This window comes from Armigeres subalbatus, chromosome 2, assembly GCF_024139115.2.
Source record: "Armigeres subalbatus isolate Guangzhou_Male chromosome 2, GZ_Asu_2, whole genome shotgun sequence".
NCBI lineage: Eukaryota > Metazoa > Arthropoda > Insecta > Diptera > Culicidae > Armigeres > Armigeres subalbatus.
Genome location: NC_085140.1, coordinates 100,659,378 through 100,730,550, shown reverse-complemented (window position 1 = coordinate 100,730,550; position 71,173 = coordinate 100,659,378). Strand labels below are relative to the sequence as shown.

The following is a 71,173-nucleotide window of genomic DNA, read 5'->3' as shown; positions in this document are numbered from 1 at the left end:
TCGTTGCATACGCTTTTCCAAACATTGATAACGCTTGAAAGCCATATGGCGACTATCAGGGAGTTTGAAGTCGTCAAATTTCCACAATAAACTCGTCTCGTACCGATTATCCTTCAGATTGGTGTTGGTTCGGAGTATTTCTAACGCCCGTTCGTCCTCCTTCGATATCATTGGTTGTTTTGCGGCCTGTATTCCGATATTTTCAAAAGAGAAGTATTCTTTAACGGCTCCATGTAAAGTCTCACATTTACAGATGTGAAAACTGTGTTTCACTTCTACACATTTTCTTTCGTGTGTTGAACATGGTCCATACACCACCCATCCTAACGGTGTCAAAGCAGCGACAGGTTGGTATTTAGCTCCTTCTCTACAATCCATTATCCGGGCTAAGTGAACATTATCCATGCCGATAAGTATCCGAGGCCTAACATCGTTATACGAATCTATTGAAGCTCCAGCAAAGTGTCTGTAATGCTCGTTCAGATCATCACTTGAGATTGACTGCGTTGGAAGTTGCAGGCTCCGCACGGTGTGCACTTCCGTAATAAAACTCCTCTCTTTTGCTCGGCATTGCGCGCCAGATATTTCTACTTCGCATAGCATAGAATCCTTTTCGTATCTGTTATGACCGCCTGTCCAGCTAATACATAACGGGTGTGATTTTCCTGCCACGTTCAATTCTTTCCATAGGTCGTGTTCTATCAAAGAGCACGAAGAGCCTTCGTCAATGAACGCGAATGTTTCGACGGTTCGTTCGCGTCCGTATAAAATTACCCGCACGTATTTCAGTAATACTGAACCCAAGCAACAGTAGTGAATATTGCAATGTTCAGTATTATACGTTGAATTCGATCTTCGTTGTATGGGTGCAGAAGTCTGCCTGGCGGAATGATGGAATGGACGATGTTTAGTTGCATCATGAAGCAATGGATGGTGAAAATATGTGCATCCATTTTCGTTGCAATGCTGATTTACTTGACATGTAGTGAAGTGTTTATACAAACATTTCCTGCATATTTTATGAAGCTTGATCAATCTCCAGCGTTCTTGAACGTTCATGCCAAGAAACTCTTCGCAGTCAGCTAAAGCAGCACATGTCCCAGCGCACACTATACAGGATTTACTAACACACTCAACCGGCGCTTCCAAATGGGTATGAATGAAGGCTTCTTCCCTGCCTCGGCGTTTATCCAGTTTCACATGTCTGCCATTTTCAGGAGGGACGGAGACTTTGCTCAGCGCATCCACAAGATTTCCAATCCAGTCACTGAACTCTTTTAGCGTGACAGTCGGTTTTTCCTGACGGTGTAATGCCCAGTTCATTTTGATACCACACGGCAGTAGATTAGTTAACTCGTGTAGTAACGCAACATTGTAAAGGCATTCTTTCATCCTGCATGCCTCAATAGATGAGCACAAATTTTGTACGGCCACGCCAAAATCGATGATGCTTTCCATCTTATCAGCCTTTGGAGCTGGCATCGAACGATACAGGCTTGCCAAAAACTCCTCGCCGAGTAGAAAATGAGCAAGAGCAAGCGTTTTTTTGAGGAGCAGAAGTAAGCATCAAAACTCACAACATTGTGCATCATTAAACCCGAGCATGTGCGTCGCAAAACAAGAGCGAGTCTATCTGTTCCTCTTTTCTTGTGGTGCGTCACTCACTTACACTCACACTCAAAACAGCCTCCAAGATTTTTTCACATACAAAGCGTCGCTCCGGAGGCTCAATGAATGCTCTTTCGCCTGACGCCTCACTCACATGTGTTTTTATTTTGCTTTTCCTCATTCTGCGTTTTTGTACCTCTGCTTTTTTACGCTTCCACTCAATTGTGAGGATGCGAAGGCAGTATTTTGCTGATGATGATTTTATTTGACTCTAGCGAGGGTGAGGAGTTTTGTCAAGCCTGCGAACGAATCCGCTTTATCATGGTTTCTAGTCTGTCCAGCAATTCGTCATTACTGAATGCACACATCCTAGTAGTTCGCTCGTAGGCAACAATAAAACGTGGCCAATCCTCAGGATCGCCACCGAACCGTTTGTTTTACCGTTTGCCGAGCTGCTAGGTGCATATTTGACAATGTCATTGATGATTGTAATTAGAGATGTCGCAAATTAATCGATTACTTCGATTAATCGATTCATCGTTGTGATAATCGATTAATTTTGAATCGATTATTACCCAACGATTAATCGATTCAATAATCGACAGGAATCGAGAGTGAAATATGTTTGATACACTTTTGGTAGTGGTTAATATCTTCCTACAAATCGACGTATTATCGCTGAAATATTGATTAATTCGCGTGATGAGCCAATTCCAAAGTTCTCAAAGTTCTATGCCAAGTTATCCTAGCCCGGATTCAGGAGAAGATCGATGCGACTTTCCGGCGGCAGCAGGGCGGATTCCGTGCCGGAAGATCCTTTGTGGACCACATTATCACGCTCCGTATCATTCTGGAGCAAGTCAACTAATTCCCTTTATTTGGTATTCATTGACTACGAAAAAGATTTCGACTGTCTCAATCACGAGAATATGTGGGGCGCCATGAGATGCAAAGGAGTTCCTAAGAAAATCATCGGCCTTATCGAGGCACAGTACGAGGCCTTTTCGTGTAGAGTGCTGCACAATGGAGTCTTGTCTGACCCTATCCGGGTCGTAGCTGGTGTGAGGCAAGGTATTCCATCACCGTTACTGTTCCTCATCGTAATCGACGAGATTCTGGTAGGTGCGATTGACCGTGAACCAAACCGCGGGCTGTTATGGCAGCCTATAACCATGAAGCACCTAAACGACTTTGAATTGGCTGATGACGTTGCACTCCTCGCTCAACGGCGCTCTGGCATGCAGAGTAAGCTCGACGACCTTGTCGAGCGCTCCTCTTCGGCAGGTTTAATCATCAACGTCAACAAAACCAAATCGTTGGATGTAAACACGGTGACTCCTTCCAGTTTCACAGTAGCCGGGCAACCAGTGGAGAATATTGAAAGCTTCCAATATCTTGGTAGCCAAATGGCGTCAGACGGCAGTACCAAGATCGACATAGGCGCACGGATCAAGAAAGCAAGGGCTGCCTTTGCGAGTTTAAGAAGTATCTGGAAAAACAGGCAGATACGTGAACGCACCAAAATACGAATTTTCAACTCTAACGTGAAATCTGTGCTGTTATACGCTAGCGAAACATGGTGTGTATCAGTGGAGAACACTCGACGGCTGCTGGTGTTCATCAACAGATGCCTGCGGTATATAATTCGGGCCTCGTGGCCTCACAACTGGATCTCAAACAACAAACTCCATCATCGTTGTCACCAGAGGCCGATAGCAACAGAAATTCGGGATCGGAAGTGGGGCTGGGTCGGCCACACTCTACGTAGGGGCGGAAACGAAATCTGTAAACAAGCATTAGACTGGAACCCAGCGGGACATCGCAGCAGAGGCAGACCCAGAGGCTCATGGCGGCGAAGCCTCAATAAAGAAATAAAAGAAGTCGACCGAAATCTAACATGGCAACAGGTTAAATCAATAGCTGGACAACGCTCAGGATGGAGATCTTTCAAGTCGGCCCTTTGCACCACCGGAGCTGTACAGGATCCATAAGTAAAAGTAAGTTAGACAAAATCTTGTTGAGCTGCGTAATTTTTCGAATCTAATTACCAGACTGCGGTTGCACACAAAGGAAGCCCATGCTGTGGATGGCTGAATTCAATTCCCGGTATCGGTCTAGGCAACTTTTGGATTGGAAATTGTGTCAACTTCCCTGGGCATAGAAGCAACAATAGAAGCATCATCTTGTTAGCCTCACGATATATGAATGCAAACATGGCAGTGTTTAACTGTTTAAGTGCTGAATGAACACTAAGCTGCGAGGCGGCAATGTCCCAGAAGAAAAAGAAGAAGGTTGCACACCCACGCAGTAGCAGGAAGCAGAAGCCTATCTCTACATGGTCTCATAGGATTCTACTCGTATGTAAAGTGAATTATAGTATAGTATCGAACAGAGCAATCATGCACAATCATGTCAAGTTCTAACACATAGCGGCGCTTTTCTTTCATTCGTTTATTGCTAGGATAGGATGTGACAATTGAATTGCGTTGCGACTGCCTTGTTGTCTCCTTAGTCGGTTGCTTCGACGAAGTGGTGGCCAGTGCTTCCGATTTTTTTTATGCAAAATCCGCCAAATAATATATGTAAAAAAATCATGTTTTCTTGTCCACTTCTTCCATTATTCGTAATAAAAGATGCTATGTACTATCTGAAAAAAGTTTTTGCATAGAGTTAGACGAGTTTTACAGTGAAATGAGTAAAAAGTTGGTTAATAATGCTTCAAATCGAGTGTTTTAAATTAGCATAACCCATGAGAACCAATCATATATCATTTGTTGTCTAGCATAAATTTATTTTGCCAAAAAAAAAATCAAAAAACAAACTTTTGAATTATGTCATAAATTTCAATTTAATTACCCAGCAACACGGCCAAGGTAACAACAAGCTGCCCTTTTGAAAATGTGATACCGCCGATCGAAGTAATCGATTGTCATTTTCACCCAATCAGCAACCGGTACGATTTTGACAGAAAATCGGTACGATTTTTAATGACTAATTGGCACATCCTATCCTAGGTTTATTGCGGTCAACCTTATTCTAAGCATAAGTATGCCATGACATACTTTCAGCTTCAATCGTGGCGAACTGTCAAAATTCATAGAGAAAATTAGTTGTGTTGTACAACGCAAAAAAAAATCATAAGTTCATTTTATTGATCACCGTTACGGCAATGTTTGTCCGGACGCACAAGCCGCTGATGTACGCCAATCAGTACCAACTGTTGGCGAACAGCACTATTGGCAACAAAGCTGGAACATTGCAACATTGGTCCCAATGGTCACTCTATTCCACCGATACAATCCGTGATTCTCAGAGCAAAGCAACATCAACACCCAGTGCCGAAAATCCAGGACGAGTACGAGCAAGCGAATCCGACAGTCAGATTTCATCGAAGAAGTTGTTCGTGGTTGCCCCCTCAAAATCGCTGTCCAGCGTGGACAAACTTGTGATTCCACAGGAAACGCCTACCAGCGTAAACGCGCTTCCACCGAAGCCCAAAGTCGAATCGTGCCAGAAACCCGCTTCCACAGTAACTAAAGATGCTATACCCGGCGATGCCAAATGTGCACCGAAGTCCACGCCAGTCGAAGTCAAAAATACGCCAAAAATCTTCACCATTGAAGGAAAAAGGGCTGGCACTTCGGAAGGAAACAGTACGCTACAATTTTTGGACCGTGTGAAAGCATCCATCACGGCTTGGATAGGGCTGGTGAGGAATTTAAATTGGAGAAGTACCCTTATCAATGCCAGAGACCAGGTTGCTGGGGTATCCGGATCGATAGCTACTCCAGGAAACATCGAGCGAGCCCGCCGAGGAGTGGTCCTCGCCTGGGATATGAGTGTTCGGGCGGGACAAAATCTGATCTTTTGGATTCGCGTTTTTCTGGATTCGAGGGAGTACTACTACATGCGGTACTACACCTTGCTGCTGTTGGAGAACACCATCTACTACGCTAGGGTGGGATTGACGAAAATCATTCAGATGGTGCGAAATTTTAAACAGTGATTTTTGTTATCCTGATGAACTGTAGTTTTTCATTATGTATGGTTACGGCTTGTATGATGGATTTAATAAACATTTTTAACATAATAATTATAAATAATATTCTCATCACTATTGATTTATGAAAAAACTTGATTCCAAGCAAAATTCCAAACCCCTCTGTTTGAATCAATCACTTTTAAAGAAGCGAGCACTGATCTAAATCAAACCATGCACATCCGCCCACGATTAAAAATTGACCCAGTTTTTTCTCGTCGACATTGGTGCAGATATTTCTAAAATTCCACATACTGAAATCAAGACAACCTCTTCGCTACGAATGTAAGGCCAATCCCGACGTATGGAACGAAACGCCTTTGTCGAGTGAGTTTTTACAATTGCTGATGTGAAATCACCTACAATTGACAAAGACTTCCTCAAGCATTACTCGCTAGCGGATCTGCAACATGGCTAACCAACTAGAAATTATCTGCTGGGACTCCCTTTGAGCTCCGCTACCAGCTGAGGCCTCTCAACACTAACTTAAGGGTCGGCTCGGAACACTGATCGGAAATGCAAACACGGTCTATGCTTTTTACCAACTTTTATTGTGTACTTACAATGGTAGTGTGAGTGTGTAGTGTAAGGGTGGCGGCCGGCCGGCTTGGGGATCATTGCTGATGAGGAAGGGGACCATGCGCTGGTGTACGTTACCATGCGGCGATCGGCTGATGAAGACGACGATAGAACGTTGGTGGCAGCGGTGGGGTCACCGATTATGGGGGGGACCATGCGCTGGTGGAGATCGGCCGGCTGAAAAACAACAAAGCCCCTGGAGTTGACCAACTACCAGGAGAGCTGTTTAAACACGGTGGTGAAGCACTGGCTAAAGCGCTTCACTGGGTGATTACCAAGGTTTGGGAGGATGAGGTTCTGTCGCAGGAGTGGATGGAAGGTGTGGTGTGTCCCATCTACAAAAAAGGCGATAAGCTGGAATGTAGCAACTACCGCGCAATCACATTGCTGAACGCCGCCTACAAGGTACTCTCCCAAATTTTATGCCGCCGACTAACACCAAGAATGTCGGACAGTAATCCGGTGAAAATGGTTCTCGACAACGATCCGACGGGAACAAGAAGGCGAGGTGCACAGCGGGCAAGGTGGATCGATCAGGTGGAGGACGACTTGCGAACCCTCCGCAGACTGCGTGGTTGGCGAAGTGCAGCCATGGACCGAGCTGAATGGAGAAGTCTTTTATGTGCAGCACAGGCCACTCCGGCCTTAGTCTGATGATAAATAAATAAATAAATGCGCTGGTGTACGTTACCACGCGGATGATCGGCTGATGCAACGACGATAAAACCTCGCCTCTCTTGAGTTCCCCAGCTATTCTTGGACGGAGGAATCGAGGGCTGCGGAAGAAAGCTGGTCCTCTTTGGTTCTCTCTCGGAGCACAAATTCAGTTTGCTGAGCCGATGTGGATGGGAAGGGGATGCGTCGCTATTACGGACTTCTCCGACGGATCGTCAACACCTATGCAAACGATTCGTAGGTGTTCAGCTCTTCTGGTCGAATCTTCCGAAACCCTCGGATGCTCGGGGCTGACCACGGGGGCTTAGGTAATAAATACCTATGGGTCCTAATTAGGGGAATTGTAAAAGAGGATAATGTTCGAGCTAACCGGTCCACTCACATATTCTTATACCTGATTCTTGCTTGGTCTCTATGCAAGCAGACTTTCACCACTAGCCTATTTGGAGCACTATAACACGGCTTCACTCAAATTATTGTTTTAGGTTAATAAACTTCCAAAGATGCAACTATCTAGCTTGCTGGTTGGCTTGGGAAAGAAATCGCCTTTTGTCTAGGACCGGTAGCTTACCTCAATTTCCCTCCCTTTTCCAAACGTTCCTTGTACATACTCCGTCGTCTAAATTTCCTTTTAGATCCCAGATCCCAAATAATGTTTCATCGGAGTGCTGTTTTATAACTTGTTTGATGTCCTAAGCTAATTGTTTATAGTTTAATCCTTGTATAGTTTTAAGACTTTAATTAGGGGCAGCAGGGACTATGTCCAAGGGCATGACGACCCCTCCCCATGGCCACTGCGAGTTAGGGGGCCTGTCTAGGATGTGGTGGGGTTTGACAGTGGGCTCTGTTGAACCTTTGCAAAAAGCTGCATGTGTCTATAGACACTCCCTATCAAACCCAGTCAACACATGGAAGTATATGGTGTCGTGTAGGCTGTTGAAGTGGAGGCGATATAGGTGCCTCTCCATACAACATGTATGTATATCGTGTATCTATATCATCTCCAATTTAGCATCTTGTATTGCACCATGTACGACTTTATATTGACTGAAAAGCGATTAATACCAGTGAGATCCTGATTACGGTATACTGGTCACGGCGAGCGACAAACACACGCGCGAAAGTAATGCAAAATAAACGACATGTAAAATAAACGTAAATTAACAAAATAAGGTACTCCGGGGCAAGTGAAAATACGGGGTAAGTGGGTACTATGGCTGCTGATCAATCGATAAACGTTTTTAGTGGTAACAATCTTCTAGAAAGATGAAGCAGGACTATCAACGAATACAGCCCACACAAAAATATTTGGAATCAAAACCATTTGAGGCACCATGCTAATGATGCTTGATCATGACTTTAGACTACCGGGAAAATCTATTACTTATATTTTAATTCAATGGATTTCCACCATAATAGTCGTTTTTAAATTTATCATTGATGTGGAAGGTGAATAATTTGAGCAATCAAATAATTGTGTGACATCGAAAATGATTTATAAGTTTTAATTTAAGCCAAAATTTGCAACCGTCTAAGACGAATTAAGTACTGTCCATTTAATTCCACCAGTTAATACCAGATTAACTTAATTCGTCTTAGACGGTTGAATACATTCCACTAAAAGAGCTAATATATTTTCCCAAAATTTGCAATTTTCACTTACCCTTTAGTTTTAACATACATGGGGCAAGTGGGACATATTTGAACAACAATTTCGATAGAGCCCTTTTAATTGTTTTTAAATCGTTGTCTAGTGAAAAATATCTTCGACACTCATATATCATATGGATCTGAATCAGATGTAGTTTGCTTATTGTTGGTTTCGCTGTTAAATAGTATTGTACAGTTGATTAACAATAATACAAAATTCATTCTAAAAATTATCTCCCGCAATAGTTGTAACAATGCGATATTTTTCCATTTACAGTGCAAATAATCTATTTGTTCAACGATAGGTCAACAAAATTTGTCTTGTGTTTTGTTATTTTCAAATTGCGCATCAAATTTACAGATTTTCAGATAAATAAAGTGCTCAACACATAAATTGGCAATTTCGTTCTATTACAAATTTATAGCAGTGCGCATAGCCTGAATAAAAACGTTTCTTTTGAAGTACTGATTTATGTAATAATCTGTGCTTTAAACACAGAACATTCACTCGAATGGTGAATAATGAATTGCTTATCCTTTCCATCTAAAACATTTGGTACAAAAGTAACCCATTGAAGAGCAAAACAAGAGCCAATTAAACAGTAAATCGGCTGTTGTCTGGTGTTCATATTTGCTAAAATTATAATCCCTTCCTTGTAGCAAAAACGAAAATCCGACAAGCAACAAACCTCCATCCATGATCTGAAAATACTACGACTCAGAAGTAACATGAACATTGTAGATTCCTATAATTAGTTTAGTTCGACAGTATAAAACAGAATAGGTCCCACTTGCCCCGTTTGAAGGGGTAAGTGGGTCCTACAGGTGAATTTATTTCTTTCACTACCAATATTTTTTGTAATTGAATAAATGGCTTACAACACGTCTACACTTCAACAACGGAAGCATATAATGATGTATGCGTGGTTAATGTTCTGAAATATCGTGTTTTATAAGTATGCGTTAACAATTTTGCTGAACTAGCGTTTTTTTAGGTCCCACTTGCCCCGGGGTACCTTATGTCTGGCTGAACATTCTTATTTAACGTCAAATAGAGATAACATAATTAGCTTTGCGATTACTATCAATTTGGTTGAACAGCCGTGATTATTACTTTATTTTCAATTTAAATCCCGTTTCTTGTTTACTTTTGTTCACTGTGTTGAAGAAATGATGCCGCGGGCGCCTCATCCGAAATTCAAATGAACAATCGCTCATTTTGAGGGATTAATGAATTATTGGCAGTGGCTGATTTTCTACCCGCCGCAGCCACATCCAGGCGCTATAGTATATGCACAAAATAGCCAGCAAGAGTTAACCGCCAGAAATTTGTATGGCGAAAGTTACTAACGCTGGTTTTCTCCAAATTAGGAACTTTTCATGAAAAACTATTTGGTACCGGTTATGAGGGATGGCGTCCGCTACTACGCCTACCAAATATTTTTTCGATTGAAGTGCTTAATTTTGAGAAATCGAACCTTAGATGCCTTTCGCCATACTGATTTCAGAAAGTTAACTCCTAGTGTGCCGCTGTAAGCACGCTCAAAGCAGTCGATTCATTGGTTATTCTCGCGAAGGATAAGCAATGAATCGACTGCTTTGAGCGTGCTTACAGCGGCACACTAGGAGTTAACTTTCTGAAATCAGTATGGCGAAAGGCATCTAAGGTTCGATTTCTCAAAATTAAGCACTTTAATCGAAAAAATATTTGGTAGGCGTAGTAGCGGGTACCATCCCTCATAACCGGTACCAAATAGTTTTTCATGAAAAGTTTCTAATTTTGAGAAAACCAGCGTTAGATGTCTTTCGCCATACAAATTTCTGGCGGTTAACTCTTGCTGGCTATTTTGTGCATATACTATAGCGCCTGGATGTGGCTGCGGCGGGTAGAAAATCAGCCACTGCCAATAATTCATTGAACAAATCAAGAAAATGCTAATACTCTAGTATAGAAGTTGCATAGTCACATCACTTTCCATGGTGAATCCCGATCTATGTTACTGATTACTCCAGCCAACTGTCACAACTTCCTTACCGTGGTAATTGTGGAGATACAGACAGAGGTATTCTCGGTCTCTAGTAGCAACAATAACCACACACTAACATTCCCTCCCTTCCCCAACTGACTGTAAGGACTTGGCCGGCGCCGTTATTGATCAACATTTGAGAGCTGCTGAAACGTGCACTTCGAAAATAGATGGTAAATCCCAACCACTATTCACTTGGATCGTAGTGCAATTTGCACCAGTTCTGATCAATCACGAAGTAGCAACCATTGATATGTACAGTCAGTCTAAGCTAAGCTGTATAGTCTTAAGACTTTAATATAAGATATTCATTATTCTCCTCTAGGCTTAATTAGTATTTAATGATAATAGTTTAATTAGCAAACAATTAAAAATAACATATTTCAAAAGATAACTCATTCTCTTTATGACAAACAGTAGTATGCTGTTCGTCTCTGGCTCTTTTTTGTTGCTTCTCTCGCTCTGCTTCAACTTCTTCCCTAGGGTGGAGATACCTAAACGGTAACAAAATCAACACCATCAAAGCAAATGCCGAATCGAAAAATTTGTTCCAAATTCTACGTTGACAAATTACTAAAATGTTCAGGAAAAAGAAATTATCTTCTATATAATAAAAATAAGTTAAAATTTCCTTCCTGACGATTAAACTCGCGAACGGATTGACCGATTTGCATGATTTTTTCCCTTATCGATTCGTATTGGGATCCGCAAGGTTTGTATATACAAAACGTAAAATTCTTACGGGGAAATGTGAAAAATCATTAGAACACAATTTTGGGTCAGCTGTTGAGGAAAACAAAACAAACGCACGGAAATTGATCTAGAGTGTGGTTCTACAAATAGTTCATCATTTGCAACACCCGGGCAAAGCTGGGTTTCTTTCGCTAGTAATATAATAAATTTGCAATATGTCATAATACGTTTTAGAATTTCGTAGAACAGCGACTTATGAATGAAACACTATTTTTAAGCACTTAAAAGACGTTAATTTTTTTTTTCAAACTTTTAAGCAGCCAGAAACACCAAATCGACTGTCGTTATTTGCAACAAGTAATATTGAACAATAAAAGATAACACCACCGTAGTAACATGTTGGTTTCAAACTGGTTTTAAAACACTCTTGTAGAGTTAATAATGGCCTTCAAGAACGTTATAAAACTCAAAATGTTACTTGTGCAGCTTAAACTCCTTAAATCGGTCGACAGATGTTTATTTGGTAAAATAGACAGATGTTTATTTGGTAAAAAGCCGAAAAGATATTTGTTGCGAAAAGATTTTTTTCACTCCGCAGTAATACCGCAAACAAAAATGATTTTCATGAAATAACTTTCACCGCCGGGCTATGTTTATGTAATTTGCCTTTTCAAGCCACAAGCCACTGATTCATATTTTAGAAACATATTTAAAAAATGAAAATATAAAATTTTCCGATTTTGTCACATTTCCTATTTTATCACCCCAAAATTCACCAGGGGGGGGGGATAAAATCGGGATATTACTGTATAATGATTACTTTTTATTGCTTAAAAATTCAATTCGAAATGAAAAACAAATATTGCAAATACAGTAATATCCCGATTTTATCACCCCCATGGTGAATTTTGGGGTGATAAAACAGGGTATGTGACAAAATCGGAAAAAAAATATTTTCAACTAGTCGGCAGACGTTGTCCTGCATAGTAGGCGAAAATGTGCGTTGCGAACTGCTCATGTAAAATTCTCATATGAATCTTTATCTTAGTTTTTCACGGTTTACTCAACTTTAATATGATTTTCGACTGAGGAAATATCATATAAACCCGTCGGAAACTGTAACGAATCTAACTGCTGAAGAAATGCAGAAAATCCATCCAGCCGTTTTCGAGTTATGCGTATACGAACACGGACCATTTCATTTTTATTATATAGATTTTTTAATTCATTTTACAAATTTGAATCATTTTATTCCTTGGAAAGGCAAAATACGTGAACGATACCCGTTATTTTTTATCGAAAATGCTTACCGAATTCTTCACAGGTACCCAGAAGTTATTTAATGAAAATCAATGTTGTTTGCGGTAATAAAAAGAACGACTAAAATTTTCAAAAATTTTTGGGTTGACAAAATCGGGTCGAAAACATGATAAAATCGGGACGTGGTAAAATCGGGGGTAGACAAAATCGGGGAGTGACAAAATCGGGTTGACACTATTATCTGCTGACCAGGGGTGACATCGCGCATCTCGAATCGAATCACTCGATTCGTAAGTTTTTGGATTCGTTTCGAAAAAATTGCGGCATTATGTATTTCGTTCGACTTCATTCAGTCGCAGTACAAGATTTCGAATGGTGCTGTACTAGTTCAATCGAGTATGTTCTGTCAAACTAAATGTAAACAGAGAGAATAAGAGATAGCTGTCTCCGTGTTTAGTATGCCGCCCGCTGGAGAAACAACCTTCAGCGCATGGCGAATGTGAGTAAACAGAGAGAATGAGAGTAATTTCATCTGCGTGTAGCATGTTGCCTGTTGAAAAGGCATCCTTCAGGGCATGAATTGGCACACTGACAAAAATCCAATCATATCCATTATGTGTAGCACAAATAAATTTTGACTATAGCATTTCCCACATAATGGCTATGTGAATTCGCAACTTAGAGATTGCATATTGTCTCGAAACTATAAAAGTAGGTATACTAACATTAATGCAATATGCAATCTCTAATTATGACTTCAACTAAAATTAATGTGACCATACGTCCCGCGTTTCGCGGGACAGTCCCGCATTTTCACTATTTGTCCCGCGCTGAAAAGCGTCCCGCGAAACGTCCTGCATTCAGTTTATTTCAAGATAATGTCCCGCGAAATACAGAAAAATAGAATACATTTTTAGTCATTGCTTAGTATTTTAAAGAAATTATTGGATTTTTAAAATTTATAATTTTGACTAATACTAAGTGTTATAAGACAATCATATGGATCATAGAAATCAAAAATAAAATGTTCGGTGACTCAGACTACATTATTTCTATTATTTGTTTTACCATGGGAATCTTGTGAGCAGATTTTGCCTCTATGTATTTCCTGCTGCGTAATTGCTTGTATTTCGACACGGAACATCCAAAATATCACTCCATTTAGATGTCATGCGGAGCAAAATCTTGTGGAAAATCTACTCCAGTTAGAAGATGACTTTTAGGTGCCAGCCAAAGTAGACGCGTCTACACGACGCCGCGCGAAAATTGCACGCAAAGGAATAACAATCAATAATAAGGAGCTGTCAAATCGTATGGACGCTTCGCATTTCGCGTCTACTCTGGCCGCACCCTTACTGTGTTGATATTTGATATCGATAACAGTGTTGGGAAAAACTCAAATTCTTAGATCTCATCCAAAGTTCAAATCAAGCGCGAGTCAAACACCACCCGACTCATGGCAGAGATAATCGTTCATTATTCGACTTGTGGTTTGAATCATTGCTTGATTTCTACGTATGTATCATTCTCCGTTGAATTAATCGAATTCACTTTCTTTGCCTAAAACATTGGAAAATAAATCCATAAGTAACATAAAATACGCTTCTATTAGGTTTTGGTTCTTTTTGGCGATTAAGCGGAACGATGCGATGCTACATGCAAAACTCAACCACGATGCTCTCCCTGTAGAATCGCAAGCGATCTGAAATGGGACGAATTTTTTTTTTCTGAGCAGATATCTATTCAGTCTTACCTGTTTGGAAATAAATTAGAACAATAACCGTGGACCTGATTCTTGAAGGCGAAAGCTTCAACCAGAAAAGACTTTTTGTAAAATATGATCTAATTAATTCATAATCACAGTATCTACTTTTGATAGATATTTTAGAAATAGTTATTAAGGGTACTCAGGAAATAATTTTCGAGATTCGATATCATTGCTTCTATCGTTACAAAAAAAATTCTAACAAAATTCTGTACACTAGACGATCAACAGCTGTCATTTAATTGCAACGCTTTTTAACTGCAATTCGATAGTTGCAACAGTTTTATAGTTATCGGATAGGGAACCGCTAAACCTTAAAATTATACGAAACTCCATGGCAGCTACATTGAGCTGCAAAATCAACGTTTGAAGAAAGCTTGGCTTCTAAAATGAGTAGCCGTTTATCAAACAGTTAGCAAACTAAGCTTTGTCTTGTCTTGTCTTAACACATGCACAGCCAGTATAAAACAGTTTGTTTTGTTTTTGCATTTGGAAAAAATAAAACCAATTTTTATTTTGTTTATTACTCTGCGTTGCGGGCACCAAGTTGTAGTTTTATTTTGACAGCTATAAATTTTAGAACATCAAGTAGTACCAAACTGAAACTGCAACTTCAGCATTGGGACCGGCCTAAGCCTTGCTAACAAACAAAAAATTGAAAGATTTGACTGAAGCGTATTATTAAAACGTATTGAACTATGAACCTTTTTTGTCCCGCGCTTACACAAAATTTATCTGGTCACATTAACTAAAATCGGTTTTTTGAAGTTTTCAGGTATTTCTTGACGAGCTTATTTAACTAAAATACATGGAAACATCAAAGTAATTTCCTTCTTTAGCTTCAAATTATTTAGCTCAAAATTGGATCTGTGGCATAAACTCGAATAAACATAAAACTTACAATTTGTGTCGTAACAATATCTCAATTTACAAAACATGTCGTATCGGCATAATGTTTTAATCGGTTGCAACTGCTCAATGAATAATATTGCTTTTTAAAGTCATTGAGCACAATTTGCTTGTTTATAAATTAACTGCACTACTAAAAATCCACACATATTTATTGGCAAAAATCTAAAGTAATTTACAAATAAATTTTATTTGTCCGTTAATAACCACCCGCTTTAGGAGAATCCACATGAAGGTTATTAGTTTATAACGGTTATGTGTGTTTCCACATATATGCTATGCGAATTCACATAGCTCAATTATGTGGAAAATGCTATAGTCAAAATTTGATTCATTTGACATTCTTTTCCTCAAGAGACAATAATAAAACATTTATTCTCTTTCCGTAAAGAAATAATAGCAAATATAATTAAAAACTTCCAGCAAGAAATAACTCTCGAACAACATTCGAAAGCTATAAAGGTGACGAGTGTTTTTCGTTCGACTTGAGTCGTTTTTCAGTGTGCTATCGAGTTTCCATAATGCCAAAACATCTCGTTATTCTTGTACCTCCTCAAGCAAACTCGAACGATGAGTCGTTTGCGAGATCGAATCGAAACCCGTAATGCCAAACATGTTCGACTCGATAGAATTACTTTCGAATCGAGATGCACAATGCCACCCCAGACTCCACGTTATTCACTCTAACCACAAATACAATCTAGATTTATTCACCGTTCAACTCTCCTCTTGCAATACAATTTTCTTCGATTCGCTACTAATTCTATTTACTCAACTTCGGCCATTTGTTTGTTGTGATGCGGCTGCGTCTGGGCAGGGTTGCCAGAACATTCCCCGGCCCGTAACTCTGCCCCGGAGGCCACTTCCGGCTCAGGGTTACCTTCCTCAATTTAAACGAAACCGTTTTTGAGAAACAACCTTTAAAAGGATGATTCTCAAAAACGGTTTCGTTTAAAATCCGACCGTCCGAACAAAATCAAAAAAATTATATCGGATTACTTCGGAATGGCTTCCTCTCCTTCGAAAAATGAGCAATGTTTGTTCTGCTCAATGTCGGAGTCGGTGTCGGAGGATGTGGATTGGGTCCAATGTGGGAAATGTAGGCAATGGGCTCATTTCTCCAGCGCTGGCGTAGACCAGGAGGTTGTGAAAGCCGATTGGCGCTGTCAAGTGTGTGTTTCCGCTAGTGCGCAGCAGCTGAAGGTTCCGGACACGAGAAGCAAGACGTGAGGTGGCAAGAAGACCGGCCAAAAAGGCGATGGAGGGTCCGATCAGGGAGTTGGTTCCGATGCAGATCCGGCTGAGAAGCAGTTGGAAGAGGAACAACTCGCCAAGGAGAAGGCCTTTGCAAAGCAGATGGAGGCGCGGAAGAAGCTACTCGCCATGCAGAAAGCGTGGAAGCAGGAACAACTGAGGCAAGAACGAGAAAGGCGGGAACTGGAGCTCCAAGTACAACGCGAGATAGAAGAGCAGCAGTTGCAGCAAGAACAGGAAATGTTGGACGCTCAACTGGCTGCGGAGAAGGAATTTGAATAAGCGAGACGCGATCCGGAAGAAATTCGACAACAGCGTCAAGAGGGTGAATGCATCCAAGGACCAAGATGGTGCTGTCGGTGGGAGGTCGAAGAGTGAACCGGGCCAGGCGGTAGAGGAGTGGCTGCAACAGTCACGGTAGACAAACACTCAGCAGTCGGTCTCGGATGTCAGGGGAGCTTTTCCGAAAGGTGGAGTTCCGCTGGGAGCAGGAGTGGTTATTAAGGCGAACAAAACGAAGTCGATGAAACCGGTAAAGGAAGTGCCTGAAATCGTCGAGAACGAGCCAGAGTTCAACGAAGACGAAAGCAGCGAGTCGTTGGATTATCCAGCGAAAATGATTCCGACGGACCGGGACGTGATATTGGCCATATCTCGAAACAGCAGCTAGCCGCTTGGAAAGCGGTGTCCCAGTACCTTCCGAAGTTTCGTGGAGAGCCGGAAGTCTGGCCGCTGTTTATCAGTAGCTTCGAGCACACGACGGCGGTGTGCGGGTTCACGAACTTGGAGAACTTGAAGCGGCTGCAGGACTGTCTACAGGGAGACGCACTCGAGGCAGTCAGGAGTCGGCTAGTGCTGCCGGATTCGGTTCCGGATGTTATTTGCGATCTGAGGAATCTTTTCGGAAGGGGCGGAAAAGTTGCTGAAGACGCTGCTGACAAAAGTGAGGAATTCTCCTGCGCCGAGAGGAGATCGGCTGGAGACCTTCATTAACTTCGGAATTACGGTGAAGCAACTGTGCGATCATCTTGAAGCTGCACACCTCAGAGACCACCTGAACAACCCGATTCTGGTACATGAGTTGGTGGACAAGCTACCACCAAGCTATAAGCTGGACTGGGTCCGGTTGGATGTTCTCGAACTTCACCACCGAAATCGTTTCGGATGTGTCCGAGGATACGGAGTTCACAATGTTGTCAGTGAACGAGCGAGCGCGTCCTAGGAGAGAGAATCCTAGGAAGAAGGAGTTTGTGCATATGCATGAATTTGCACAGAAGCGAAGCGAAGGATCGCGGATCGAGGCAGTCAGTCGGCCGTGCTGGATCTGATCTGTGAGCGGACGGATCATTTGATCCGAAATTGCGATGAGTTCCGGCGAATGAATATCGCCGAAAGGCTTAGAGAGGTGGAGAGGCAGAAACTGTGTGGAATCTGCCTAAACAAACATAGTAGTAGTCGCTGCTCGTCGAAGATCCGGTGCGTGGTGCGAAGTTGTCAAGCAAACCATCATCCTCTGTTGCATCGCGTGGAAAGATCTGTGCAATTGCAGAAAGCGATATCTGACTGCAAAGTGATTTTCCGTATGATGCCGGTAACGCTACACGTCGGCAAGCGTCAATACGACACCGTTGCGTTCCTGGACGAAGGGTCATCTGCGACTTTGGTCGATTATGTGGTAGCCAAACGATTGAAAGCTGAAGGTTCACTGGAGCCGTTGATAGTAACGTGGACCGGGTACATCAACCGGTTCGAAAACGAGTCCCGCTGCGTAGAGATGATGGTGGCAGCAAAGGGCTCGAAGGAGAAGTTTCCGCTGTTCAACACTCGGACAGTATCGAAGTTGCAGTTACCCAAACAGAATGTTCGATACGTAGAGGTAGTGAAGCGGTACACACATCTTGTGGGCGTGCCAGTGAAAGATTTTCCGTCCGGGGTGCCGACCATCCTCATCGGTTTGGATAACCTGCACCTGTTTGCGCCGCTGGAGTCACGTGTTGGTAGACCGAACGAACCGATCGCCGTGCGATCGAAGATGGGTTGAACAATATATAGGTCCGAAAAACGGAGAGCTAGCGTTCATACATACCTGAATCTTCATTCTATCGCGACGGTGAGCAATCAGGAGCTCCATGATTTGATGCGGGAGCAGTATGTGCTGGAAGAAACAGCGGTTGCATCGTTCGCTTTGCCAGAACCGTTGGAAGAGAAGCGTGCTAGGGAGATCCTGGAGGCGACAACACAGCGAGTGGGCCATCGGTTCGAAACTGGACTGTTGTGACGCAGCGATGTCCGGAAATTCCCCGATAGCTACTCAATGGCTATGCGGAGAATGCATGCACTCGATCGGAAATTAGAAAGGAATCCAGCGCTGAAGGAGAATGTGTGTCGGCAGATCGAGGAGTACCAGCAGAAAGGATACGCGCACAAAGTAACCGACGCAGAGTTGATGGAGACAGCTCAATCTGCTGTGTGGTACCTGCCCCTCAACGTCGTGGTGAACCCACGAAAGCCAGGCAAAGTGCGCCTGGTATGGGATGCAGCAGCATCAGTGAATGGCATTTCCCTGAATTCCGAGCTGCTCAAAGGTCCGGATATGTTAGTTCCCCTTCCGCGAGTGATCTGCCATTTCCAAGAACGCCCGATCGCCTTTGGAGGCGACATCCAGGAAATGTATCACCAAATCCGCATCAGATCGGAGGACAAGCAGGCGCAGCGATTCCTGTTTAGGTCAGGTAGCGAAGAGGCTCCACAGATATTCGTGATGGACGTGGCGACTTTCGGATCCACGTGTTCGCCCAGTTCAGCGCAGTACGTGAAGAACGTCAATGCGAAGCAATTTGCGGAGAGGTACCCGGAAGCAGCAGATGCAATAGTCAAACGTCATTACGTGGACGATTACTACGACAGTGTGGACACCGTGGAAGAAGCGATCCAGAGAGCCAACGAAGTGAGATATGTTCATTCGTGTGGCGGTTTTCGAATTAGGAACTGGGTGTCTAACTCCAATGCGTTTCTGCAGGCGGTTGGCGAGCAAAGCGGTGAGACGGCAGTACACTTTAGCGAAAATAAGGCTGCAGAGTATGAACGTGTGCTGGGCGTAGTATGGGATACGATAGAAGACGTCTTCTGTTTTGAGACCGCTTCGAAGTTCGAGTGTTCCAAAGTCCTCCGAGGAGAAGGACGTCCCACCAAGCGGATGGTACTCAGCATAGTCATGGCACAGTTTGATCCGGCCGGATTCCTAGCTCCAGTTACCATCCTGGGTAAAATGCTGGTGCAAGATCTGTGGAGAACAGGATGCCAGTGGGATGATGCGGTAGATGATCTACCATACAAAAAGTGGACGCGGTGGACGAGCATGTTGGCGAATGTCCAGGCATTTAAGTTGTCACGCAGCTACTTCGGCACTGCGAGGTCCGATGAAATCCGGGACGTACAGCTGCATATTTTTGCGGACGCGGGTGAGACGGGGTATGGATGTGTGGCATATTTTCGTGCCATGGTGCGTGGAGAGGTGAAGTGCACGCTAGTGATGAGCCGGGCGAAAGTTGCTCTCTTGAAACAAGTGTCAATTCCGCGTCTGGAGCTTCTGGCGGAGGTACTGAGTGCACGGATGTCACATACGGTGCGCGAAAACCACAGCATATCCATTAGCAAAGTGGTATTTTGGATAGATGCAGAGGTGGTACTATCGTGGATTAGATCCGACCAGCGCCGCTATAAACAGTTCGTTGGTTTCCGCATCGGAAGGTTCCTGAGCTGGACGAGACTAGCAGACTGGCGGTGGGTTCCGACAAGGCTAAACGTTGCAGACCTGCTGACGAAGTGGGGAAAGGATCCAGATCTACATCCGAGTGGTCCGTGGGTACGAGGCCCACAGTTTCTGTACGACCGGGAGGAAAATTGGCCGAGGAAGAGTTTGCCGCCGGCTAATACGACTGAGGAACTTCGGGTCCATCTGTTGCTACACGACGTCAATGTACCAGCGGTTCTTCTGATGCGAACCGCTTCTCGAAGTGGACGATCCTGGTCCGAACGATAGCGTGCGTGATTCGATTTGTGACGAATTGTAGACGGAAAAAGGGGAACTGCCAATAGAAACGCTGCGAGCAACGAAAGGTCAGATGAAGTCGCATATTAAATATGCGGTTGCGTCGGTTCGACTGCCACTACAGCAGAAGGAGTACGAGCAAGCAGAGCGATGCTTGCTGAAGGTAGCGCAGTCGGAGAGTTTTATCGATGAGCTGAAGGTGCTGTCGAGGAACAAATATCGTCCGGCGAGCCAGTGGATGGCACTCGAGAAGTCTAGTCCGCTATACAAGTTGACCCCGCTGGTAGATGAGTATGGCTTGATTAGAATGGAGGGCCGCGTGGAGTTTCTACCGTTCGACTTGCGGTTCCCAGTTATTCTTCCGAACTATCACAGAATTACGAAGCTGATAGTCCAACATTACCATGAGAGGAGTGGCCATGGATACCGCCAGGCTGTTAAAAACGGCCGCTGTACGTTGCGGCAGCTGTACTACATTCCGCATGTAGATGCAGTGGTGAGAAAAGTGTCGGCGGCTTGCGTCTGGTGTAAAGTACATCGCCGTTTGACGTGACTGTACACCGAAAAAATTCTTTATATTGAATATATTTGTCGCACACATAAATTTTTGCAATTTGGCAACCCAAATATATGCAATTTGTACCCACACATAAATTCAATAACTGCATATTAGAGACCACACATACATTTTATTTGATTATAGATTATATTTGTACTTCGCGTGGAGAGTGGTTATGTGTGCACTAATTAGAATCATGAATTAAATTAATGGATTTTTGCCAATAAAAATGTGTGGATTTTTTGTAGTGTAGGGCGTCGAACAGAGAAACGTTGGATAGCGCTGTTCACATGCATGGTGATACGAGCGGTATAGTTGGAGGTAGCCCACGGACTGACAACACAGTCCTGTTTGATGGCGATACACCGGTTCATCGGTCGCCGGGGCTGGCCGATTGAATTCTTCTCCGACAACGGGACGAATCTGCGAGTAGAACAGACAGACAAGTCTACGTGGACGATTGAGACGGAAGTTAAAGGAGGAGAACAAACTAAAATTTTTGATTTTGTTCGGACGGTCGGATTTTAAACGAAACCGTTTTTGAGAATCATCCTTTTAAAGGTTGATTCTCAAAAACGGTTTCGTTTAAAATCCGACCTTCCGAACAGTGGCCCTTTATAGTGACCGCAGGCTGGGGACCACTGAGACTAAAAAAGTACGCTAGAACAAAACTACTTTGGTTCTCGGTAAAACAAGGGGGGTCAAATCTCCAAAGGGATCAAGTTAGCTTCCCCAACTGCTCAAAGAATTGCAGGAATGGAATCATTAATTGTCCTATACATTTGCACAGTGCTTTGGGACTGCTTACTACCCATAAAGTAATTCCTCCTACAAGAATTATAGGGAATTAATCTTCCAAGAAGCCTGAGGAATTGCTCTTCCAGGACTTCGGGAGCATACCTCCTCTACGAAATCCTTCCCAAGCAGCTCTGAGAAAATCCTGCTCCAGTCATGCAGTACCAGATCCCAGTATTTATTACGGCACTCCGGTTACACTCCAGTAGACAAATGAAACAACATTTCAATATTTTCCTCCAATTTTTATGCGAATTTATTTGCTCTCTTCCTCTCTGAATGAGTGTTGTTTTTTTTTGGCAATTACATGTAGCGTTTTACTTTATGTATTTGTTCATTTTCTTCTTCAGTGTATTATCTTAGCATGTGTGTAGGTGTGTGTTTGTGTTCTCTTTTCTTTGTTCATCGATATTTTTATTGGATACTTTTCGTGTGCTAAATGCTAGTTTTTTTTACTCCTTTTATCCTTTACTAAATTGATTTCGTTATGCATGATTTAAGTTTTGCATAATTCCGCCTAGCGATGCATTCTCGATAAGTTGTCTGCCTTTTATTAGTATTTTACACATTCATCACATTTTCACGACTAGATACTCATAATGATCGATAACTATTGTTTCTTGAGTAGTGTTTCTTGCTGCATTGTTTATCATCTTATTTTCCCACTTTCATCTGTTGTATTCCAATCCATTCGCTATTGGCTCTTCAATCCGTTTCGCACTCCATCCTACTGATGTTGTAAACGTTTGATAATTTTTACGTAAATGCGATTCAAGGTAGGGTTTTTGAGTGATGATTATCCTTTTCATTGGTTAAACGAACGAAATTCTTGCGATTAATCTCTACTTTTTGTTACGATAATTCAACAAGGGGGAAGAGAAAACATGGCGACGAGTAGCGTCATAATAGCTTTTTGTTTCTGTACATTGATAGCGCTGTTGTTTGATACGAGATGAAAATCAAGGCGATCTTTCCACTCCGAAGCGCGTGCGGTTCAGTTTATTTCTCTAACGGACACGCATTTTACCGCTTTATTAAAGAATTGCATTTTAGATGAAGCCGATTTTATGTTTAGAAGTAACTTATTAGCCATAATTTTTGCGCTCTTAATATTCATGCCATTAATAAGAATTTGTGTATGTAGTTCTTGATTTAACGTTGCCTTACTAATATGCTGAGTGGCGATGCTTGATGTTGAATTAATTGGTATTCGATTAATTTGTTTTTCTGAGAGGACCAGCCTCGAAATGCCGTTAGCGGTATCAAAAAAGCCTCAATTTCATTAGCGATGGAACTCGTCACTGTTTGAAAGAACTGTGCTGTTAAGTATGATTAGGTTATTTGATGAGATGATAAAATGGATCATGGAAATTTTTCAATAATTTAGTAACTTAAACAAAATTCTGTATCCATTGTAAATACCAATTTGTATATACTTGACATGTCTACTATAATCTACATACCTAAATAAGTGTTGTGCGAAAAAAAATGTTGCGATTCAATTATATTTCAGTCGAACAATTGATTTAAAAAAAAATAGCTTTGTGCTCGCAATTGTCTAGTTGATATCATTTCTGAACGCTATTGAAAATTTCAATCGATTCTGAATCTCTGAATAAGTTTTATTCGTTTTATTACATGTAGGTAGCAAAACAAATACAAACAGGTTTGAAGGGGGTATGAAAACCCTTGCCTATTCGGACCCGTCATCCCTTTTCACCCAGTGCACTCTCAGCAGCGACTTTTCAGTTTCTCATCACCCGAGAACATTTAACCGTTTATTATCAGAACGCCTGTGTATTAAGATCTACTATGTTATTGTCCTGACTGAAACGTGACTTCAAGAAGATATCAGCAATACTAAATTATCATCAAACTGTGATATTTATCGTTGTGTCACTAGTTGCTTCCAAAGAGGTGGAGGTACACTCATTGCTTGCGTTGAACTCGATGGATGCGATTCGCTTGAACAAGTTCTCGTAAAGCTCTCCTTTAAATCTCGAAAGGTTTACGTTTATGGAATTTATTTGAGGCCCAACTGTGAGTCTGATAAATATATCGCCCATTCCGACAAGGTGCAACAAATCCTGAGCAAGGAAGATAACATCGAGTCCGTTATGATTCTAGGTGACTATAATCTACCACAGTTACACTGGTCATACGACGAAGATACTAATTGTTACCTGCCGCGCATCTACCGAACAGCAGCTTGCATTCACTACTGAAAACATGATTGCAAGTGGACTGCATCAAAATTGTGAAGTTCCTTATTCCACCAGCAGAGTTCTAAATTTGGCTTTTGTAAGCAATAGCAACGAAATGCGGTTAAATCAGATCCTTCCTGTTTCTAGCGTTAAATCCGTATTAGATAAAATAACAAACAATATACGGCCGGATATGTATTACGGTGACGAAATTAGCCACGATGTTACCGAACTCTTTGCAGAATTCTTCAAGACGGTTTCCAATACTGAATCTCGACGGATTCATCCGGAGCAATTGAACATGCTTCCATTCCTTCTACGCCCATCATTCACCGTAGCAGATGTTATCAGATTATTGAATTCTGTCGATACTTCCAAAGGTCCAAAGGCCAAAGGAGGTGTGCATGTTGGCAGCTTTTTCCCCCATAAACGAAAGCCGGTAACATTCGCCAAGACGAAAACTATCGTCCCATCTTCACTTTTTTTTAAACATACCGATGAATTAACAATAAGAAAGCTCGAACAATTAGGGTTTCCAACATGGCTTCTCAACTGGTTACGCTCCTATTTATATGGAAGATTTGCCTACGTGAAGCTTATGTCCACTGAGTCAAACCGCTTCGGGTGTTCCACAAGATGTCGTTCGTCAACGACCTGAGCTTCCGTCGATAACTTACATCTACCCTGTAGTCAGAACATTGATTAACTTCGCAGTGTGCCGCTCTTCAACAAGCCATCGCGCGTTTTACCGCACGACTAAGGAAGGCCCCTCCTTATAGCACAAAACGTAAAGTGACAAAACTATAGAATTCAAAGGTTCGGAAGCTCAATTTTAGAGACATGAAGGCTTCTTCCAAAAAGCTCAGCGTTGCAAGTGTTGCAATAGTCTTGAAAGCCTCCTTATATGCATCTCGGAAGCTCCCTTTCGAGAGGCTCTGACGCATCCTTTTCAAGATGTTCGGAAGCATCCTTTCGAGAGGCTTTGAAGCCAGGATGCTCGGCAGCTTCCCTTCGAAATACTCAGCAGGCTCCTTTCAAGAGGTTCGGAAGCCTCCTTTTAAGAGACTCGGAAGCCTCCTTCCAAGAGGCTCGGAAGCCTCCTTCCAAGAGGCTCGGAAGCCTCCTTCCAAGAGGCTCGGAAGCCTCCTTCTATGAGGCTCGGAAGCCTCCTTCCAAGAGGCTCGGAAGCCTCCTTCCAAGAGGCCTCGAAACCTCCTCCAAGAGGCTCAAGCCTCCTTCCAAGAGGCCTGGAAGCCTCCTTCCAAGAGGCCTGGAAGCCTCCTTCCAAGAGGCTCGGAAGCCTCCTTCCAAGAGGCCTGGAAGCCTCCTTCCAAGAGGCTCGGAAGCCTCCCTTCCAAGAGGCTCAGAGCCTCCTCCAAGAGGCCTCGGAAGCCTCCTTCCAAGAGGCTCGGAAGCCTCCTTCCAAGAGGCCCGGAAGCCTCCTCCAAGAGGCTCGGAAGCCTCCTTCCAAGAGGCCTGGAAGCCTCCTTCCAAGAGGCTCAAGCCTCCTTCCAAGAGGCCTCAAGTCTCCTTCCAAGAGGCTCGGAAGCCTCCTTCCAAGAGGCCTCGGAAGCCTCCTCCAAGAGGCTCGGAAGCCTCCTTCCAAGAGGCCTCAGGAAGCCTCCTCCAAGAGGCTCAAGCCTCCTTCCAAGAGGCCTCAGAGCCTCCTTCCAAGAGGCCTGGAAGCCTCCTCCAAGAGGCCTCAGCCTCCTCCAAGAGGCCTGGAAGCCTCCTTCCAAGAGGCCCGGAAGCCTCCTCCAAGAGGCCTCCAGCCTCCTCCAAGAGGAGGCCTCGAAGCCTCCTTCCAAGAGGCCTCCAAGCCTCCTTCCAAGAGGCTCAGAGCCTCCTTCCAAGAGGGCCTGGAAGCCTCCTTCCAAGAGGCCCGGAAGCCTCCTTCCAAGAGGCTCAAGCCTCCTCCAAGAGGAGGCCCGGAAGCCTCCTTCCAAGAGGCCTCAGCCTCCTTCCAAGAGGCCTGGAAGCTCCTTCCAAGAGGCCTGGAAGCCTCCTTCCAAGAGGAGGCCTCGAAGCCTCCTTCCAAGAGGCCTCAAGCCTCCTTCCAAGAGGCCCAGAAGCCTCCTTCCTGAGAGGGCCTCGGAAGCCCTTCCAAGAGGCTCGGAAGCCTCCTTCCAAGAGGCCTCGGAAGCCTCCTTCCAAGAGGCCTGGAAGCCTCCTTCCAAGAGGCTCCGGAAGCCTCCTTCCAAGAGGCCTCGGAAGCCTCCTTCCAAGAGGCCTCGAAGCCTCCTTCCAAGAGGCCTCAAGCCTCCTTCCAAGAGGCTCAGGAAGCCTCCTCCAAGAGGCCTGGAAGCCTCCTCCAAGAGGCTCGGAAGCCTCCTCCAAGAGGCTCCGGAAGCCTCCTTCCAAGAGGCTCGGGCCTCCCTTTCCAAGAGGCCTGGAAGCCTCCTCCAAGAGGCCTCGGAAGCCTCCTTCCAAGAGGCTCGGAAGCCTCCTTCCAAGAGGCTCAAGCCTCCTTCCAAGAGGCTCAGCCCTCCTTCCAAGAGGCTCGGAAGCCTCCTCCAAGAGGCCTCAGAAGCCTCCTTCCAAGAGGCTCAGGAAGCCTCCTTCCAAGAGGCTCGGAAGCCTCCTCCAAGAGGCCTCAGGCCTCCTTCCAAGAGGCCCGGAAGCCTCCTTCCAAGAGGCTCGGAAGCCTCCTTCCAAGAGGGCCTCAGGCCTCCTTCCAAGAGGCTCGGAAGCCTCCTTCCAAGAGGCCTCGGAAGCCTCCTCCAAGAGGCTCAGCCTCCTTCCAAGAGGCCCGGAAGCCTCCTCCAAGAGGCTCAGGCCTCCTTCCAAGAGGCTCAGAAGCCTCCTTCCAAGAGGCCTCAGGAAGCCTCCTTCCAAGAGGCTCAGAAGCCTCCTTCCAAGAGGCTCGAAGCCTCCTCCAAGAGGCCTGGAAGCCTACTTTCAAGAGGCCTCAGCCCTCCTTTCAAGAGGCTCAGCCTCCTTCCAAGAGGCCTCGGAAGCCTCCTTCCAAGGGGCCTCAGAAGCCTCGTTCCAAGGGGCTCAGGCTCAAGCCTCCTTCCAAGAGGCCTCAGAAGCCTCCTTCCAAGAGGCTCGGAAGCCTCCTTCCAAGAGGCTCGAAGCCTCCTTCCAAGAGGCTCAAGCCTCCTCCAAGAGGCCTCAGAGCCTCCTTCCAAGAGGCCTCAAGCCTCCTTCCAAGAGGCTCGGAAGCCTCCTTCCAAGAGGCCTCAGGAAGCCTCCTTCCAAGGGGCCTGGAAGCCTCCTCCAAGAGGCTCAAGCCTCCTTCCAAGAGGCCTGGAAGCCTCCTTCCAAGAGGCTCGGAAGCCTCCTTCCAAGAGGCTCGGAAGCCTCCTTCCAAGAGGCTCGGAAGCCTCCTTCCAAGAGGCTCGGAAGCCTCCTTCCAAGAGGCTCGGAAGCCTCCTTTCAAGAGGCTCGAAAGCCTTCTTTCAAGAGGCTTGGAAGCCTCCCTTCAAGAGGCTCGAAAGCCTCCTTTCAAGAGGCTCGGAAGCCTCCTTTCAAGAGGCTCGAAAGCCTTCTTTCAAGAGGCTTGGAAGCCTCCCTTCAAGAGGCTCGGAAGCCTTCTTCCAAGAGGCTCAGAAGCCTCTTTCCAAGAGGCTCGGAAGCCTCCTTTCAAGAGGCTCGAAAGCCTTCTTTCAAGAGGCTTGGAAGCCTCCCTTCAAGAGGCTCGAAAGCCTCCTTTCAAGAGGCTTGGAAGCCTCCCTTCAAGAGGCTCGGAAGCCTCCCTTCAAGAGGCTCGGAAGCCTGCATTTACGAAGCTCGGATGTCTTCTTTCATGAGATACGAAACCATCATTTCAAGAAGTCCGGAATGCTGACTAATACATACCGTTAGTACTTTGCGTACTTGAAGGAATGAACCAGACCCTACTTCGTGATCCTTAGCCTCTTACCCAGCAACGCCTATTCCTAACTCCCCGTGATGTCAGCCGGGGTACGAGCAACCTTAGAGACGATTGAGTAACCAATCCTGGTAAGAACTGTGATCCTTTGTTGACAGGGAAGGGTGGAGGGTTCGGCTCCTCTCCGAAATTACAAATCCGATCGAGCGTCTGTTCCCCGTGTTTGGAGCGGCCCATAACAGTGTCTGTTCCTCATGTTAGGGGCGACTGATGATCGTCCATGTGCCAACGAGAAATTCTAAGCAAAACTGCACACACTGCTCTGCATCGTGTCAGCATTGAAAAGGCAGCCTTTTCAACATGTTTCAGGTAGCGCAACCTGCGGAAGTTTCTACAGTTCCCAAGAAAAGCAAGAGTACGTATGAGCTTTGAAAAAATCCCCACGTTTTGGACTCCTGAGTCGTGAGTTGCAGAAGATCGTGGAGTTTGCTTAATGGTGATTGGTAAGCAGATGAAACGAGTTAACTGTTGAAGGCCGATAAGCGACCGCATCTGCGTGTTGAGAATGAAGGGCTAATTCTTTAAAGCGTTATCAGCATCTATGCCCCACTGAACGGTAAGCCAGATGACGTGAAGGATGCGTTCTATGAAAGCCTTGATCAAGCATACGGAGATGTAAAGGTTTTTATCACCTTTGTTGCAACTAGATGAAATGGCAATCAGCAGTACCTATTTCGCCCGTAAGAATATCCACAAACACATCTGGCAACACCCGAGTGCCGGCACTGGATGTAGTTGACTCGCAGTTACGAAAAATCTGGCGCTACTATCTTTAGTTGTAACTTGATACTTGATGGACTACACCTCCTCGTCTAAAGCTAGTTACGAAGTCCGTATTAAGCCGCAGCTGCAATACGCCTATTCACCTCGCGAGTAACAATATTATCGCACGTAACTTGAGTACCAAGGTACACACATTCTTCTACAACTTCCAAATTTTTACCATCCAGCACCACTTCACTGCTACCACCACCACTAATAAACCCGCGTTGATTGCCAGCGGTCATGTACTTTGTTTGACTAGAGTGTGCCAATTACAGAGCACTCAGGCAAATTGACTATCGAATATCATAATTCAGCCTTTTGGAAATTTGCCACAAGTTTTGAACTTGAAAATCAAAAGAACTCCTTATGAATAAGATTTTTATTGCTAATACAAAACATAATATTTTCTTAAGGCACCTTTATGAAATCCCAATGAAGCATCATGAACGCTGTACGCTAGACATTAATCAATTCATATCCCTACCTTATGAATTGCAAAAGTAGTGTTTAGAGGCCATAATCATGCCTTATGATTTTCGTAATTCCAATGAAACATCTTAACGAATTCATAATGCAGATTAATGAATTTATTATTGCGTTTTCCTATATATTATTCGATTCATAATGCCGCATTATGAGTTTCTAATTCGAGCATATTGAAAATTTTCTCGAATAATGACCATGTGCTCAATGGCAGAAAATAATAAAAAGATTTGATTCATTCATGATTACGCATACATGTGATTTCCAAATCGTTTCTCGGTTGTATCGAGGACATCGAGGGAGTATGGAAAAACAAGTGGTGTCGAACGCATTCTATAATGTCTTCGAATCTAGAAAAATAATTGCTCAACTCATTCGAATTAAACTGTTCACTTGCAATTGCTAGCGAAATTAAAAATTTGCTGTTGCTTATTATTCACAGTTAACACTTGAGAAATCTTCAACACAATATTCTCTTCAGACCCCCTCGATGAAAAATTCAACCGCACGACTTGAAGAACTTTACAATTTGTGAGAACATAATTCTCTTGGCTGAAGCTCTTCCTTCCAATTGGGGTAACTTAAAATGAACATGATGTGTTTCATAAAATGCCTTATGATTTCCTTCAAATCAACTTTGAACAAAACATGAAATGTGTCTTATGAAATTCGTTACACGCAACTAATGAACGATATACGTCCCAATAATGAAATATGAAGAGCCCAGGATGAAAAGCATAAGAGACTTATGTTTCAACGATTTTCAATAATCTTGTAGATTCATAATTTCTGCCTTATGTATTTCTTATGTTCATTTGCCTGAGTGAGGGATTAAGCATTAGAACTCGACGTACAAAATTCTGTCGCGCATTGTGCTTAACCTACTGAGACCGCTAGAGGAGTCGTTCGTCGGCGAATACTAGGCAGGTGTTCGTGAGGTCCGATCAACGATCAGATGTTTAGCCTGCGGATAATCCTTAATAAATTCCGGTAGTACGACTTGCAGACTCACCATCTGTTCAATGATTTCAAAGCACAATTCAGTGAAAATAGAAGACCTGTGGTGTATAATGCCTGAACATGGTTTTCCGGCGAAACTTCCGGTGCATAGCTTGATGACTTTAATTCAAGTATTTGGATCATGCATTTTCGCATGAAACTCAATTCTTATATTGTTCACGAAAAATTCATTCTCAGAAAGAATTGATACAGCGGACTTGCACAGCAGTTTTTGAATGTAATGCAAATTTCTGTAATAGACTAAATTCGAATCGATTGTTAACTTTTCAACGTTCCGACATGTACCAAAATATAGACATCATCCAGTTCCTGGTATCAATACTTAACTCATTTTCAAATAACTTACCAGTCTAATAAATAATAATCACTACCGTGATGGTTTTTTTCTTCTCGCATTTGAAAGTGATGAAATATGATACATGGAATTCCCTATCAATTTATCTTACCTTTGCATAATTTCTGTTTGTGTGTATCATGTTACTTTTCTTTATGTTAAATTCTGGTGTTCAATTGAGAAAGGAGGTTAAACCTATATCGAATCTAAACTTGTCAGTGCAAATCGATCGAAAAGAAAGTGACTTATCATAACTTTCCTTTTATTCTTTTACTTTTACTGATTTTTTTTTTTCAAGAGAGCAAGGAAGCGGCTGGAACGGCGAAACAACAAATCTCGAGTTCTGAACCGAGAGCTCTAAATTTGTACGCAAAGAGACAACGAATGGTTTCAAAAATATATCTTACTTTACAGTGTTACATATTCTTTTAAATATTTGTGTGTTTGAATTCATATTTTTCGCTTTGGATATTTTTTCTTGTAATTTAATATTCCTCTCTAGAGATTTTTTTTCTATTTGTGAATTTTGTGGTTCCTTTTTGGTTGCTTACGATTAGGGTTTTTTGTTATATAAAAATGTGATTCTCGTTTACAGTATAGGTTAAGTTTAATTATTTTTAAAAAATGCCTACCCAGCTTAGTTCCATACCCGCAGGAATGAGTCCCATGACCCGGTGGCGACGGCCATTCCGTTTTCCGTAACGCCTAAACAGGAAACGCGATTATCGTGGCCTGCGAGGATACCGGCCCGCTCTGCTTTCAGTGTGTCCCACACGTTGCAGTTGAAGTCATCGTACCCAGCCAGGAGAAGCCGGCCAGATTTGGAGAACGCTACCGAGGTAATACCGCAGATGATGTTATCGTGGGAGTACATGGCCAGCTCCTGGTCGGCCCGTATATCGAACAGCCGACAGGTGGCGTCATCGGAACCGGTCGCAAACGCGTGCCCATTCGGGAAGAATGTGACGGCGTTGATATCGCTCTCGTGTCCCGGGAACGTTTGCTTGCACTGTCCCTCCCGGATGTCCCACAGTTTGGCGGAGGCGTCGCACGCCCCGGAAACGAATACGCGGCACTGTGGCGAAACGGACAGTGCCATAACATCGCCGGTATGTCCGAGGAACGATGTACATTGCTGACCGGTTTCGATATCCCACAGCCCACAGGACATGTCCCCTGAGCTGGTAACGATTTGAGTATCATCTAGGAATCGACAGCACGATAGGTACCCAGTGTGGCCGGGAAGTTCTCGCGACACCCGTACGTTGCCTTCTCTAGTTTTAAGATTATAGATCGAGCAAATATTGTCCAATCCTCCGCAGGCTACGAAATTGCCGGAAGGCGCGTACGCACAGGTCATGACCCAGGACGATCTCAACGGGATCGCGTGAACCTTGTTCGTCGTGTGAGAGTCCCATACGATCAGTTTACCGTCCTGCGAGGCGGATACTAAGTTTCTAGAATCACATCCCCAGTGCATGGCGTAGATCTTAGCTAAGTGACCCCGCAGGGTTCGTCTGGTCCGCATCTGTATCCTACCTATCGGTTCCAAGTTGTTGGTCGCCTGAACCAGCGATGTGTCACATGCTACCTTCCGGGCATCGCGAATGGCATTCTTCAGCGTTTCCGCTTCCTGTCTAAGAGCCTCCAGTTCGTTCATTTCGTGGGCTTTGTTCTAAGCGTATCCTTGCAGAAATCTTACACTCAGAGGTGTATTTTTGCGTGATCGCGCAACTAACAATAATTACAATTTATGTGGTTACTGTTTATTAGTAATGAACACCTTTCCTATATATGCTCGCAACGTAAGCACAAGTCACTACTAGGATCCGAAACGATGTGCTACCGGAATTCGTTTTTATTTTCTACTTTCTTCTTCCTGGAAAATTATTTTTGAGAACTTTATGAGATTTCTTCTTTCACTATATTGGGCACCACTCGTGCACACTGTGCCAATCGAAGGGCTATGCTCCTTTACCAACCCAGCTTATATCCTTACAGTAGCAGCAAATCGAGACTCCAAATTGGACCTAAAATATTGGGAAATAAACAAAGTATGACAATTCCACATAAAAAATACAAATCTATCGAAACTGTAATCACGAGTTCACACACAAAACTTCAAAACTATCACACCAAAACGAACTGCATGCAGAGATGGCAGGAAGTTAGCCTTTATTTTCCGACGAACGGATCCAGAAATATGATTACATTAAATACAGGTCAGAATAATCTTGTCAGGTCAGAACTTGTTAAAAATTGGCAGTCTTACAGTCCTTTGAAATGTATCTTCAATGTACATTCTACATCTATCTTTTTGGGAAGCATGGAATTTAACATCCAACTATGCATGGTTACATTTTTATTTTATTTAACATCCACTATACGATCCAATCATATTCAGAAAAAGGTGGTTGAAATTCAAAGGATTCCCAAAAAACTTATATATCCAAGTTCAAAACAACTCGAAACATTTCGGGCTCAAGAATTCTCCTTGAAATCCTTCTAGAAGCTCTCCTGAGAACTTCTAAATTCCTCCGGAAAGTTATCACTACATTCCTCTCAAAATCGATCGAAAATCCTTCTCCTGTAATTGTAATTTCTCCTTATCTACTTCACTAAACTTTTTTTAGGAAATTTATGAGGAAATTCCTTAAAGATTTCTTTTCTTCTCCCCAAGTTTTACTTCTAGACATTTCGTCGGTTACTCTTCCAGAAAAATCTCCGGCATTTCCTACAGGAATGCACTCTAGAGTTCCTTCAAGAATACATGCGGAATTTCCTCCAAAAATTCCACAAGAAGTTTCTTCAGAAATTTATAACGGAAATTCCTCTAGAAATTCGACTCCGGGTATTACACCGGCTGTTCCTCTGAAAATTTCTCCGGTAGTTCCACCAGTAGTTCCGGGAATTCATTCAGGCTTTCTTTGGGAATTTATCTAGAAATTATCCAGAAGTTCCTCGGAGGGTTTCTCTGGGAGTTCCTCCGGGGGGTCCTTTGGGAATTCTTCCAGGGGTTCCTCCTGGAATTCTTACGGAAGTTCATTTGGGAGTTCATCCAGGAGTTCTGAAGAGAGTTCCTCCGGGATTTCCTCCGGAGATTCTTCCAGTAGTTCTTCAAGAAATTCATCCAGAAGTTCCACCGGCAGTTCCTCCGAAAATTCCTCTGAGAATTTCTCCGGGAATTCCTCCAGAAATTACTCCGGGAGTTCCTTCTCAGAGGAACACCCGGAGGAACTGCCGGTGAAACTCCCGAAGGAAAGCTCATAGAAACTGGCGGTTGATCTCCCGGAGGAATTCCCATAGGAACTGCCGGAGCAATTTCCGGCTAAGTTTCTGAAGAAAGCCTAAATGATTTCCTGAAAAAGCCTGAATGATTTTCTGGAAGAGCTACTGGTGGAACTCCCGGATGAATTGCCGGTGGAATTCCCGGAAACTCCCGGGAAAATCTTCAAATGAACCCCCGAAGAAACTGCCAGTGAAACTACCAGAAGAATTCTCGGAAAAATCTTGGTGGATTCATCTGATAGACAAATCTCGTCTAGCTGAAACCTTTGTAGGGGTATGTAGCTGAACCATCATCATCATCAGAGGACCTCCCGGAGAATTCCTTGAGGAGCTCCCAGAGAAATTCTCGGAGAAGCTTCTGGGGGAATTTCTGTATAAATTCCTGAAGAAGCCTAAATGAATTCCAGAAAGAAAGCCTGAATGAATTCCCGGAGGAAATTCTGGAGAAATTCCCGGAAGAGTTTTCAGAGGAACCCCCGTAGGAACTGCCGATAGAACTACCGGAATAATAACTGCCGGTGGAACTCCTGGAAGAATTCCCGGAGGAATTTTCGGAGAAACTCCTGGAGGATGTCCCAGTGGAAATCTTGAAGTTTCCACCGGAATTCTTTCAGGATCTCTTTGAGAATTAATCTAGGAATTTCTCCGAAAATTCCGATGTTGATTTCATTTTCGGTATAATTTCCGTATAAATTTTCGGTGGAATTCCTGGAGAAATTCTTTGAAATTTTCATAAGAAACTATTTGAAACTTTCACGGAAAGTTTTATGGAATTTACACAAGAAATTCGAAGACTTTTCGCGAAATTCTCAGGAATGTTTAATGGCGATTTCAACGGAATATTCTTAGGGATTCCACGGTGCAATTTTCCAGCAATTTTTATAAGAAACAGCACGAAAGAATTATCTGAAGAATTCCCTGCAGAACTTATAAAGAAATTAGTGGAGAATTTTCGGAATCAATTCCCGGCTAAATTGATGGTGGAATTCCTGAAGACATTGCCGAAGAAGTTGCTGGAGGCATTCCTAAAGAATCCGGGCGTGAATGCGTCACGTTTATTGGCGTTGCGTTTAAGTACAAAACGCTGTCGCGCAACGCGCTATTGTGATCCAGCCGTTACTGTTGGTTGTGGATTTGCTTTCAAAGTGTTTCAAAGCGTAGAATCATAACTACTGAATCGGTTCAATGGGCTCTTAACAGTTTTGCTCCTTGCACATTTCCAGGAGAAGATGGGATCTATCCTGTTCTTCTTCAGAGTGGTTTTGAGCAGTATGTAGTTTTGCTACTGGGTATATTCCCATATTCTGCCGGGATCTCACTGTAAAGTTTATCCCGAAAGGAGGACGTGCTTCGTATGAACAATCAAAGAATTTTAGACCCATGGCACGGCAAATGCTGGGTAAAGCGTACCATTGGTACTTCGCGTACCTGAAGGAATAAAATAGACCCCATCTCGCGGTCCTTAGCCTCTTACCCAGCAACTCCTATCCCTACCTCCTCGTGGTGCTGGCCGGAATACGAGTAACCTCTCCGGAGGTGCAAATCTTACTGAGCGTCTGTTCTCCATGTCAGTAGCGGCTCACAACAATGTCTGTTCTCCATGTTAGGGGCGACTAATCATCGTCCGAGTGCCAGCGAGGGACTCTAAGTGAAACTGTGCACCATGGTCCACCGGGAATAAGGAAGAATGGTCCTCCGGAAATACAGAGGGTTTGATGTCAGGCCCTGCAAGCCAGCCTTAAAAAAACAAACGCAACGAATATTCAACAAGAAAGTACGGACTGGAACCATCGGCGAAGACCACTGCGACGAAAAGAGAATAGCGATTGGAAATTCGGTTCGTGGAACTGCAAATCTCTCAACTTCATCGGGAGCACACGCATACTCGCCGATGTCGCAGAAGGACGCAGCGCGGGCGGTCGCGCTGCAGCAACGTACCCGGCAGAACGTGGAATATTATAGACGGTAGAGGAGATAGCAGATCCGCCTTTTTCAGGAGAAGAAACGCCGCCTGGAAGAAGCGGAGTGCGAGGAGATAGAACAGCTGTGCCGTTCTCAAGAAACATGCAAGTTTCATCAGAAGCTCAATGCATCCCGCTAAAGCTTCGTATGTACTAGGATAAGGATGGTAGCATTTTGACAAACGAACATGTAGTGATCGAAAGGTGGAAGCAGCACTACGAGGAACATTTAAATGGCGCTGAGAGTACAGGCAGTGAAAGTCAAGGTAGCGGAGGAGATGACTACGTCAGTTCAGCGGACGATGGAAGCCAACCAGCCCCACCTTGAGGGAAGTTAAGGATGCCATCCAACAGCTAAAGACCAATGAAGCAACTGGTAAGAACATTATCGGAGCTCAGCTCATCAAAATGGGCCTGGAAAAGCTGGCCACTTGCCTGCACAAACTGATATTCATAACCTGGGAAACTGAACAGCTATCGGATGAGTGGAAGGAAGGGGTTATATGTCCCATCTGCAAGAAAGGCGACAAGCTGGAGAACTTTCGAGCGATCACCATTTGTGAATGAGTTCGTGGGAAGTTATCAAGCCTGCTTCGTTGACGGCCGCTCGACAACGGACCAGATCTTTACTGTACGGCAAATCCTTTAACAATGCCGTGAATACCAGGTCCCAACGCACCATCTGTTCATTGATTTTAAGGCGGTAAACGACAGTATAGACCGCGTAGAGCTATGGAAAATTATGGACGAGAACAGCTTCCCTGGGAAGCTTACCAGACTGATCAAAGCAACGGTGGATGGTGTGTAAAACTGTGTGAAGATTTCGGGCGAACACTCCAGTTCGTTCGAATCGCGCCGGGGACTAAGACAAGGTGATGGACTTTCGTGCCTGTTGTTCAACATTGCGCTAGAAGGTGTCATGCGGAGAGCCGGGTGTAACAGCCGGGGTACGATTTTCAACAGATCCAGTCAATTTATTTGCTTCGCGGATGACATGGACATTGTCGGCCGAACATTTGCAAAGGTGGCAGAACTGTACGCCCGCCTGAAACGTGAAGCAACAAAAGTTGGACTGGAGGTGAATGCGTCAAAGACAAAGTACATGCTTGTGGGCGGAACCGAGCGCGACAGGGCCCGCCTGGGAAGCAGTGTTACGATAGACGGAGATACCTTCGAGGTGGTCGAGGAATTCGTCTACCTCGGATCCTTGCTAACGGCTGACAACAACGTTAGTCGTGAAATACGAAGGCGCATCATCTGTGGAAGTCGGGCCTACTACGAACTCCAGAAGAAACTGCGGTCAAAAAAAATTCGCCACCGCACCAAATGTGTTATGTAAAAGACGCTGGCTGGTAAGACCGAGCGGCTACCTTCTACCAAAGCTGTGGCACCACCAATGAGCTGGGAACCGGCTTCATAGTGCTGAGTAAGATGCGCCAACGTGTGATTGGGAGGCAGCCAATCAACGCAAGGATGTGCAAGCTGAGGATAAAAGGCCGTTTCTTCAACTATAGCATCATCAACGTGCACTGTCCACACGAAGGGAGACCCGACGACGAGAAGGAAGCGTTCTACGCACAGCTGGAGCAGACATACGATGGATGCCCACTGCGGGACGTCAAAATCGTCATCGGTGACATAACGGACAGGTAGGAAGGAAGGAAATGTATAGATCGGTCATCGGACCGGATAGTCTGCACACCATATCGAATGACAACGGCCAACGATGCATAAAATTCGCAGCCTCCCGCGGAATGATAGTCCGAAGCACCTTCTTTCCCCGCAAAAATATCCACAAGGCCACATGGAGATCACCTAACCAAGAAACGGAAAACCAAATTACCAGTTCTAATCGACGGTAAATTCTTCTCCAACATCACGAACGTCCGCACTTACCGCATTGCGAATATTGAATCCGACCACTACCTCGTTGCAGTATGCCTGCGCTCAAAACTCTCGACGGTGTACAACACGCGTCGAAGTCGGACGCCGCGGCTTAACATTGGGCGGCTACAAGACGGTAGACTAGCCTAAGAATACGCGCAGCAGCTGGAAGTGGCACTCCCAACGGAAGAGCAGCTAGGCGCAGCGTCTCTTGAAGATGGCTGGAGAGATATTCCATCCGCCATTGGTAGCACCGCAACCGCTGCGCTTGGCACGGTGCCCCCGGATCAGAGAAACGACTGATATGAATGACGGCGAATATGAGCAGTTAGTAGAAGAGAAGAATGCAGCATGGGCGAGATTGCTGCAACACCGCACTAGGGCGAACGAGGCACGATATAAACGTGTGTGGAACAGACAAAACTCGATTTTCCGTAGGAAAAAGCGTCAGCAGGAAGATCGAGACCGTGAAGAGACGGAGCAACTGTACCGCGCTAATAACATACGAAAGTTCTATGAGAAGTTAAACCGTTCACGTAAGGGCCACGTGCCAGAGTCTGATATGTGTAAGGATATTGACGGGAACCTTCTTACGAACGAGCGTGAGGAGATCCAAAGGTGGCGGCAGAACTACGAAGAACACCTGAATGGCGATGTGGCAGATGAATATGGCGGTATGGTGGTGGACATGGGAGAACGCGCGCAAGACATAATTTTACCGGCGCCGGATCTTTAGGAAGTCCAAGAGGAGATTGGCCTGCTGAAGAACAACAAAGCCCCTGGAGTTGACCAACTACCAGAAGAGCTTTTTTAACACGGTGGTGAAGCATTGGCTAGAGCGCTGCACTGAGTCATTACCAAGGTTTGGGAGCAGGAAGTTTTGCCGCAGGAGTAGATGGAAGGTGTCGTCTGTCCCATCTACAAAAAGGGCGATAAGCTGGATTGTAGCAACTACCGCGCAATCAGATTGCTGAACGCCGCCTACAAGGTACTCTCCCAAATTTTATGCCGTCGACTAGCACCAATTGCAAGGGAGTTCGTGGGGCAGTACCAGGCGGGTTTTATGGGCGAACGCTCCACCACGGACCAGGTGTTCGATATTCGCCAAGTACTGCAGAAATGCCGCGAATACAACGTGCCTACACATTATCTATTCATCAACTTCAAAGCCGCATATGAAACAATCGATCAGGACCAGCTATGGCAGCTAATGCACGAACTCGGATTTCCGGATAAACTGACACGGTTGATCAAAGCGACGATGGATCGGGTGATGTACGTAGTTCGAGTTTCAGGAGCATTCTCGAGTCCCTTCGAAATGCGCAGAGGGTTACAGCAAGGTGATGGTCTTTCGTGTCTGCTATTCAACATCGCTTTGGAAGGGGTAATACGAAGAGCAGGGATTAACACGAGTGGTACAATTTTCAATAAGTCCGTCCAGCTATTTGGCTTCGCCGACGACATAGATATTATGGCACGTAACTTTGAGAAGATGGAGGAAGCCTACATCAGACTGAAGAGGGAAGCCAAGCGGATCGGACTAGTCATCAATACGTCGAAGACGAAGTACATGATAGGATGAGGTTCAAGAGAAGACAATGCGAGCCACCCACCGTTTGCATCGGTGGTGACGAAATCGAGGTGGTAGAAGAATTTGTGTACTTGGGCTCACTGGTGACTGCCGAAAATGATACCAGCAAAGAAATTCGGAGACGCATAGTGGCTGGAAATCGTACGTACTTTGGACTCCGCAAGACGCTTCGATCGAATAGAGTTCGCCGCCGTACCAAACTGACAATCTACAAAACGCTCATTAGACCGGTAGTCCTCTATGGACACGAGACCTGGACGATGCTCGTGGAGGACCAACGCACACTTGGAGTTTTCGAAAGGAACATGCTGCGTACCATCTATGGTGGGGTGCAGATGGCGGACGGTACGTGGAGGAGGCGAATGAACCACGAGTTGCATGAGCTGTTGGGAGAACCATCCATCGTTCACACCGCGAAAATCGGACGACTGCGGTGGGCCGGACACGTAGCCAGAATGTCGGACAGTAACCCGGTCAAAATGGTTTTCGACAACGATCCGATGTGCACAAGAAGGCGAGGTGCGCAGCGGGAAAGGTGGATCGATCAGGTGAGGTGGATGATGGATGGATGATGACTTGCGGACCCTCCGTAGACTGCGTGGTTGGCGACGTGTAGCCATTGACCGAGCCAAATGGAGAAGACTCTTATATACTGCACAGGCTACTTCGGCCTTAGTCTGAATAAATAATAATAATGAGACCGGTAGTCCTCTACGGACATGAAACATGGACAATGCTCGAGGAGGACTTCAAGTACTCGGAGTTTTCGAGGGACGGGTGCTTAGGACCATCTTTAGCGGTGTGCAAGAAGACGATGTGTGGCGGCGAAAAATGAACCACGAACTCGATCAGCTCAACGGCAAACCCAGTATCCAGAAGGTAGCTGAAGCCGGAAGGGTACGAAGGGCAGGGCATGTTGCAAGAATGCCGGACAGCAACCTTGCGAAGATGGTGTTCGCTTTCGATCCGGCAGGTACGAGGCGGCGTGGAGCACAGCGAGCAAGGTGGGCAGACCAGGTGCAAAACGACTTGGCGAGCGTGGGGCATATTTGAGGATTGACCGTGACCGTGTATTGCGGCATCAAATTGTTGATTCAGTGTTAGTTTCAGTAAACTAAATAAATGAATGAACAAACGCTACCAAGCGGTTGACTTTTAAACTAATCTAGCCTCCATCTTAAAGGCTTTCCACCATCTGAATAACTTTGTAGAAGAACATAGCTTTTTAAATCTCGCAGATTTTGAAATATTCAACCCAACAGGTTATTCCTTATATACTAGCGCTGCGAATGAATTCCAAACTAAACTGCCCTCCATCATACATGTTTTGGCTCCCCGAACAATTTTGTAGAAGACGAAGTCTCTCTAATTTTTATAGATCTCGAGATATCCACCTCACTTGTTGCACATACGCTAGCGCCATCTAGCAGATATGCGTTTATCTAAGCTGATCAGCACAAATGCGGGTGTTACAAAAATTGGAGCGCGTTCGAAAATATTTGGAAGTAGGTAATTTATTTTTCCAGATATTTATTTGCGTGTATGCCCCAATAGAATAGCAACCGGATATTTATCAACAACCTGTGCGAAACATGATTGTACTTCAACACTCTTGATAGAAACAATCGGTGTGAGAACGAGTGCGTAAATAAAATATTACCGCATTTTGTTCCTATAGTAGACACTAATATAGATACGAACCGCTGACTATGCCCATAAAAATAATCTAATCGGATACTCATTTTGATATCAAATTAAGATTTTCAAACTTAGTAATCATATTGATTTTATTGACAGCAAATTTTGTTTTCAGTATGATTCCTCATTGTAAAATTATGCTCTCATTTATGCTGTGTTAACCGTTAATTCATACAAAACGAGATCAAGTACTGGAGTAATCAAGTAATTGACATCATTACAACAAATTTTGATCCATTTCATTTCAATTTTTGCTCGGTTTAGAAATCTCGCAGTAAATTACTGTGGAAGTGTTCAATGAACACTAAAGTCAATAAAGAAAGAAAAATCGCATCACCGAAAAACGATATTAATATAACTTTTGAACCTCCCCTTAAGCATGAGATCACAACACAATTCGTAGTTACTACTCCGTGATTGACCAGAATTAGCGGAAATGCACATGGAATCAACAGATGGGACTTGGGATTAGCATCTCATCCTCAATGTGCACGTTCCGAAAGCTCAACTTTCATAACTTGAAAACCTTCCCTTCTAACAAAAACTCTTTACTGCGAATACCATGGATATGCGATGGTCTTCATGACATATTGACAGGACAACATAGTCACATTAACATTCCTTCCCTCCATTATCAATCAAGGATGTGGCCAGCTGTACTAATGACATACTAAAAATTGAACTCTCGATACGTGTACAATGGAAACGGGAAGCATTCAAATCTACATTTGTTGATTGTCTGGGCCTTATAAATAGTTCTAATTGATTATGGAATAGTATCAACGAGTCAACAATCACGCTCATATTCACACTTATTTTTCCATCTGAAAATTTCGTGCTGTGCATATGCGCAGTCAAGTAATGCAACAATCTGATAAATGTTGTGCCTATAAGATAAATGAATCTTTTTAATAATTTTACATGAATATTTTTTTAAACCCCTAAGACGATTTTTACACTGTAGAAAAACTTTCTCTAAACACACACCTGCACCCGAGCACTAATGTCACACATGTGGGTTTCCAGGCGAATCAACATATTGATTTGATAAGAACAGCGTCAGCAATAGTGTGCACTGTTATTTGAACAAACTGTAAAACTTTTACTCACTTCTCCAGCTGAAAATCACTATTTCTATATCAACGGTCCATAAAAGCTTATTAGTCAACACGAACAATCTTACCGATCGCTGCCAACCCTGCATATGCAGTTCAGAAATAATAATCCGACGACATAAAAACTACAGCAAAATTATAAATGACCACTAACACCATACCACCACACCCTAAGGAAGAGAATCGCCGTATTGTATCCGCCTGTCCGTCCGTCCGTCGGTCCGTAACGCGTTTCGTGCGTGTCACGTTCCCGCGAAGATGGCTGGTGACTGTCACGTTCTCTCACCCTCTCGCTCTCGCGCGTGTCGTAGTGCTGCTGCGACTGCTGCTGATGATATTCCACGGCGTACGGAAATTTTCTTCACCTGTCCATGTACGCACATACACACATACGCACGGACACACATTTTCACCGCCGCCAGACGAACGACGTTCATCGCCCATCGTCGAATTTCGTCAGAATCCAATCCAGAAAAGATGTCATGGAGCATGAATCGGAAAATAAATACAGAACATAAAAATCCACCATTAGCTTCCTTGTCCAGTTTCCACAACGGGAAAAGTCCCCAAATGCCGCACCACGGTCAACTTGCATAACGTACATGGACAAATGCTCCAAAAGCTGGGACTACACCTGTGTGTCGTCTGGAAATTTTACATCCGGAGGCTCATCCCTGATTGAACATCAGACTCCCTTTGCTACGAAGCGCACAGTTTTCACACCCACGGCACAATTCTTCACACTTTCTGCTCCCGTTGCAACAGGAATCCAGTCCAATCCGAGGTGAACCCTGATCGCAGAAAAAAATCACAATTTTCCACCTAAATTTTCTCCAAAAAGTGCCGAATCGACCATAGAGCCGATGATGAATCTTTTTCTCGTAGGTAGGTCTTCCAACCAGTCCTTCAGTGTCGAAGGAGGGCTTTTTGCTTCTTTGGAAAAACTATACGTTTTTCGCCAGGGACGCATGCGCTTCGCGGAAAATCAGCGAAAAATCTGCTTGGGTCCGGTGGGAGAGCGATGCGAACGACGCCTGGCACGTACGTCTGGCTATCAGACGACTGATGGGAAAATTTTCCCCATTTTTCCGCTTGCCGTGGCGATTGTATAGATTGAATCGACCGTTCTGAGATAGGACGTGTGTTGATGCACCGCGCCAGTAGCAGGGAATTCAATTTCAAATGGAGACGCTTGGTTGCTCACTTGCAAGCATAGAAGCATAACTAACGGCAATTTTACTATTGAATTAACCTTTATCTGACTGTATCGCAAATTCTCGAGTAATCACAAACGACTACGGTGTAATTTTGGAATCTATAAGCAATATATGCAGCGGGTTGAACCACAATTCATGTTTGGAAGTCAAATGAGTCGGTCGTGAGTGTCTCATGCGATTGTTTTTGATTTATTTTCTACTAATTATGCATTCATCTCTTGGAATAGGTGTTCGGTTCGGTGTTTATTTAACACTATCTTGTATATTTTATATTTTATTTATTAAATTTTTATTGCCTCTGACAGTTAGGATTTTTCCACTATGGAAAGAAATCACAATGTTTTTAACACAAGCTAACCCTAATAAGAGAACAAGGAACTAATTGTAGTATTAGAAGATAGATTTTTATCTAAAGGTGAAAATTATTCGATTGTACATTTGTTCCAGTGTCTCAAAATTAGAAATTCTATGAAGTTCATTGATACTATACCAGGGAGGCTAATCGGAATCATTTTCATTTTTTGATCTAGTGTTAGTCCTTAATATTTAACTTCGCTAGACCATGAAATAAACGACCTAGAATGACTGAAGCAACCAAATGTCGCCACTGCATACGCGCAGCAGCTCGAGACAGTGTTGCCGGAAGAGGGTGAGCTCGATCCCAAGTAACAAAAAATATATCTATTTTTTAGAAAAATAAAAACTTGTTGTATTTAAGTTATCTTAGTAACAACCAATACTTTCTTTGTTATAGGAAAAGTTTAATAGTGCTTGATACAAACATCTCTTAGCTAAACTATTCGGTGTTCTATTTTTGCGAATAAGCTATATATACACTGGTGGAAATAAGTATAAAGACAAGCTCGGTTTCCATACAAAATGGCCATATTGGGAAGTCAATATCTCGATTCTGAGCGATTCGATTGGGCTGATTTTTTGCCAACAAGCCTAAAATGACTTGAATTTTTATTCAATGATAGTTACATTTATGCATGTATTCTGTTGGAAATAATTATAAAGACAGTTCCGTTGTATGGAGCTCCATATAAAAAAGTGGTGTCTTTATAATTATTTCCAGATTTTGAGGTCAAAATCAACAGAGATGTATAAAATTTACTCAAAGATCGAAAGTTCAAGTTAAAAACAGGTGCCTAGTAAAATTTCAGCCAAATCGAATCGCTACGAATCGAGGTATCGATCCTCAATCATGATGAAAATGTATGAAAATCATGCTTGTCTTTATACTTATTTCCGGCGGTATATATATATATATATATATATATATATATATATATATATATATATATATATATATATGACTTCATAATAACATTCATTGTAACTAACATTTTGAATGTTTTATTGATGTTATATTAATGCGACGGCACACATGATATGCATTTATTGATGAATATGTGTATGACAAGTTAATTATTACAGTTTTTCCGCAAGAGGATGAAGCCTAAAAAGAGAGTGAAAATTTTTCTTGAAAAAAAATATATTTTGGTCATAACTCTAAAGCCCATAGTCCGATTGAGCCAATTTTCAATACGAAACAATGGAACAGGATTTTGCGTCGAATGCAACTTGTTGCGAGCAAATCAGTTAAGGATAAGTGCCTGAAAAATGAGTGAGATCAGTTTGCGCACACACATACACACACTCGCACACACTGCGGCGAAATGGTGAGTTGACGTTTGGGAAGGAGCGACCTACACAGCCCTGGTCCTCACCAGTTCAAATCTCACGCTTCCACGGGTCTTCCGATGACAATTTTGTACTTGGCTGGTAGTGCAGCCTGGGCAGTGTTGTCCTTCTGACATCAGCTAGAGTGAGGGGGTGCGACCAAGGGGACCATCGTCCTTAACCCCTAATCCCAAGGCGTTAAGCGACCCGTGCCGAGGGGATGCATGGCCGGGGGGTGAACTAATGAGCTAGGCCTTTAACGGAGCCTGTGGGGTACCTGGGCACTCTCCACAGTAATTGTCCACTACCGCGTCATGCTGGGCTCTGGCGTGGTGGACCTCTTTTCCCGAGCAACTCGTGGGATCAAAATGGAAAACCAAATCAATTCTTCAATTAGTTGTAGTAGTAGTGTAGGCGCGGCTACGCCGGTAGAGGTTATAGACGGCCCAGGGCTTGTGAGGGCGATGAACTGCAAACACGATGGGCTTTCGGCCTTCGAGATGGCGACGAAACAGCTGGACGCCATCATCGACTTTGCGTCATCGAAGCATAATATCAGTAAGGACCTCAAGGGGAGCTTGCTGAAACTTCGAAAGTCGATGTTGGACGCCAAGCTGGAGAGGGCGGTCGGGACGGCCAAGTGCAAACCCGTGAAATCCGTGGAGTCGACTGAGGCTCAAGTATTCGCGGGCACGTCGGGGGTGACTGCTCCAACGGAGCAGACACAAAAATGGGGGAGACAGTCTCCAGGGGATGAGCTCCCTGGTGGCCGTTCCAAAACGCGGAGGGTTACTACCCCGAACAAGGGTAGTGGGGCTGGGAAGCTGAACCTCGACCAGGTACTTCCAAAACCGGCGGAGGAAGGACCTGGAAAGGTCCGTCACCCAGGAAAGACGGTGGTTGGGGGTTAGGGGTTACGGCAGACTGAGAGCTCTCAGCATCCCAAGACCAGCGAAATAGAGAGGGATGACGCCTCCTGGACCCTGGGAAAGAACAAGAGGAAACCGAAGACGTCAAGGGCCGAAAAGAAGGGCCAGGCGAATGAGGGTAGCAAGAAGTCTAGGGTAGGCGCAAATCGCTCCAGGGGCGATGCCCTAGTCATCAAGACGAACTCGGACGTCTTGAAGGCGATGAGGAGTGACATCAAGCTCGGTGAGGAACCCTCCCAATTGTTTGATTTGTTTCAGAAAAGCTGCGAACAGCAAGCACCCCATTTTTTTACAAGGGAGAATGCATTTACACACTAACCCAGCACACGTGCATTGTAGTTGCCAAACTACCACACGGAAGTGTGCTGGAGTGTCGGACTCGACCGTACCGGTAATACCGACTAAACTCCCTTGGGCTCCGCCATCGTTTCCCCCAGGAACTACCTCCCAGTACTACTTCTGGGGGATGGCAGTACTTAACGTACTCGCTCATTCTCGCTCACACAGGCACCCGTCCCATGCGAGTCTTACTTGGGTGCTCGCTCTATCGCACCCTCTAACACACCCTACATGCTCTGTCGCACCCTGTGAGTCTGACTTGTATGCTCACCTCTATCATGCCATGTGAGTCTGACTTGTGGCAAACCTCTATCATACCGTGTGAGTCTGACTTGTATGCTCACCCAACCACCTGATATATGCTCATGAACTCCATGCTTGCACTCGCGGGGCACCCAATGGGGGGTTCGAGGCAAGCACCCCATGGGGGGTTCGAGGCAAGCACCCCATGGGGGGTTCGAAGTGCCCGGCGTTTAAGCGTGCTGCAAAATCACAGTGCATGTAACGCAGCTAAACCTGAACCACTGTAATGCAGCCCAGCAACTGCTGTGTCAGACAGTTACTGAATGGGGGACGGATATTGCCATTATAACGGATCCAAAACCGGGTACCAGCGCCTGCCTACGGGCACGAAGGCGGATGCAGCGAGCACGCACAGAAGAGGAGCGTGTTGAACGACGGGTGGTGTTCGTGGCTGCTAAGGAGCCGCTCTGAAGGCTGAGATTAGATCAAGCAAAAAAGCCTGTTTCAAAGGCCTGTATCAAAGTGCCAACGCGAATCCATGGAGTGATGCCTATAGGGTCGTAATGGACAGGACACGTGGGGCGATGGCCCCTACAGAGCGGTCTCCAGAGATGCTGGAGAGGATCATCGCGGGGCTCTTCCCACGTCATGACCCAAGACCCTGGCCTCACTTTGTGGAGCTGCCAGGGGCCAGGGAGGCCGACGTGGGAAGATTAACTGTGGCGGAACTTGCGGGGATTGCATTGTGTGGTAAGGCACCAGGACCGGATGGTATTCCGAACCTGGCCATAAAAGCGGCCATTGCTGAGGCTCCCGAAATGTTCAGATCTGTAATGCAGAGATGCCTAGACGAGGGAGTCTTCCCTGAAGCATGGAAAAGGCAGAGCTTGGTCCTATTGCCAAAGACGGGAAAACCACCGGGGTATCCGTCGGCATATAGACCAATATGCCTGCTTGATACGGCGGAGAAGGTGCTCGAGAAGTTCATCCTCAACAGGTTGTTGATACGCATGGAGGGTGCGGATGGTCTATCGAGTAACCAGTTTGGCTTCCGAAAGGGTAAATCGACCGTAGACGCTATCTTGTCGGTTATCAAATCCGCGGAGACAGCTATCCAACGTAAAAGGAGGGGAGTTCGCTATTGTGCAGTAGTGACTCTCGACGTGAGGAATGCATTCAATAGTGCCTGTTGGGCAGCTATTGCAGATGCGCTCCTGCGTCTTGGAATTCTCGAGTACCTATACTGCCGTTATACGCATAGTTGTCCCATGTTTGCTGGGATTTCCTATGTACATGGGACAGTTATGTGTATAACGGCAGTATACAAGATTGTCGGAAGCTACTTCCAGAATCGAGTACTGGTATACGACACGGAGGCGGGGCGGAAGTGCGTTGACATAACCTCAGGGGTACCGCAAGGTTCCATACTGGGTCCGGTGTTATGGAACGTCATGTACGACGGTGTCTTGAGGTTGAAGTTCCTGGTGGGTGTGGTAATCGTCGGCTTCGCTGACGATATTACGCTGGAGGTCTACGGCGAATCGATCGAAGAGGTGGAGTTGACTGCAGCCCACTCGATCGCAATTGTGGAGGAGAAGATGAGTTCCAGGAAGTTAGAACTGGCTCACCACAAGACTGAGGTGGTTGTTGTTAACAGCCGAAAGTCGGAGCAACAGGCAGTAATAAGGGCAGGCAACGGCGCGGTCACCTTTGAACGCTCCATCTCTCGTAATGATCGACGATAAGCTCACCCCAAGTAACATTTTTAGTTTTATAACGGTATTGAAAACCATTATTTGCTCTACATGACTTCGATAAAACCAGCATAAAACCGAAATGTTACTGGGGACCTTTGGTAGCCATGTCAATTACGCCTGCAAGCGTGCCTCCACAGTGGCATTGTCCCGGATGATATCCAATAGCTCTGCAGTTTATGCCAGCAAACGAAAGCTTCTGGCTAGTGTCGCTCTGTCCATACTGTTAGCTTGGGGCACGGTCCTGCGTATTAACTGCTACAGAACGAAGTTAGAAAGTACGTATAGGCTCATGTACCTAAGAGTGGCGAGCGCGTACCGTACCGTGTCGCACGATGCACTTTGCGTCATCACCGGTATGGTGAATATTGACATCGTTATTGGTGAAGACATAGAGTGCTTCGAAATGCGCGGCACGAGAGGCATCCGTAGGACTGTCAGGTTGGCCTCAATGGTCAAATGGCAGCGTGCTCGGGCATCGCGGAGTTGGCTTCCTACCAAGCGCCCTGCGCTTATGAAGTAGGAACCTATAAGTGAAAGGATAATCGTTGCCAGATTTAGAACACGGGTCCGAAATCTTACTATAATCCAAGGTAATGTGCCAACCGATGCTGCCGATCTGCAAGACAAAGAGAAACAACCAACTCAATGCCGTAGTAGATAGAATTCCGAAGGGTGATATCAAGATCCGTATGGGCGACTTCAATGCGAAGATCGATGAGACCTGGAGTAAGATAGAGGAGCGAAGAGAAGCCAAAGCCGCGATAGAGCGATAAAAACCAGAGGAGCCAATGTCTTAGCCTGTCAGCGATACTCGACTCTGGAGAAGGAAGTAAAACGCTCATGTCGCGTCGACGAGACAAGCGAGCATGGGCGGATTCTCTGCCCGACGAAGGAGAGAGAGTCGCAGCAACCGGGGACTTCAAGCACTTCGAACAACTTTTTCAAGTGCCAGCCAGGCCACCACCACCTCGGCATGATCTGCCTAGGATCCGACGTATAACACGCATCAGTAACGATGCTCCATCACTGCTAGAGATTCAAACAGCCGCCCAAAGCATGGAATCGAATAAAGTCCCAGGGGTCGATCGCATATCAGCCGAGATGCTCAAAGCTGACCCCATGACATCTGCTCAACTACTGCATCGTTTATTTCGTAACATCTGAGACACCGCAAGTTTCCCGGTCGACTGAATGCAAGGTATCCTAGTGAAGGTTCTCAAAAAGGGTGACCTGACTATCGTATGATAACTGGGGAAGCATAATGTTGCTGTGTACCGTTGTTGTTGACCCCTTCCAGTTTCACAGTAGCCGGGCATTTAGTGGAGAATGTTGAAAGTTTCCAATATCTTGGCAGCCATATGGCGTCAGACGGTACCAAGATCGACATATGCGCACGGATCAAGAAAGCAAGGGCTGCCTTTGCTAGTTTAAGAAATATCTGGAAAAACAGGCAGATAAGTGAACGCACCAAAATACGAATTTTCAACTCTAACAACAGATGCCTGCGGTATATAATTCGGACCTGGCGGCCTCACAATTTGATCTCAAACAACGAGCTCCATCGTCGTTGTCACCAAAGGCCGATATCAACAGAAATTCGGGATCGGAAGTGGAGCTGGGTCGGCCACACTCTACGTAGGGGCGGGAACCAAACCTGTAAGCAAGCATTAAACTGGAACCCAGCGGCACATCGCCGCAGAGGCAGACCCAGAGGCCCATGGCGGCGAAGCCTCAATAAAGAGATAAAAGAAGTCGACCAAAATCTAACCTGGCAACAGGTTAAAGCGATAGCTGGACATCGCTCAGGATGGAGATCTTTCAAGTCGGCTCTTTGCACCACCGGAGGTGTACAGGACCCATAAGTAAGTAAGTAAACATTCAGGGGAACAGGAGAAACATCGCACAAGACCGTCCATTATGGAGCACTACAATGCGCCAGAATCCTACCACTACCTAGTTGCAGTATGCCTGCGTTCAGATCTCTCGACGGTGTACAACACGCGTCTAAGTCAAGTTAGCATTTTTGCATTCGTTTATCATGAGGCTAGAGGTGAGCCTCTCAAATAAAGACAAAAAAAATCATGAGGCTAACACGATGATACTTTTATGCCCAGTGAAGTCGAGACAATTTTCAAACCGAAAATTGCCAATACTGGCACTGGGAATCAAACCCAGCCACCCTCAGCATGGTCTTGTTTTGTAGCCGTGTATCTTACCGCACTACTACTACTAATAACACACGAAAGATCTATGAGAAGTTGAATCGTCCCCGTGCAGCACTACGAAGAGCTGAATGGCGATGGGGCAGACAACGAGGGCAGTGTGGCGGCGAATGTCCATGGAATCCAGGGGAAATTGGCTGGCTAAAAAACATTACCAGGGGTAACGGTAAGGTGATTTTCGTGCCTGCTATTCAACACCGCTCTATAGCTTGACTCTAGAGCAAGTAATACGAAGGGCAGGGATTGACACGAGTGGTACGATTTTTACGAAGTCCGTTCAGCTATTTGGTTTCGTCGACAACATAAATATTATGGCACGTAACATTGAGAAGAGAGAGGAAACCTACATCAGACTGAAAAGGGAAGTCTAGCGATTCGGACTAATGATCGACAAGCCGAAGACAAAGTACACGATAGGAGTACGCTCAAGACAGGACAATGCAAGCCACCCACTAAGAATTTGTATCGGTGGTGACAAAATCGTGGTGGTTCAAGAATTCGTGTACATGGGATCACTTGTGACCTCCGATAACGATACCAGCAGAGAAATTCGGAGACGCATCGTGGCAGAAAATCATACACACGTTGGACTCCGTAAAACGCTCCGATCGAATAGAGTTCGCCGCCGTACCAAACTGAATACATATCTACAAAACGCTCATTAGGCCGGTAGTCTTCTACGGACACGCGACATGGACACTACTCGTGGAGGACCAGTGCGCGCTTGGAGTTTTTAAGAGAAAAGTGTTACGTACTATCTATGGCGAAATGCAAATGGAAGACGCTACATGGCGGAGGTAAATGAACCACGAATAGTAACAGCTGTTGGGAGAACAATCCATCGTTCACACCGCGAAAATTGGAAGACTGCAGTGGACCAATCACGTGACCAGCATGAACATTAAGCAATACTGCTCGACACCTAGGGGTAATGACGGTTTTAGAAGGTTTTGTTCTATTATTGGCAGAGGGGTTTTATGACTGACTAGGCTCAAATTTGGCCTAAACATTCTTTGCATATCAAAGAATATTGTGGCCAAATTTCATAAAATTTGGTCGACAAAACCCCTGCCAATAATAGAACAAAACCTGCCGAAGCCGTCTTTCCGCCTATCTCACGTTTCTGTTAACCGGATTTGAGGATTTAAGATAGCTTACGATTACTGGAGCAAGCGAATTTTTTGTCTGTTGTCGACCTGCTAACAAATCAACGGTACAGGATATGCCGCCACCGAATCTTAAGATTCTTTCGACAAAGTTCAAGTCTTATTGGCAAAACTTAACTTCCTAAACTGCCTCTAGTACTCCAAAGTGGCTCTTCAAACTGCTTGTACATATGCAGTTGCGGAAATAAACGGTTCTATGCAGACCAGGCAGCTATAGCCTTTAAGATGCAGTTGTAGGGATGTCATCAAAACACAAAATTTCCAGAACGGTTTCGTTTTTATTTTTGTTCTTATTAATTTATTTTGTTATTCATAATAAGTTAATTGTATTCTATATTTTTATTATTCTGTTACCTTAATGACTAACTTTTTTCCTTTTTTCGATACCTCAAAATGTGTAAAAATGGTGATTACTTGTTCCTTCCTCACTTCTTTTTCTTCTTCATCTTCGCTTGTTCTTGTGTATTTGTTTTTTTTTTTCGATCTCGCCTTCGGTTTGTTCATTCTTGTTGATGCTCTTCATGTTCTCATTTGTTTGTGTGTTTCCGCAAATGTCATTGCGGCTCTTAATTTTTCATTTTTTTCCGTTCGTGCGAATACACCGCTCTAAATTGTCACTAGCTCTTGAATTTTGATGTATAGATTGTTGTGTGGAGATTTGTCCCCCGGTGATGTCGGCGGACGCGAAGCGCGTGGGTATGTGTTTGTGTGAAAGAGTTCTACCTTAAAATGTATGGATTTTGAAGTTTCCAGCATTGTTGAAAGTACACTCACATACAAGTTGATTCGATTGATAGAACGGATGCCTACATTTGAATACAATACTCGTTCGTTCGTTTCGATAGAGATGTTCAAGTTAGTTGGTTCTTCGTTTTCGAATCTTTTTCTACTCCCAAAGATTATTTTCATTAAAAAACGCTTTTAAGAAAATGTTAGATTTTTTGTATGTAATCTTCAATCAGACAGGATGGTGTGAAGTATGGTTGTTTTTTCTTATGAAAATTAAACATTTTAAAATTCAAAAAATACTTTCCTCTGGCCTATCTGTGTACGTGTAGGTATGTTAGTGTGCAATCAGTAGTTCAAGCGATTCTTGTGTGTTTGTGTCTTGTTGGTTTTGGTCGATTTGAAATGTCACACTACGGGATAATTTCCAGTTCGATTTCAAGTGACATTCTCTACGAGCACAATTATTTGCTCGCTTTATCAGTCAATGCTTCAAGAAACACATTTTTCTTCGAACGACGTTTTTTTCAGGCGTCGTCATTCGTTTAAAAGCCTCTAGGAATATTGTTTCAATCAAGTGTTTGAACTTTATTCACAAACTGTCTTATGTTCATTTTCAAACAGTTTTATACTAGATAACTTTAATTTACGCGGTTGTGTGTGTGTGAATCTTTTTGTTTACATTTGTGTTTTATCGAAAAATAGTTGTATAATCGATAATCAAAGATTTGTCTTCGTGTGTATGCGATGTCATTATGTTTTGTACACTGAGAAAAAACGACAACAAATGAAATGATGGAGCAAATTGTTGCATGACATTTGGCGTCCAATCGAAATCGGCATGGACATTTCTCAACAATCATCGAAGCATCAGAGGAAACATTGATGAAGTTGAACATGCGGGAGAACAGTCTTGATAGACTTCGCACGCCGTCAAGGAGTGGTTCCGTTTCGTTTCGCTTCCGGCGAAGTGTACGTGAACCGTTCTGAACCCATTTCCATGGTAACCGAGCTCGATCAATGAGTTCTACGATGACAACAGAAAGCTTTATAATGAGTCAAATTTAAATAGACATTCAATGCAATGTGTCGTAAATAGTTGCACGACTTATTGAATGCGCTGACGATTTATTTCATCCTGGAATGCCAGCAGCGCATGCGTACAGATGTAAAAGCGTTACACAATGGCTAATGTGTGTGTATGTGTGTCAAATCGAGCTTCGAATTATCTAGCAACTTATTGACTGATCCAATTGGTGATGTGATGTTTTTGTTGGCAGATGAGTGTACTTGTGTATTCTTGTTCTTCAAATCTATCTTCCTATTTGCTTTTTTTAGTTTGTTTAATTTTCGTCACTTTTTTGTAATATTTTGTTTTGTTCTTGTTTCTTGAAGATACTAGGCAGTGGGTGGCGCTTACTAGATTTTACTCATTGCAGACCGTTCGTGATTCTCTCAGTCAAATGAAATAAATACGCACACACCGAAAGATCATTGGTAGGAATGTCGATCCACAGAGGGCATTGTTCGCTATTAATACGTTTTAATTTCTCTGAATGTTGGTTCTATTGGAATATCGACCGCTGTGGATCAACGCAAATGCACTGTGCGCACGCATACTAAAAATCAAGTACACCGCCATCTACTGGCGAGCACATGGTTTACAACGGCACACTTGTCAGCAAAGTGGAGCACGATGGCACCACATTCTGTGTCAGAGAGCCCTTTCTTCCCACAGCGTGCTGACTAGGGTGAGGTGATGCGCGTGTCGATGCATTCAATTCGGTGTTATTTTCCTTACAAATGGATCGTACATCTGTGTATGTGCGTACGTTTTCAAATGAACTTCAGCCTGATTTTTTCAAACAATCGACATCTCCTCTGTATTACTCATGTCACACTTATCTTTCCTATATGTGTTTGTATTTGTGTATTCAATGAATTATTCTGCTATGAGGAAACTTAAACAGAATGCACAATTTGTGATGTTTCTTATTATGTTCAACCGTTTCTGATCATGATTAATGTTCCTCGAAAATGATCTTACACGTGTATAAGATTTTATTTTTAGTTTATAGGCATTTCTATTTCACCGTTTTTTGCATCGTACTGTTCTTGATATATGACCATACTTCTATTGTTTTCCTTTTGTGTGATTTTGGTTGACTCATTCGCGACTGCGTGAAATAAGTATTGGGCACAAGTTCTAACAAAATTGCACAATAGCGAATAATAATGCCGTCACCCAATATTGACTAGCGCAACTAATTTTTTCTTCCTTATTTAGGTAACCATGCGAATGTTTCTTCAACTCGCACTTATAAATAACCACTATCATAAATACGTTGTAAATTAATATGGCTTCGAATGAGGAGAGCATTTAATACCGAAATCGGGAAAATACTTCATCTGTCACAGTAGATACCGAGCAATCGAGATGGCACGGAATATCCTGTCACAACTGGAGCATGTCTACCATAGTAGACTTTTCCAAATGCAAAGATCGCTCGTTTGTGGAGAATCGTTCCAAATGCAGGAGCTCAGTATTCCAAGGAAACCTATGTTTTTCGTCTCGGAAAGTCAAAGTACATGCGTAGGAATATTGCAACCGCTAATATTTCCGTTTAGAAACGCCCCTTAGGAGCTCTTGCACAGTGGAAGGATTGGGCTGACACTTTCGCTTTTTTGCAAACTTCCTTTCGTTCTATAGAAGTTCTTCCTCGCTCAATAGAGGTTGATTGTACAGACTAAATATAAATAAATACAAAGTTGTGTGTATAAATAGATTACTGTTTCATACATGTATGTATATTTTGTGTACAAATAGAAGGAATAATACTTGCTTCGAATAGAAAATCTAATAGAGCTGAAAAGCAGCCACTTAAACAATAGTCGAATGTAATATATGATAAAAGAAAATAAAAATCAATGATGTCAGTGCTTATGCATTCATACCAGAAACGCTTAGGAGGTATTTGAAATGAAAATTATTTCGGCCAAATCTTTGTTGCATTTGTTTAAATCGGCTTCATGAATAGACTTGGATGTTTGCTTTCTGAACTGGTCGATGCTAAGTCATATCTGATTTGATGAAACAATTTTGATATCTTAAAAGTTTTAAATTTAACTTATTATTCATTTAACATCAAAGTCTGATTTCACATCATCGATACATCATCGAAGGTAACGAAATCAGCACTGTCTGATATTCTCACTTTGTTATACAATCATCATTATGATTGATTTCTAAATATTTGAATTTTTCGAGCATTTTGAAATTTGTTTACTTTAAACTGCTGTGGTAGTAAAATCTTTCTTAGAACTATTTCAAGTGTTCGATTTCCTCTATCTTCTGCGCATATTAAAACCAGCTGACATCATTGATCCCTAAGTTTGTGCGTGCAGCCATCTCCGATTCCAGAGGTGGTCTACTGCATAATAAAATATAATTTTAAAAAATCTCTCTCTTTTTCGGAGGAGTTTGGGTAAAAGATTCCTCGGCAGTCTAATATTCGTCCTACATTGACAATAGAATGGCTCTAAGATAAATTTAAACTCAACTGCAAAGTATATATACGACTTAAAAGCAAGCAATAAAATAGTTTTTGGCTTCTTTGTCAATAGTTCATGTAAAAATGCATTCTCAGAAAAGAAGTAGAGTGGAAAAGCTCCGAAACTATTCCTCCTAACAGTTAATAAATAAATAATTGCGCGTAAATATTTGAAAACTATCACAACAATCATATGTTTGCTTTCTACCGTAAAATGTTTTGTGCTAAATCTTCTCTGTTTTGTTTTAAAAACCTAGAAACAGAATATAAAAAAACATAACAGACTAAATCGATTTTGAGAACCTCTCCGAAAAATGCACTTTTTTGTTGCCTAAAATTAATCTTTTGAATCCGGTTCCAACCATATTGTCTCTAAAGTTCTCGAGATGAGTTTGTGTTTATGCTTCCGTGAAATGCGTTTGACTGATTTCTGTTCAAAATAATTTAGTTTGTAATGTATGGTTGTGGGTGTTTGCTTTTGTGTGAGTGCTGCTCGCATACGTTCGTCTCCTTCATCCATCCTAACGCACTTAGTTCCAGACGCGCAGGAAAGAATCCCAGGACCCGGTCGCAACGGCCATTCCGTTCTCGGTGACTCCTAAGCATGATACGCGATTGTCATGACCAGCCAGGATACCCGCCCGTTCCGCCTTCATCGTGTCCCACACGTTGCAGTTGAAGTCGTCGTAGCCGGCCAGCAGTAGCCGACCGGATTTGGAGAATGCCACCGAGGTGATACCGCAGATGATGTTGTCGTGCGAATACATGGCCAATTCCTGATCGGCACGGATGTCGAACAGCCGGCAGGTGGCGTCATCCGAACCGGTGGCAAATGCGTGCCCATTCGGGAAGAAGGTAACGGCGTTGATATCGCTCTCGTGTCCAGGGAAGGTCTGTTTGCACTGACCTTCGCGGATGTCCCACAATTTGGCCGAGGCGTCGCACGCCCCGGATACAAACACACGGCACTGCGGAGAAAGGGAAAGCGCCATAACGTCGCCAGTATGCCCCAGGAACGATGTACACTGCTGACCGGTCTCAATATCCCACAATCCACACGACATGTCACCAGAACTGGTAACAATCTGGTTGTCATCTAGAAACCGACAACAGGACAAATATCCAGTATGTCCCGGAAGCTCACGTGATACTCGTACATTTCCTTCTCTAGTTTTCAGATTGTAGATCGAACAAATATTGTCCAAGCCACCGCAGGCAACGAAGTTACCAGACGGCGCATACGCACAGGTCATGACCCAGGACGAACGCAACGGGATTGCATGAACCTTGTTCGTCGTATGCGAGTCCCATACGATCAGTTTACCATCTTGCGAAGCGGATACCAAATTGCGCGAGTCACTACCCCAGTGCATGGCGTAGATCTTCGCCAAGTGACCCCTCAAGGTACGTCTGGTTCGCATCTGTATCCTACCGATGGGTTCCAGATTATTCGTCGCCTGAACCAGCGAAGTATCACAGGCTGCCTTCCGAGCATCGCGGATAGCATTCTTAAGCGTTTCCGCCTCCTGTCTAAGCGCTTCCAGCTCATTCATTCTGACGCAGACACAAGAGGGAGGGTTTCGCAACTACTGAACACTATCGTTTACTCCTTTTTCCGTCGAGCAATATTTTCGCAAATTAATAAACTATCCCGAACGAAAAGCTTATGGACAAATAGGGGTGCTGACTTTCTCTCCTCTTCTTGTTCTTCTTCCGTCCGGACAGATCCGCTTTTCCCGTACACACTTTATTCTGGTGCCACAGTCACAGAAAGAGAGAGGAAAAAAATTCAACACCGATTTATCGATTATCTGCAGTTTTCAATTGTTGGGACTTTCGCACAATCTCCTCTTTGGGGCAGATATCGTCAAACTCTTCACGGCTGCCACCACTAGTCCCAGAAGGCTTCAACTCCAATCACTAATCCTAAATCGGGTCCTTCCGTGGCGTATCGTCGTTTTACTGCACTTTTCCGTCCGAATAAATTGGTTTCTAACTCTGCATTTCACTAAAATGTTTCACCATCTTTCAGATCCTCCATATTACTTCACATATAAAAATCCAATATCCACCTTTTGAACCGTAGAGATTTTGCAGTCTGCCTCTCTCTCTCCGACTCTCGTTCGTTCAACAATTTGATGACACACACTCACTCTCCGGCGATCCGATCCGATTGGGAGGGTAATACGCGGAACAAACCCGAGCCCACCGCAAATCACTGTGTGCACTCTCACTACCAATCTTCTTTTGATCTCACCGCTCTCTCACTCTCGACGGTGACGACGGGTCGATTTGGCGAATGGCTTTTCCACTTTTTCCTTCACTGGCCTAATGATGATGGATTTTGATGATTGCTTGCCAGGCCCTGCCTATCGGGAGCAGATCCCGACTCGGAAAATCCAGCTTTTCTGCACTACTGGACCAGCTTGGTGCGGAATTCTACCATAATCGTACGCTCGGAAGCTCCCTCTGCCGTTTACTCACTGGCTCGTTATCAATCAACGCACATTATTCACCGAAAAATCCGTATTCAATCTGCCCCGCCGAGACGATTTATCACACTCTTCTGGATTAAAAAACGAAACAGAATGTATGGGTCGCTCCCTAGTAGCGAATGAAGGGTGGTCTCGCGCTGGAAGCATTAACTACTATGCTCCCTACTTCGGATCGGTGTTTCTGATTCGGCCGTACTCTCACGGAATAGGGATTTTTCTTGCGCGCTGGTAACAGGGCGAGATTCGGGACATTTTGGTTCCGAGTCACTCACTCTGTAGCTTTGGGACATTTCCTGATGCATGCCAGAAGGGGCACCTGACAGAGATGGAACATGTTTTGATAACGTTTGCAAGTACTCACTCTCACAATGAGCTCGGTTCCAGCTGTCAGGTGTCAGTTCCAATTGGAAACGGAGCGCTTGAATGGGATATTTTTTGAACGGCCTGTTGGAAAAAAAATATGGGAAGACGGACGTTTGCTACGGTCTTCTAAATATCATACATAAATGCTGTCCAATGAGAGCTTGAAGTAGCTCGAAGTTTCTCCCTGTCCTGCTCATGCCGTAGGATTACGTGAAGTGTAGAAGATTTTATTTTGAAATTCTGAATATATTCCTTGGTGATGATTTTCGAAGATGGGGCTGTAAATTCAATCTGGGTTGGAATATCCTCGGCATGTCTCATATCCTGGAAATGAATGGGCGAAACCCCGATTGTTACTATAAACTCATTTCGGTTTATAACTATAAACACAGTATTAAAGAAACAGAAGTTCGGTAAACAACAACCTTAACAACAACTTCCTACATAAATATTTGGTGCCCCTGAAAAGGGCCATTTGTTTATGTTGGCTTGAAGCCTTTTGAAGTGATGTACGCCGTGGTCCCGATGAATGTTAAAGGCTGTATCAATCAATGCACTGTTGGGCTGAATCTGTAGAAAAAGAAGAAAAGAACAAAACAGAAAGAATGTTTCATATTTAATACATTATGATCCAAATATAAATTTAGTTACCAAATACTCAAGCTTCATTTTCAGGATGAATTTTCTATTTTTGCTACGGACTGTACGGCTGATGTCAATGATTGGTCATTCAGGTTGAAATCAAACATTTTAGCAGATGAGCTAGCGGAACAACGACGATCAGTGACGTTAATCCACTTCACTGGGATGGCATTGGTTCTACAATAAAATAACATAACTGATGAAGAGAACTATGTTTAATTCTAAATCATTAGTTTTACCTCGGGACATCGCAAGAATCGTCAAAATAGGCCGGCGGTAGGAGAAGTACGTGCAGTATCTCCTGCATTCCACACTTTCCACGTTCCTTGTGGACGTTAGATCGAGACATGTGCCACCCAGAGTAGTCGCTATAGTTGGATCCGAAGCACAATCCAGATAGAGAAACTGCTTCATGAACCAGATGAAATCTCTGTAGGTTCTTAGATTAGTAGGTGCTGGGATTAAAGATGATATTCGATTGAAAATTTACTCAACTGTTAGCAATTTTCATATTTATTTGAATACGGCGTTGTTCTGTTGCTCTCAAGCAATTATGAATTGCACTTTGAAGAAAATTCGCCTCAGAAGTTTGGCTCCCATGTAATATGATGGTTATGATAAGAACCTGTAAGATCTGACCTGCCATGAAACGCCATTACTTGTCCGTGATTCATAACAAAACTGTCATCCTTGTAATTACGACTACTATGTCGATTTTTGCCGTTCATTCCCGTAGCAATCGTTCAGGAAATGTTAACCGATTATTTCTAGTTTCATCCTGAGAGTTACATCATAATTTCATAGAGAGAACCTTACAGAACCAATTTGTTTTCCACAATACGCCTATCCAATCACAAGCAGCAACAAAGCTTATGGTTTGTACTTTAAAAAATATTCGTCTCGGCTCAATCTTCTCTCGTGTGAAATTATTATTCTGAAAAGAAACCATTTGTTTTCAGTAATGCACCTTCCCAATCACATGCAGCGACAAAACCGAAGCAGAATCTAGAGAAAATTTCATTTCATTGCTACTAACCCCAATGTCAGCTACTCGATAAGTTACCGCTAAAACGCGATAGACACCATCCATGCGAATCAATTTTCGCAGCATCCCCCTCCGAAGAGATGCGCTGCTGCCACGCCAAGCGATTATAATTTGCACTTTGAAGAAGTAAAAGAAGAAGAAGAAGAAGGGCCCCTGGTTATGTACGAAAGCACTGGCATCGAACGAACGAAAGGCGGAGCAAGCAAGCCGATGCCAAGCGATTATAGAAAAATATATAACGCTCTTTTAGTGGAATGTATTCAACCGTCTAAGCGATTAGGAAGAAGGAGAAGAAGAATTAGACGAAGAGGCCCTGGTTATGCACGATAGCACTAGCATTGCATGAAAGAAAGACGGGGCAAGCAAGATGATGCCAAGCGATTATAATTTGCACTTTGAATAAGTAAAAGAAGAAGGAGAAGAAGAGGCCCTGGTTATGTACAAAAGCACTGGCATCGAACGAAAGAAAGGCGGAGCAAGCAAGCCGATTCCAATGATACGGCTCCCAAAGGGGCGGGGCCTCGGACTCCATGCAAACGTATTCTGACCAGCCGTAGTCTGGTTTTCTTGGAAAATCGGCGGGACAATTGCATCGCAGTGCAATCAACCAGACATCACCGGCGGTGGAAAGGCTGCGGAGAAGGCAACAGCAATGATGGTTGCAACGGGCGATGGTAGCGACGATAATTGCTACGAGCGGCGGCAGCAAGGCTCAGAGAAACATTATCAAGGGCGTCTCATCAAAGGCTTCGAGCATTATAAACAACCTCGTAAACGACATCTTCGTGCGTGTCGAGCTGGCCAAGCCCGCCGTTTCGGAGTTAGTCGTAAGTCAGCTCTCCTAGTGAATGAACCAGGAAGTAGCTTCACTTAAAACGGCCCTTTTCAGGGCCACAATTCCACTCAAAGAGGAGAGGAATTTTCGTACCGCGCACACGCAGAAAAAACTACGTTAAAACAAACATATTCTAGATAAATCCAAACGTAAATTCAGTTTGTTCTGGCATCAAAAATAAATATGTTTGGATCAAACATATTGTTGCATTTGAAGCGAACGAAAACTTTTATTTTTAATCGAATGTGCATTTCAAATTGTTTCAACCAGCTAAATGTTTGAAGCAAATATGGATATTATTGTTTTGGTTCGACCACTTATAATATTTTCTTATCAATTCTACCAATTTTCATATTCTGGTAGGATTTGACTACCAGATTTCACAATTCCAAACGTTCATATTTCATTAACTTACCTTTCTGTACCTGAAAAACATCCTTATCATCAATTTGGAAGCAAGAAAACATAGGATTCCACTCTTGCTCCTGCTCCTCTCCTGACTTTCGATCGGATCCGATCTGAACTCGAGTTATTGTTTACTTTTGCAAGAGCGAGCGAGGGGCTGCCCACTAGTGTATGTATAAAACAAACAGGGATTTAATTTGGTTTTAAAAATAAATATGTTTGATTCAAACATGTTACCATTTTGGAAACAAACATGTATGTTTTTGAAGCAAATGGATGAAATTTGTATCCGTGCACGCCGGAAATCAAAATTTTGAAATGAATTTCCAATACTGATGCCACTGTCAGCCAATTCATTATTTGCCGCTGGAACACGATAGACGTCATCCATTCTAATACATTGTTTTGCAACGGCTCCATGCAACCGACCCTATTTCTTGGTTGCACCGTAATGATGGCCTTACTATTTCGAACAATTTTGTAGAACAACAGTTTTTTTTTTTTCAAAATTATAAAAAGATATTTTAGTTACCAGATAAAGATTGTCGCTGTCGTCGCTGTCCTGAACATCTTTTGCTGGCGAGGATAGGGGAGCTAAATGTCAAAGAAGGAAAATCCATACGATTTGACAGCTTGGTACCCAACATGTTCCGGACAGCAGAACAAAGAGAACCGAAGCGACAATCTTTATCTAGTAACTAAAATATCTTTTAAATTATATCAAACCCTGAAAACGGGATTTGGCGTCACTGGACATCATTTGTAATGTTCAAGTCGAAATACACATCTTCAAATGGTTGTCAGTTGACCCGACTAAAAAAACGATTTCGTTAGTTGGGTCGAGGGTGTGGCCCTATCAGCGAATCACGATTGTATTTTAAACAAAAAGTTTTCAAATTATGTTACAATTTTATCACAAAGAGGTCACTCTGTCCGCCTAAGGTCACTCTACTTTAGCTTAGTTCGGTCTATACTTGAAACAGTAGTTGTGGTATGGAGTCCTGTTCATAACGTCTAGATCGAAAGAATTGAGAAAATTCAATCAAAGTTCTTAAAGTACGTGCTTAGATTTCTTCCTTGGCAAACACCCAACGATCTGCCACCTTATGAGAGCTGATCCCGTTTATTAGGTATGGATACACTGCAGAAGAGACGAAACGATATGAGAGCCACATTTGATGCCAAAACTCTTCTGGATTCTCGCTCAAATCGGCATGAATATTGTCCCTGTCCCTGGCTTCAACAACACAGGACAGATTATGCACAGAACGAACCAATCAGATCTATGTGTTCTTTGTTTAATTTGTATTATTATTTATTTGATTTCAATGTTAGTGCTAAAGTTTCTCAAGATCGACTGTCGAATGTTTAATTTGTTTATATACATTTTGTTTCAACAAGTAGAGGACGTTAAAAATTTTCACGTCGTAATTCTGATGAATTTTATGAAAAAATAATATTGAAGATAAGCGAAAGTGTTTTACTAAAAACTAGTGTAAACCAGTATTCAACCGAAGATTCTAAAGAATGTTCCCGCACAAGCTATGGAAAAAAGTGAATTCCCTCAAACGATTGCATCGCGATACGCAAGGATGATCCATTTGGAAAGACCCTCTCAAAACCACATTGACCTGGAAGTACAAGGTGCACTTGAGACCGGAACCTCGAGCCTGTCAATTGGGGACGACATTGACGTTGAACAAAAAATATGCGGAAAGAATAAGGTTTGGTTCGGAATTGATGTTGCTTTGTATGAACAACTACGTCGGTAAGTCTGTTCCTTTTTGCCTTTCTCGTGCACCAAGGTGTAACGAAAAGGCAATATATTTACTTCAAAAATGATTTTACTTTCATATTTGACCAATACTATTCGTATACTACTCAGGTACTTTTTTCTACCCAACATATATTTTCTATAATTTTATCATCCTCAAATCAAAATGTCAAGTGTATATTTCAAATACTTAAAAATGCTGGTAATTTTTTTTTAATTTTTAACTTTTTTCCTATCAGAAACATGCTCATTGAAAATCCTATCGGTATGCTCACTTCGACAGTTAAGCGGATTGAGTATACAATATTCCGAATTACACACCGGATACATAGTGCAACAAACTTAATGATAGTATGAAATCCAGCCTTAATGAATAAATTAGATTATTATTACCATTCTTGAATTCATTACACCCAGTTTTTTTTTTGCACGGTTTGGTTTTGGTCGTTTAAGACCTTCAGTGTCAATGAAGCAATGAGTTAACCCCACCAAACAAATCACAAAAAATCAAAGAAACTTCAGGGGGTATTTGAAAAGCTGTAAAAGTTCAGGTTAACCGAGAAATTAATGACCAACCGCATAAAAAAAACCTGGGTGTACTCAAGTAGAACTTTCATAAGATTGGTATATGTATTGAATATCGAAAATCTGTTTGTTTTAGCTAAAAATAATCCTTGGTCCCAAGTAACGCTCAAAACAGTATATTTAGCGTTCCGTTATATTTATACAACTTAGATTCGTTGTATTATTCTAATTCATTGTGCAAATTCTATTCCCTGACTTCAAAATAGGTATTCAATGCTTATGCTTATATAATTGTGTTACAATTTAGATCAATCATATTTTTTGCATTAAAGACCATTAAAGACCATTGGGCACGGCAAATGCTGGGTAAAGCGTACCACTGGTACTTCGCGTACCTGAAGGAATAAAATAGACCCCATCCTGCGGTCCTTAGCCTCTTACCCAGCAACTCCTATCCCTACCTCCCCGCGGTGCTGGCCGGGATACGAGCAACCTTAGGGAAGATCGGGTAACCAACCCCGGTGGGAACTATGGTCGTATGCTGACAGGGAAGGGGTGGTTTGCTCCTCTCCGGAGGTGCAAATCTTATTGAGCGTCTGTTCTCCATGTCAGGATCGGCCCACAACAGCGTCTGTTCTCCATGTTAGGGGCGGCTGACCATCGTCCGAGTGCCAGCGAGGGACTCTAAGTGAAACTGTGCACCATGGTCCACCGGAAGTAAGGAGGAATGGTCCTCCGGAAATTTAGGGGGTTTGGTGTCAGGCCCTGCAAGCCAGCCTTTAAAAAATCATAAGCAACGAATAATCAACAAGAGAGTACGGACCGGAACCATCGGCGAAGACCACTGCGACGAAAAGGGACTAGCGATTGGAAACTCGGTTCGTGGAACTGTAAATCTCTCAACTTCATCGGGAGCACACGCATACTCGCCGATTCGGCATCGTAGCGCTGCAGGAGGTTTGTTGGAAGGGATCAATGGTGCGAACGTTTAGAGGTAATCATACCATCTACCAGAGCTGCGGCAATACACACGAGCTGGGAACAGCTTTCATAGTGATGGGCGATATGCAAAGGCGCGTGATCGGGTGGTGGCCGATCAATGAAAGAATGTGCAGGTTGAGGATCAAAGGCCGGTTCTTCAACTTCAGCATAATCAACGTCCATAGCCCACACTCCGGAAGCACTGATGATGAAAAGGACGCATTCTACGCGCAGCTGGAACGTGAGTACGACAGCTGCCCAAGCCACGACGTCAAAATCATCATAGGAGATTTGAACGCTCAGGTTGGCCAAGAGGAGGAGTTTAGACCGACTATTGGAAAGTTCAGCGCTCACCGGCTGACGAACGAAAACGGCCTACGACTAATTGATTTCGCCGCCTCCAAGAATATGGCCATTCGCAGCACCTACTTCCAACACAGCCTCCCGTATCGGTACACCTGGAGATCACCACTGCAGACAGAATCACAAATCGACCACGTTCTGATTGATGGACGGCACTTCTCCGACATTATCGACGTCAGGACATATCGTGGCGCTAACATCGACTCTGACCACTATCTGGTGATGGTTAAACTTCGCCCAAAACTATCCGTCATCAACAATGTTCGGTACCGACGACTGCCGCGGTACGACCTAGAGCGACTGAAGCAACCTGATGTCGCCACTGCATACGCGCAGCATCTCGAGGCAGCGTTGCCGGAAGAGGGTGAGCTCGATGGGGCCCCTCTTGAGGACTGCTGGAATACAGTCAAAGCAGCCATTAACGACGCAGCGGAGAACAACGTCGGGTATATGGGTCGAAGTCGACGGAACGATTGGTTCTTTTTTTTTTTTTTTTTTCCTTTATTTATGTGAATTTTTAAATTTTTAAGTTCTTCACTCTACGATTGGTTCGACGAAGAGTGCAGACAGATTCTGGAGGAGAAGGACGCAGCGCGGGCGGTCGCGCTGCAGCAAGGTACTCGGCAGAACGTGGAACGTCATAGACGGAAGCGGAGACAGCAGACCCGCCTTTTTCAGGAGAAGAAACGCCGCCTGGAAGAAGCGGAGTGCGAGGAGATGGAACAGCTGTGCCGTTCTCAAGATACACGCAAGTTCTATCAGAAGCTCAACGCATCCCGCAAAGGCTTCGTGCCGCGAGCCGAAATGTGCCGGGATAAGGATGGGAGCATCTTGACGGACGAACGTGTGGTGATCGAAAGGTGGAAGCAGCACTACGAGGAACATCTGAATGGCGCTGAGAGTACAGGCAGTTAAAGTCAAGGCAGCGGAGGAGATGACTACGTCAGTTCAGCGGACGATGGAAGCCAACCAGCCCCCACCTTGAGGGAAGTTAAGGATGCCATCCAACAGCTAAAGACCAATAAAGCAGCTGGTAAGGATGGTATCGGAGCTGAGCTCATCAAGATGGGCCCGGAAAAGCTGGCCACTTGCCTGCACAAACTGATAGTCAGAATCTGGGAAACCGAACAGCTACCGGAGGAGTGGAAGGAATGGGTTATATGCCCCATCTACAAGAAAGGCGACAAACTGGAGTGTGAGAACTTTCGAGCGATCACCATCCTTAATGCCGCCTACAAAGTGATATCCCAGATCATCTTCCGTCGTCTGTCACCATTAGTGAACGAGTTCGTGGAAAGTTATCAAGCCGGCTTTGTTGACGGCCGCTCGACAACGGACCAGATCTTTACTGTACGGCAAATCCTTCAAGAATGCCGTGAATAACAGGTCCCAACGCACCATCTGTTCGTTGATTTCAAGGCGGCATACGACAGTATAGACCGCGTAGAGCTATGGAAAATTATGGACGAGAACAGCTTCCCTGGGAAGCTTACCAGACTGATCAAAGCAACGGTGGATGGTGTGCAAAACTGTGTGAAGATTTCGGGCGAACACTCCAGTTCGTTCGAATCGCGCCGGGGACTAAGACAAGGTGATGGACTTTCGTGCCTGTTGTTCAACATTGCGCTAGAAGGTGTCATGCGGAGAGCCGGGTGTAACAGCCGGGGTACGATTTTCAACAGATCCAGTCAATTTATTTGCTTCGCGGATGACATGGACATTGTCGGCCGAACATTTGCAAAGGTGGCAGAACTGTACACCCGCCTGAAACGTGAAGCAATAAAAGTTGGACTGGTGGTGAATGCGTCAAAGACAAAGTATATGCTTGTGGGCGGAACCGAGCGCGACAGGGCCCGCCTGGGAAGCAGTGTTACGATAGACGGGGATACCTTCGAGGTGGTCGAGGAATTCGTCTACCTCGGATCCTTGCTAACGGCTGACAACAACGTTAGTCGAGAAATACGAAGGCGCATCATCTGTGGAAGTCGGGCCTACTACGGGCTCCAGAAGAAACTGCGGTCGAAAAAGATTCGCCACCGCATTAAATGTGTCATGTACAAGACGCTTATAAGACCGGTTGTCCTCTACGGACATGAAACATGGACAATGCTCGAGGAGGACTTGCAAGCACTCGGAGTATTCGAGAGACGGGTGCTTAGGACCATCTTTGGCGGTGTGCAAGAAGACGGTGTGTGGCGGCGAAGAATGAACCATGAGCTCGCCCAACTCTACGGCGAACCCAGTATCCAGAAGGTAGCTAAAGCCGGAAGGGTACGATGGGCAGGACATGTTGCAAGAATGCCGGACAGCAACCCTGCAAAGATGGTGTTCGCTTCCGATCCGGCAGGTACGAGACGGCGTGGAGCGCAGCGAGCGATATGGGCAGACCAGGTGCAAAACGACTTGGCGAGCGTGGGGCGTATCCGAGGATGGAGAGATGCGGCCTCGAACCGTGTATTGTGGCGTCAAATTGTTGATTCAGTGTTATCTGTTTAGATGTTAACTAAATAAATGAAATGAATGAAAAGACCATTAAAGAAATGGGGCATTTTCAAACGCGTGTATTTTTTTTTTTTTTTTACTTTTAGTGTGATCGAAAAACTTTCTAAGAATGGAACAAATACTAGCTGTGCATGTGCTAAGACAAGACGAGATAATAAATTGTAGAAATTGTATGAATTAAGCATTGTTTGTCCTAAACTTTGCATATTCACATATTTTCATCATTGAACATTACAACACATTCTTGACAAATATGTTGATAATGATTCACGTATTGTGAAATTCAGCCATAGTTCCATAAATATAATCGTTGAAGATTATCGAAGCCTCTGAAAAAATCCGGTAAAACTTTTGAAAAGCCCTCAATTGTCGAAAAACATAAAAGAAGAAAAAAGTTTAAGAATGTATGTAATGTAGCGTACTGAATAATCATTCTTCTATATCTGTAATCACTGTAATGTAGTTTTTTTTCCTTACATTGAAAAACATTTTGAATCATGATTCTGTGATTTCATTTAAACTTGGCGTGTCCTTCATTTTAGTTTTATTTTTAACATTTTCGTGAATTTAACCGAGTGGTTCCAGTAGAAATAAAGAAGTTTGTTTGGATCTTTGTACAAAGATCCTGCAGGTCGCCGTTATCATCGTTACATATCACCATACATAGTTGCAGAATCGGACGAGGAATTGATTAAAGTTTCTTCTGCGAAGTTTTTCGCCAGTTTTCTTCGACTAGTGTACCGCCGAAGTATCAATGCAATTTTCTGGTCGATGGAGAATGTTTCGTAGTTTGTGGTGAAAAACATCTTTGAATTTTTTTTTTTCATTCCCAATTCACTTTTCGCGAAAATTTGTGGTAAGCAATTTCAATAAATTGTGTTTTTACGGAAAAATAAATAAAAAACGCTTCCAAGCACGGAAAATATGGAGATATTGTAAGTAAAAATTTGGTATAATTTTATCGTATTGAGTTTTTGCTTGGTTTTCATCGCTTTTGTTTCTTTTTCTTTGTCTCGTTCCAGAGAGCGAGTAATGCGCCAAACCTAGGCCTACATGTACACTCATATACATAAGTATTCGTCATGCTTTCATAGTAAACTATCTGAATTTATGCGAATACTTTTGCCCATCAGTGTATAAGCCAGAGGGCACTAGACTAAAAACTGTGTCCCATCCCAAGACGTCGAGGACCCATGGAGTGTACATTAATCTTCTTAGTACTGCAAGTGGATATTCACAACAAGACGAGATGAAGATTAAACATCCACCGCTATAAAGCTCGTTTAGCAGCAAAAGGGTATTGGATAATAAAACATTCGCATCCAGTAAAACAAAATTAAAGATGAAGGGCCAAATGGCCACCCACTTAAAATGTAAAAATAAAATAATGTAACAAAAAAAACGAATTTAGCATGAGCATGAGCATGAGCATGATTGACCGCCCACGGTTGCTACTCCGTTATTGCCAGGTCAGCTGTAATTACACAGAGAACCAACAGATGAAGTTTGGGATTAACTTCACCTTCAATGTGTAAGAACTGATGACCCAAAAATAAGCAATACCAGCGCCGGCCGTGTCCGAATGCAGGTCAATTGAGGAACAGGTAGGAAATTGTTGACGTGATACTCGCTTTGATAGAAGCCGACGAGTCATCTGCACTTCCACGAGAAATCACTGGGATGTTGGATATATGGGGTAGGGAGTGTGGCAGGGTTCGTTTTGGTAAACGGTATGCCGTGTATAGCGTGTAGTTTCATTTAAAACAAAAACAATCGAACGAACGCTAATTATTTTAATCATCGACCGCACTACACAACTGGATGCGAACTAAATTTTCACTTTCTGATAAATTTACTCCCCCGCACAATGCAGAACAAATTTTCGGTGACCAGCCGATCGTTTTGCTTTCCGCACAAAGCAAAACTAAATTTCGACGTCCGGCCGATCGTCCTGCTTACTGGAGAAACACGACTGGACAAGGAACAAATTTACACTTTATGATTAATTCACTCACTCGCACAATGCAGAACAAATTTTCGGTGACCAGCCGATCGTTTTGCTTTCCGCACAAAGCAAAACTAAATTTCAACGACCGGCCGATCGCTCTGCTTACTGGAAAATCTTGGCAAACGGTGTGCAAGGTGTAGAGAAGCAAAAGGAAAACATTCGAACGCGCACTAATTATTTTAGTTTCCAACCGACTGCACAAAGCAGAACAATGCAATAGATGAAAACATTTTTAGCCCTGGAGATAGAAGGTGATAGCTCTACTGTGCATCCAAAGACCATATAACAAGAAGCTACAGACCACATCTTGAGGTAATTTTCAGCACAGTAAGCCCCGCATAAATACACTCAGACATCAAATGGACATTTGCAGTATATTTACACTTCCGGGATGAAGATTTATATCAATGATATACATCATTAATACACATCTGTGACCCTAGCCCGTATTAAGTGAAATCAATTTATATTACAAGCATGAAACGAACTCACCACATCTGCAGTTGATTGAAGTTCATTTCAGGTTGATGTTTAATATCGTGGAAAAGCACTTGAAATCTAGCCTCGTTTCCATCCTCCAGCATGTGCCTGAATACTGATCCAGATTCCAGCTGTATCCAAAATCCAGTGGAAAACATCTTCGATCCCTTGGAAGCTCACGTATTTCGAATTAGTTTCAAAATTCAAATTTCTGTGAAAAAATTCAGAATACATGATTATAAAACTATTCTGATGAAAACGAATTTCAAAATATTCACATTATTTAATTACGTATTCAAATATTTGAATTGGATATCATTCTGAATAACCAGATAGCTATCTACTTAAAATAAATAATGATTTATAGGTCTTTCAACTAAAAAATTTAAAAATATAAATAGTTGAATGTCTGGTAAATATTAAATATTCTAAGTATGTAAGATTAAGTGGGCATCATTTATTTTTGGATAATTAATATAGCACATCGGCCATTTTACTCTAAATTTACCCCACAAAAAATTGAAAAAATATGGCATGAACTAATTTATCATAAGTTGCAATAATTTTGCTTGTGCATCGCATTTTGTTGAAACATAAAGTCGACATACAAGATACATTTTGAAAACCAAAACTTTTTTATTAATCTGATAACCGGATTTTCCCGAGCGATTTTTTTTATTTTTTTGGTTTCCAAAGCCTACAGATGGTACTGTACTTACGTTTACTACTTACGTAAGAAAATTCTCATATAATTCTGAAGAGACAACTAGAGACAGATGATCGACGCTGACATGGTGCAACATGACAGCAACAGACATCATCCGTTTGAATGCTCGCG

At 43.7% G+C, this 71,173-nt stretch overlaps 2 protein-coding genes and 1 long non-coding RNA gene across 5 annotated transcripts; all 3 read right to left on the bottom strand.

Moving 5' to 3' along the window:
• Window positions 1–27,304: 27,304 nt before the first annotated feature.
• On the bottom strand, window positions 27,305–43,004 carry LOC134210438 (guanine nucleotide-binding protein subunit beta-1-like). 3 transcript variants are annotated; one of them, XM_062686485.1, is made up of 3 exons: window positions 42,684–43,004; window positions 42,236–42,446; window positions 27,305–32,574 (listed from the first exon to the last, which is right to left on the bottom strand). In XM_062686485.1, exon 3 carries the CDS (start codon window positions 32,202–32,204, stop codon window positions 31,182–31,184), a length of 1,023 nt encoding a protein of 340 aa, XP_062542469.1. In that variant the 5' UTR covers window positions 32,205–32,574; window positions 42,236–42,446; window positions 42,684–43,004; the 3' UTR covers window positions 27,305–31,181. The 3 variants fall into 3 exon arrangements, with proteins under 3 accessions (XP_062542469.1, XP_062542468.1, XP_062542470.1); XM_062686484.1 differs by having other exon boundaries at window positions 42,243–42,446; XM_062686486.1 differs by having other exon boundaries at window positions 42,251–42,446.
• Window positions 43,005–51,910: 8,906 nt separating this feature from the next.
• On the bottom strand, window positions 51,911–58,581 carry LOC134210439 (guanine nucleotide-binding protein subunit beta-1). Its single transcript, XM_062686488.1, has one exon. The coding sequence runs from the start codon at window positions 57,468–57,470 to the stop codon at window positions 56,448–56,450; it is 1,023 nt and encodes a 340-aa protein (XP_062542472.1). The 5' UTR covers window positions 57,471–58,581; the 3' UTR covers window positions 51,911–56,447.
• A 550-nt stretch (window positions 58,582–59,131) lies between these two features.
• LOC134210440 (uncharacterized) lies at window positions 59,132–60,516 on the bottom strand. The gene is made up of 3 exons (XR_009978827.1): window positions 59,657–60,516; window positions 59,427–59,594; window positions 59,132–59,345 (listed from the first exon to the last, which is right to left on the bottom strand). It is a non-coding gene; the product is annotated as an uncharacterized LOC134210440 (long non-coding RNA).
• Between the last annotated feature and the right edge of the window lie 10,657 nt (window positions 60,517–71,173).

What these genes read in the sequence shown, in the direction of transcription:
- LOC134210438 (XM_062686485.1), bottom strand. Translation starts at nt 32,204, where the DNA reads ATGAACGAACTGGAGGCTCTTAGACAGGAAGCGGAAACGCTGAAGAAT.
- LOC134210439 (XM_062686488.1), bottom strand. Translation starts at nt 57,470, where the DNA reads ATGAATGAGCTGGAAGCGCTTAGACAGGAGGCGGAAACGCTTAAGAAT.